Here is a 72089-nt window from a genome sequence, read left to right on the forward strand (position 1 = left end):
GATACCAATTGTTAGAAAGGACAAAGTTGTTGTTGCACCAAATGATCGACTTGTCAATGCCTGATACAACCAATAGTCTTATAGAACCACAAGAGGCAATTAAGCCATGTCGCAAATCCTGCTAGAGACGCTGACCCACTGCCAACACTCCCCTCCCAATAAGTGTCTTTTCTAAAATCTAAGGTCAATGAATCACAACCTCAAAACCTTTCCAAACAGCCAAGGCCACTAGGATCCCTCGGGCCTCAACTGCCAAAATAGAAGCATACATAACAAGCAAAGTGTCATAAGTTAAACACCCTAAGATATTGATCATAATATCTAGTCTTCTGTAAGCATAAGCCATCGTTGAAGTGTTATAGGAGGTGAATGTGTGTACAAGTATGCATGAACCAGAGCAACTTGTGCTTTAACTACAAAAAAAACACTACTATAAAAATTAAAATGTAGTGAAACCTTGAACTTAAGACATTTAAAGGGACTCGTTTGAATATATATTTAGAATTATTTTCTTATAACTTGGTTTACTCAGATGCATGCTCTGCAGACTAACCCACTTGCAGTCAAAGGAACAACTGACATGTGCAATGTCAAGAAGGAAGCCTAAGCAAATTGAAGAGTTTAGAACCCCAAACAGAGGTGGCATCAACATTCAATGCTTGGGTGTTCTTTAAGCAGTAGGCTACCTTTTTCTACTGTTGTTCTAGGTTATTTTCTATAACAAGGATAGTAACAACAATTACTGACACAGCTATAAGTGCCATGAAAATGTTATATTTAACACGGTTAACAAGGAATCGTCAAGTCAACCTGGGACATGTCTTTAAAAATTTGTCAAAATAAAAATATAAGAAATTTAAAAATTACAGCTTTCAATATCTCAAGTTCAAATAGTTATTTGACAAATCCAGCAAGTACAACCCTTTGAAAGAACAGACCACATTACCAACATTATAGCTGTCATATAACATTAACTAGTAGTTCCAAGGAAGAGAAGAGTCATTACTGTGAAACTCGATACTTCTTTTCATTATCACCACTTAATGGATTATGTATAGGATGCTGAAACAAATTCACCTCTAGTTTTGTCCAGAGATTTTATTTACACTTTCTATAAGCCCAGCTGAAGCTGCTTCCGTGATATTACTGCATTCAACCAGGATCTAGATGTAGATTCAGCTTTGCCTTGAGGCATTCCCCCAAGAAATAGTAGTTAACAACTCTAATATCTAATATTGGACCACGCTCCCATTGTTAGTAAACACTGTTAAAGAAAGTCTTGATAAGGTTCAAAAAATATAATGAATGGATTTTATTGAAAATTTTGCAGTGTTGAACCACCTAAAATTTTCTTCAGGTGTACCCAACTTATTTTTTTCATGGGTGGAAGAATGATCAACTGCTTTAGATAGAGTATCAAAATATGATCTCTATCTTGCAGGAACACCTTACATTCTGTTTTATTTTATATTTTGCATCTTTGTTAAGATGACAATTTTTTTGTAAATCACCTAGTATTTTCTTTGTTTGCTAGATTGCCAGAACAACAGATTCTTCCACTTAGTGTGATAAACAGATCTATTTTCTGGAACATCCAGCAAAATTTTGGCAATTCCAAGATTGAAACAAGCATCATATACGCTTGTGTTATTGGCTATCCCAGTGTGTCTCTATGCCTCATATGGGAATGAACATTCTAATCGTGTGGACTGAAGTAGCTGAGCATTATCATAGATCCTTGCCTTTAATGCTTCACTGCCACCAGGTATACTCCAAGTGTTGTAGCCAATGGTGCCAAGAACAAATATGAAATATCTGATCCAAGTTGTCAAATTGTAAGAGTATTGACCCTAGAAAAGGAAGAACATCTTTTGCTAGGAAGATGAATGGTAAAATAATTACCAATTCACCACCACATATCTGGTCAGCAAGGAGTTATTTGACATCCAGAACCTCAAAAAGTAGGCAAGATACTCTCCTTAAGTCAATTTACCAGGCATCTGCATACTGGAAATGCAAAAGCCAGCACAAGATTTTTATAAATAGGCTATGAAACAAGTCATGAAGCTTGAGGCAACCAGATATTCTCTCAACATGATCCCTCTGTGCTCGTTGAATCCCTGTAGCTGTCTGTACTCCAAGATGCTTCATCTGAGCCACTGAAGAGAGATCCAGTATCACTGTATGTGTAATCCGAGTAACCCCTAGAAGTTGAATATACATCCCAGTCAGTTGTGGCTGTAGCAAGGTTCTCTTGATTGAAACCATATGCATCCAAACCATACATGTCAGTAAACCATCCATCATTAGCATAATCATCGAAACTCCAAACAATTTCAGAATCAATTTCATCAATTCTTGTAGCTCTTAAGTTCAGTGGAGAAAACTGAACAGTGTTCATTTTGCAATTTCCATTCTGTCCATCTCTTGTTGATGATTGCCAAGAATTATTTGGATGATTTAAGGGTGCTGGCATGCGAGCTTGAGCACTTCCCTTCTTTAGCACATATGGCGGTCGTGGAGAAGACCTGAACAAACACCATGGCATAAGTACCAGAGCATATTTTCACTCCAACGTCGCCAATAATAAAGCAAAAATAGTGTAAGATCATTGATAGACTACTGAGAATTCAATATTTTTGTTCACCTCGAGTACAAAAGCATGTAAGCACCTTCTGCCATTACAGTATCAATCACCACAGGCTGTACCTGTCAGTCAAAGTTGAGAATTAATGCAAGACCAGATTTTATTTTTTTATGAATATGGACAACGGAAAGTGATAAAAATTGCACGAGTTTAATCCCTCACATTCAAGTCCAGTTATTTTTTATGTTTCCTTTTTGCAACTATCATGGGTGTCACATTTAAGAAAATAAAACTTGATACTCGTGCACATTGTAGAGAATAAAATGTCTATAAATATATCAATGGCTGTAATTTGAGAGTACAAACCTGAGTGTCATCAATTTTATACCAGGTCCCGTGCAAATCCTTCACATAACATACATAATGCCCAAAAAAGGAAGCATTCAGCATATCTAAATGCACTATTACAGCATATAGCATATATAATGGTGGTTTGTCGGCAGTTCCACTCATGTAGGGTGACATGTCTAGAAATTGTGGGAAAGTAACACGCTTGTTTAGTTTACCAAACTTTCCGTTCTGTAACAATGAAAACAACCATGAAAATTTGTAAAACAATATTATGGAATAAAATAGAATAGTTTATATTAATACAGTCTAGAAAAATTAAAACTGCTACCTTAAACCTCTTCAGTACAATAGTCAGAATGTTTGGAGCTTCATGCACAACCAAGCGCTTTTCAGCTTTTACATAGGACTTGCATCTGTGTATCATTGCATGGCAAAGATGAATCTTGTGAGTATACAGAATGCAAAACCATATAGAAGAAAATGACTTGAGCTTTATTACATGAACTGCACATACTATAGAGCCCAAGCATAGTCTTCAGGACGTTAAAGATTTTTACAAGGTAGGATTTCTATCTGATTATCCATATATATTTCAAAGCTTTTTCTATTTTGTGTACTTGGAAGTTGGAATTATCCATATTTGAATGTACCATACAAATGGAGAAAGAATGCTTAAATATAAGACTAGAGTTTTCTTTTTTTAACTTTCTCTCATGAAATCAAAGAATCTTGAAAGGATACAAATATAGTATACCATACTAGAAATAAGATTATGCAATACAGAATCTTTTAAAATTTTGGTTAACAGATCATATGTAAGATATCTTTGGGTATTAAATAGTTTTCCAGTGTACAAACTATATTTATCATGGAAGTAGGTAGAAAGCGATTGCACTTTGTTTACGCAGATAATAAATAGATGGGATTTCCCTCCTACCTATCCATCGGCTTTGACTTTTGAGTGTCAAGGACTCAAGATAGCCACTTTCAGTGGATCGCTTTAACATTGATGCCTAAATCACTAGTATATTACACAGCCAGTTTCAATACAAACATCTCTAAAAATTCTGAAACCATTGAGCTATTTTACTGGGTACTGCTGATCAAGCCCTGTTATTTGTACGGTATGGGTAATTCCTGGGTGTCTGGGTTTTGTGGGTCTGTCAGTGGAGGACCCACAGTGAACCTAGGCACGCAGGAAGCACCCAAGGGCCATACCCTAAAGAATATATGAAAATATGAGCATGCATATAAAATAAAATATGCAGTACTTTTAAATTCCTCCTGTCAAATTTCTGTATGATGCCTATAAATATTTAGAATCAACATATGAAATGCCTAGGACTGCATATAATGCTTCTGATGAAGAATAATATGAATATGAAATGTCAATTGTAGTTTGAATTATCCTTATCTAATGACATTTTGAAAATTTAGTGTTTTTCTTTATGCAAATTATGAATATGAGGTATTTAAATATTCTATATTTTGGCAATTATGAGTATCATTGGTCTTATAGTTTATATCTTTGAATATAAACATATATATATATAATACATATAAATACATGTGTGTGTGTGTGTGTATATATATATATATATATTATAGACACACATACACTACATGCATGCATGCATACATACAGGTGTGTGTATTCTGTAACCATACTCAAGCGAGAAAAAATGCCATATTGCCTTAAAAGTTTTAGTTCCCATAGCCACACTAATACCCAAAATGGTCACTTATTGAGCTTTTGAAGATTATGCTATATCCAAATATGCAAAAGTGCTGTTTCCTTATGAAACTTTCCTTTTGTACAACTACACCTTGGTTACCGAATGCGTACCCTGAGCCTGTGTATCAAATAAGATGCGTGCCAGTTCGGATGTGCATCCAGATGCACTCTAGATGCACATCCTGGACACATCCGGAGCATCAGTGGGACTTAAAGACCTTTTCAATGAAAAAACATCAAGAAAAAGTTTTTCTAATACTGTTTTGCTAGAAACCCTAAAACGGCCCTTTAGTATTTATCTTTGGCATTTGGCATTGATCAATAATGGAGTATCATACCATCAAATGATTTAGTTTTACAATCTGTATGTACCCAAATGCATCCAAACCCTTCAAAAAAACTTTCCACGCATCCACATACTGGGTTCTCATACCCACATCTGAACCTGTAACTAAGAACTACACACCTTTCTTTCATGCTCACTGTTCTTTTCCTTACCTTCCTTTCATGCTGAAGCTAAAATTGGACAGAGATGTCACAAATAGCATAGAAGGGATGGAGCAGGGCCATGATGCACAAAAAGGAATAGATGAAGTTCTAACAGTAAGCCCTTAAATAAACAATTGAAGAACTAAAATAAAATTGTTTATGTAGCATGAAACTTCAACCACCCTAATAATGTCAACTGATTTTAAACTTAAATTTAGATTTTTTAGGCGTAAACATATTTAACCTATGAGTATGGAGATCACATTTCTGTTCTTTTTAGAAGAGCAATGAGATTGACATCACATTTTAACCAAGACAACCAACCTACCTGTCACATTTGTACTTGTTTTCTCCATCTAACAACTCAGGTGCTGTGAACTGCTGAAGTGCATCTTCTAAAGATACAATGTTACCATGTATCTCTACAGTGAGATCCAATATATTCTCAAAACAGTCCGACTCATAGTGGCAGCTCATACACTGAACCTGCAAATTTAAATAAACATTATAGTCAAATTTCTCGCAATAAATATGGATAGGTTAACTTGGTTTCTATTTTTGTGTTTTTAAAATTTTACAAAATCAATATCAGTCTCAAAAAAAGTGGAGCAATTTCATTGCATCTTGAGATTTCTCATTTTCCTGGGGATAGTAGAGAACCTTTGACTGGAGACAGCCCCCAAACAATTGTTGTATAAACGTAGTCTTCTGTGTTGTTGGATTTACTGTCTTTTCTCCGCCAGCTTCATCAAGGCATATTGACTGCATAGCTTCAATGGAAAGCCTACAGAAAATAACTTAATCAATTGGACAAACAATTCATGGCAGCCACTCACAAGTCCAAAATTAAAATCCAAGGCAACGTGAGTACTACATTTTTTTCAAAATAATTTAATGACAAACCAACCTGACTAGAGTAGTGCTGTTGATTTAATTCTTCTAAGCAAAATATTGTGTTCCATGAATATGTGAATAATTGTGGAATCCAATGTGGTCTGCTGCAAAACATTAAAGTTTTAAACTTATAGCTAATTCCTACAATTCAACTCACCTGAGAAGTTCATGAGCATCCTCTTGTCTCCCATATCCTAAGTATGACCTCATCTTTTGTAGTCGTGACAGTATTCTAGTAGGTGATACAGGACTTTCACTTTGTCTTGCTGTTAAAATAAGTTGCTCAAGCTCACACATCAAACACCAATTTTTTCTCTTACCTGAATTCAGATATGAAAAAATTTTAAGAAGTTATTTTTCTAGTCTTTTACCCAGGTTAAAAACAAAGGTTATAATTGTGAATTAAATTTGAAATTAAAACTAAAAGGGCAAGGCAACTGGATAGAAATAACATACAGTGTTGAGCATGTTCTCCTTGAAGTAAATAGGCAGCAAGTGGTCTTGTAAATGTAAGGCATTGTAAAACTACATTGGCATAACAGCTGCATATGACCATTTAAAATGCCTCAATTTGGAATCAATCAAAATATAATGCTGGAAAACATTGTCATGAATGAATTGTATGCAAGGCACATAAAATAATACAAAGAAACACCTAATTGAGAAAAGAAATATAGGTGAACTCTATCAAAAGGATGGAAAGCGAATTAGCTACGTCTCCTACTTATTTTCTACATCTGGTTCAAATATTTCTTCCAAATGAATGCAATCGAGCAGGATCCAAGGTATTGCATAGCTACAGTGTAATTTGACTTCTGGCATTGTAGCAAGACGCTTCAATGGTAATGACAGAGCATTGTGAGGTTAGAAGCAATTATTACTGGAAAGACAAGGGAAAAATTCAATTACAAAAATATGAGATGTAGTTTAAGTTTAAATTACCAAAACAACTATAGATAATACACTTTTGTTCCCTTTAGCTGTTTTTTCTAAAAATTTCCTGTTCATTTTACATTTATTTCAATTACAAGGTATCCTTTGACTTGCTAGTTTGACCAAGCATTTAATGGATTTGAACAGTGTACTAAGAGATGTATCTAAATAGCAAAGTTTATGAGCTTGATGAGACTATATTGGCTTTAAAATGCATATTGTAATTTAATTTTAATTTTTGCTAATATCATTTTTTTGGTAAAGCAAGGACATCAAGTAAAAAAATTAAATATAACATTAATTTCTACTACAAAACAACAATCCATTAAGATCACACAGATGCCAAATGACCCTATGCTTTGTCCATCCTTCTGTATTTAATTAAAAAAAAACTATCTGTACATATATATGTGTTGATATAATGAAGTTAACTTGTTTTTCTTACTGCTGGGTTTGATTGTGTTAAAAAAAAATTGCTACACAATCGAACCCAGACCTAAGCAAAACATCTATATGGAGTGTGGAGATCTGGTAACATTGAACACCTCAAAATCACACAGTTAAATCCTGATAGCAATATCACATAAAATTTACATGTTAATATTATCATCAACACCTCCACACACAAAAACAAAAACAAATTATAATGCTCTTCTATTAGACACATTTAAATACTTTCAAATGTGAATGTATCCATCTAAGTGTCTCTATTATACACACATTCTGAAAGAAATCAGACAATGTGCAGTAATGGGATTACAATATTTAGCATCCATACAATATTGTAAATTGTCAATTGACATAAAGAACACACTAACATGACATTAAATAGTTGCCCAGTTAAAAACAAATTACCTGTTTCCGCAGTTAATTAGACCACAGGGATAGAGTTCCAATGTAGTGCAGTTAAACAGTTCGACAAAGCTTTCATATTGAAATAGTATCTGATATTAATCATATTCCACACATTAGATCAGCCAACAGCCATGACATGCAGATGCATGACATCACAACACAAACCAGAGTGAAAATTTACCTATTACTAACTACATTGTGAGTTAACAATTAATTAACCAAATTTAATATTTTATTTGATGACTGACAAATAAAAGTATTGAAAACATGCTAAAATTACCTGGCTTGGTTTTGCTGTGACCTCTTCTGCTCTGGAATTTGTATGTTTTGAGACCTTTGATAATTTTGCCCGACCGAGAACTTTCTTTACAGACCTTTTAAAGCCATTGCTCATGTTTTGTGAAGAGCCCACTGTAGGGAATGTAGATGACAATATTGCATTGTTGCAGACATTCAACTGACTTGAAATGGTCGGCGAAGAAGTCTTTGCTTTTTGTCGTGAAAAATATTGAATAGCAGTTCCAATGGATCGCCTTAATGCGCCCTTTGACAAAGAGTCCCCTGAACTCCGAAGTTCATGCTGTGTTGACATGTCATTTGAAGAACTAGATGTATTGTCAGAAGACAGCCATAATCTGTCATTGCAGTTTTCCAATACAGAGGCAGGATTTCCCGACTCTGAACTGTCATCTGCAAAAGTCCTCCAACATGGTTCAGTCACTTCATCCAACTCAGGCCTTTTAACTGGACTTCCATGGGTAGAAGCACTGTGTCTCAAGGCATCCATTACATGACTTCTGGTACTTGAATCATGGAAAGGACTATCTGAGGTTATACGATTGCATTCAGAGCTGCTTCTACTCAGAACATTGTTGCTTGGGCTCCTGTGGATATGACAATCAAGCATGTGACTCCCTGAGATTGAACTGTCATGTTCCATATTTCTGCCGCTATGGAGATCGTGCTCAGACATTATGGAACTAATAACAAAATTAGTAGTTCCATCAGAAAGCATGGAAAGAGACATATCTTTTGGAGGGTTTTCAGGGACAGGGATATTTGAAAAATAGTTTACAGAACTAATGGTATTGTTGACACATTCCTTGGAATTTGCTTCACTAGAGCTCAGAATACTGGATGTATGGAAACTACAGTTTGCTGGGACCTCACATCCAGATTCGGAGCTAGGCATGACAGGCATGTAAGAATAATTTGTATGTGATCCTGTGAGCACGTCTTGTGCACCATCACTGTTTCTATGACTGCCCTTGGGAACAGAATCCAATGCATTATTACACGCAGGTTTACAATCTCCATATAATAGAGAAATTTGCTGGAAATCAGATGTAGAGACTTCAGGGGTTTCATGAACATAATTATCTGAATTCTTAACTGAAGAGACTTTTTGACCCTTCGAATTACACCCAGGAGACCCTAGATCCTTGGAGTCATAAAATGAACTTGCTAAATCAGGTTCATCTTTTTGAATAGAAATAATCGAAAATGAAGAGCTGCATTTATCCACTGGCTGACATTCTTCTTTATGGCCAGCTCTCCAGTGCATTATCTGGCACTTTCCTGAGCTGTCACAAAGAGAAGTGTAATATAAATAAGATATAAAATTGTAGTGGTTCTCTTGCATAATTAATGCAATTCAACTTTTCCTACTCAGGAATTGTTATGGACTACTTCACATCTACATAGAAGAAGAAAGTAAAAACATCACAACTGACTTGAAATCAAAATGAAAAGAAATAAGGTGATATACTTCAAGTTCAGAAGAAGCACATTAAAGTATCTAAGCATAACACAAAAACTGAAAACCATAGTAACTGGAGCGTGGTAATTAACCAAGTCCAAACAGTGGTCCGGAAATGGCATAGCAGTCCCCTATAAATGAAGAAAATTTTCTGATAAAAAAACATATTGTCATAAGATCCCAACAAGAAAACGTAGACCCATTATAACTGGAGAAAAAAATAATAATAATAAAGTTTTCCTTGGTAACCTTGCTGCAAAGCTCCAAAGGATCAAACCAGTGGCCAATAATATAATCATTACCTACATTTATGGTTGGAAAAAGCATATAAAGGTGCCAAAGCCCGTAAAAATTAAGCATAAAGCTAGTGATCTTCAAAAGTTCTGAATTTAGTCTTCCCATTTGTGCTCTGTTGCAGCTATGATGATCTTTTACTACACTACATTCCATAAATCAAATCATACAGTTATACTTGGCCATTTTTTAGTTTCTTAATTCTTAAGAAAGAGAAAAGTCAAATTATCTCATTTTGCACCAGAGAGATTTTTAAAGAAAAGATCTACCAACAAGCTAGATGGAAGGAATGAAATCATATTATGTCCATAACCGCTAAAATAGAACAAGTTACAGAATTGAGTAGGGACTTAAAATGTTCTAACAACTTGAAAAGGAACTAATGAATAATGGATCATGACTAGAGTAGTTACCTCAAACCATGTAAGCCCTATGCAAGTCAGTTGAAACTAATAACATGTGAAAAGAAGGCATCTTGACTAAGCTTCCAAGAGTGCAAGACCAAGGTTGGCTCTATATGTATCGGATTCTGGAATGAAAGAAAACGCCATCACCTTTATCAATCCTATTATAAAAAGCATGAATACAAGATCTGATAATGAATACTCAGTAATGGCCTGGAAGACAGGATTGCTACTTCTGACTGAAAATCTAGCAGCTATGCACTCGGTCAACTTGCAACAGAAACCAAACTATAAACAAAACAGTAACAAACAAACCAGAAAAACACCTACAAAAACACAAAAAGTCAAGCCAAAATTAGATAGAATAGTGTATTTCTGTGTGCAGCATTGCATAAGCTCTGAATGCTTTGGCATCAGTAATCCCACAACCTCTCCTAACATCCATGAATGGTGATCCTTGTTGGGTGGATATTTTGCAACCAACAGTTTCGGGTAAAAATTCAGTTGCAAAATAGGATGACCAGCCACAGCATGTGAGACAGAGTCTCTCCTACCTTAAAGGGAAGGCTCCCCCTTCTCACTGTTCCTTGGATCAACTCAAGGTAAGCAAGAAATTGAGAGATTTATAAAGAGGGTGTTACTATTATCCTTTCTTCTTAACTTTCAAGAAAGGATCCACTTATTCGTAAGGCGAATAATGGGCAAGGTGAATCTCTAACTACACTTCTATCAAGAGCTGGAAACAGTGATACCGATAAATCTTCACTAACTCAAAGGCTAGCTAAAACATACCGGTTTGGCTCTAAGTCCTATTGTACTTCTATGTGGTAAAATCTCTACAATTAGGGCACAAAGACTCCTAAAAGTAAGAACAATCTAACTATTTTGCGAATTAAGATGAAAATATAAGCCATAGACAAAGCTTCTAGCTATGGATTTTCACAATTGTTCCTGGTCAAAGCTCAAGCATCAATTGTTTCTTAACTCTCTATGCTCTTTTATTGAACACTCAATAATAACATGAATCAAGACAATAGGCACAAATTATAGTCAAAGCTTCTAATTTGTTCTATCACAATTGCTTCCAGTCAAAGCTTCGAATCCAATTGCTTCTTTTATTCACTTTTCTCCCAAATTCGTACTACACAATCAAAGTTATGCTTGCACAAATGTGGTAGAGCTTTCTTGCATACAACAAAAGATAATCTTTACAATGAGGGGGCACTCCTTTATATAGGCAAAGAAGTTGAGAAAAGGGGGGAGGGAAAAGTGGGAGCAACTCAACCAACTTTGACCAAGTCTAACTATAGAAAATAAAGGGTTACATGCAACTGCACGTGCAACTCGCATTACATTGTTTTACATACGTGTAACTCGCATTACATGTAATTACATGTTTTCATGTAATGCGTCTTCTCCAACTACAAACATGAAAGAAGAAGAAAGAAGACGGAAGAGAAAAGAACAATTCTGAAAGGCCTTGTACTTGACGATGCAATCCCAGATGATAATAGGATTGGGAGTTCCTATACCTTGTACTGCTGCATTCATGTTGATAATCATAGTGTTGCATCTTTTGATAACCTCTAACTGTCTTTGATGAATTGTCCATTATCATGTGGAAACTTGATGTGATCCATCTTTTCTTGCTCAAGTTGTCGTGGATTCTCCCTTGTCGGTTAGCACAAACTGGAGTCTTTGACACTTTGAAAACCTTCTTGACAATGTTCAGATGTACACTCAGAACAACTTTCCATCAGCACCTTTAACTCCCTTTTTTTTTTTTTAAAGTAAAGTGCTTGGCGAATGGGAATGCGTGTAAATGGAAATTGCTGATTTTCAAAAAGTGACTTGGGCTTTCAAGATGTCATTACACAGAAAATGGATTAAATGTAAATGCAACATGTAACGAAAGGTGGAGGGTGAAATGAGATGCAAGTGTGAGTGAAAGATATGCTTTACATGCATATGCGGATGAAGGCTAAGATGAAAAGCATGGAAAGATACGGAAACATGTATTTACTCATGGAGGTGTGAATGCATATGGAGAGGAGAAAATGACATGTTTTTAGTCAAAATTGGACCTTTTAGATGCAATTACATTTAAGGCATTTCGTGTAATCGTGTCGTGTGAATGGAAATGAAAGGTGAGATGGGTGAAAACGGAAATGGAAAATGGGATTACATGCATATGCGGATGGTGAATGGGATGAAAAACATGTAATCACATTTCATTGAGTGAGAGATGAAGTGTTGTGACGTGAAAATGAAAAGTGGAGTGAAGTGAAACGTGCTTAAGTTCTTGGGAAAGAACTTGCAATTTCTTCCAAATGGAGAAAAAACCGAAATGCAAACAAGCAAAACATAAAAACAAACACAAAATAAACACATGCTTTTGGCAAAATACTCAAACATGTCAACAAGAAAACCACTTCAATATGCAAATTCGAATATGGAGTTTGGGGAAATTCCAAAAGTGTGAAAATGAGAGTTTTCATCCTTTTTAAAGGCAAAATGCACTTTTCATGGCATATATATGGACAAATGGGCAATTTCAAGCTAAAATATGCATGGAAATAGCAAGATTAGCACAAATTAAATAGCAAGAAAAAAAGAGTCCACTTGTATGAAGATCAAATGCCAAAAATGAAGGAGAAAGAGCCAAAATAGCAAGTTTCATAGACTTAAGACAAATTCTCCCTTAAATCCAAATTTTCAAACAATCTTTTGATTTTTTCCGCACTTGTATGTAATGGACATTCAATGGTCGGATTTGTCATGAAAGTGCCAAATAAATAGTCTCTAAAGACAATATCATGCATTTAAAACTCAAAAACAATCCCTCTTGATCAAAGGTATGGGCTAGAAATGCATTTTTTGAGTTTTTTGAACAAAAATATGACTTTTTAATTCAAAAATTTGGGCCGTTTTTGCAAAAACGTGACTAAAAAATGCATGTTTTAAAGTCATTTTTGACTTGTGAATGCAAAAACGACTTCCCCAAATGGATATACATGCATCAAAATGCAAAAAAGTGGCTTCAAAACACATAAAAGTGGATTAAAACCCCAATTTTCTGGGCATTTTAAGCGAAAACGTGATTCATCATGAAAAAAACATGATCTTCCAAACAAAACGATTTGATGTTTAAACACAAAAAATGGTGATCACTATGTGATGTAATCAGCAAATAGGGCCAAAACGATTTGATTCCAAGCAAAAACATGTTCCAAATTTGAAGATTTATGGAGTTTTTTGCAAAATTGTGCCCTAGCTTGGGAGTTTTGAACACATTTTTGGGTGCAATATACTGATTTTTTATGAGGGCAAAATGATCACCTCTCCAAAACGTTTTGAATGCAATTGATTTCATCCAAATCCATGGAGAAAATTAAAAGTTATGATCAAAATAGGAGGTTTTTGGAGCAAGAACATGTTTTCTTCACATAATAGGACATTTTTATGTTCATTACATATTTTAAAACATGTAGGAAGGCAAAAGAGGACCTTTTAGAGTCCATTACATGTTTTAAAATATGTCTTGAGACATAATCTCACTTTTTGAGGTCCATTACATATTTTAAAATGTGCAAGTCTCCAAAATCTCACTTTTTGGAGTCACTTACATATTTTATAAACGTATCTCACCTTTTTTGTGCACAAGCATAAAAACTCAACTTTTCATGTCATTGCATCAAAAAGGTCCACTTTTACAAGCATTTGATGTAATGGCATGAAAAAGGTCTTCAAAATGAGTTTTCATATGCATTAGCATGAAAAGTTTCCACTTTTCATAATTTTTTACATGCATGTGCACATAAAATGTCCACTTTTAGACTTTTAAGTTATGCATTTCACTTATTTTTATAAAAATGTCAACAATATGGGTCAAAAATAATATTTATGTATTATATTAATCAATATAAGTCATAAACATTAAGTTAAAGTGACATTTATATAAGTATTTGATTTTAAAATAAAAAATTTAAAAAGTAACTATATAGTTCTATAGTCACTTAATTGAAAAATTAAAAAGTAACTCAACTTAAAATTATAACATAAAGTGCACTATAGTCACTTTAAGTTATAAATTTAAATGAAAACTAACTTTAAACATAACAAAAAATGAATAAAATGTTATATTTTCAAAAAGTGAATGTCAAAATGAAAATATAACATCATTTTTTTAATTCGTGCTGTTGCACCTAAAATGTCCACTTTTAAGGCACTAAAATGACCATATCTCTTGACTGACAAATCCGATTGACCTCTAGCTTGAACCAAATCGAAGGGGAAAACGAAAGGCATGACATGAGCAAATTCAAAGGACCAAAAACAAGCAAACACAAACTCAAAAGCAAAGAACGGACTGTGAAGGCTTCAAAAATCAAGCAAAGGCTCGACAGAAAGGAAAACGAAAACGACTTGATGAAGGCCTTCAATAAAAAGATTCATTGTATCAATTGGTACCGATTGGTTGATCAATGTTAACCAATTAAATAATGAAATAAACTCAGAGAAATGCGAAACTAATTTGAAAAAGTTTCGTACTGTTACCTACATTTTGTGGTGACAAAATGCAGGACAACAATCCTCATGCATATAGAAAGTAATAACATGTAATAATGTCCACAAGTAACTAGGTGCCAAGATAGGTGAATGGGACTTTGACTAACTGCAATGGAAAAGAACTACAGTAAGAAGACATCAAGCTATGAAGGCAAACACAAACACGAGCAAAATCAAAGAAACAAAGCAAGAGAGGCAAACTAAAGTGCTTAAAACACTGAACTATGACGTTAAAATAAAGATGTCCAAGCAAGGCAAGAAGCCCAGTGAACCAATGAAGCATGGTGCCAAGGAAGATTAAAACATGTGATCAAGAATTGAAAAAAACAGAATGCCATATTTCTGCAGCAAGGTTTGGCCAGAAGAACAATCCTAGGAGGAAGCAAAGTACTTCCCCTAGAACCTCTCCTAACACCCAAGTCTAAGGCAATATACATTTTCCCTTTTAGCCAAGGCTCTAAGTGTGGAGCAGTAGCTGAGCCTCCATGTTGGGGAGTAGTTGGCTCTCCATGCCGGTCTGAAAATAAGAGAACAGGAGTACCCTGAGGAGTCATAGATCCTTGCAAAGAATTGTCTTAATAGTTAATAATCAACCACAATTTATGGTTAGCTGCAATACTTAAGCTGCTTGATATCTTGAATCACCTAAATACAAAAAAATTCGGGCTGATGATCTTCAAAGTCCACTGAAAATCCCAATGTTTATGAGTAACAACCTACCTAACTTAAAGAGCTCAGCATCTCTAATGGAATAACAAAAAGAGGTAGGAAGTACAATTAAGATTCTGTACAAACAATAGTATCTCCTTCAGATCTTATAGTAGATGGAAAACCTTTTAAATAAAGCAATCGCTTGTCTCCACTTCCTAGAGGTGGAAAAGATAGTTTATCCCTTTGTCATCATGGTTGTCTGCTGCAACTCACAGCCAATGAGAATACATCCTCAACGTATTAAGTGGAATTGTGAGGACATGTAACCAATAATATGAAAAATAATCAAACAATAAGTTGTGCCATAAGTATTTACAAAAAATGATCAGCATAGCACCCACCTTAGAACTAAGAGGCTGCAAAGGATATATCCAAGCGACTCGAACATATTCTGGCCATATTTCCTTTCCAACTTCTTGATCAATTACTCCCTTGGCAAGAAGAGGTAAGGGAGGACACCTTAAGCATGCCTTTGGGGGGTGGGGGGGGGGGAGGGGGAGAGATGGTCAACAGAGATGGTAATGTAATTTAGAAACAAACAACTCTCAGGATATCAACATCCCTATCATCCCAAGGAGGCAACCCACTCCAAAGAGAATAAGCTTAAAGATGAGTATAGCTCTTGACCTGAGGAAAAATCATTGAGGGATGTGATCTCACGAACATAAAAAAACTATCCTAACAACATTCTCAAGATAAAAAGATTAGGTAGCAAATTCAACTTGAGAAAAGCACCAAGGGACCATCTATTTATGGTATGCACTGGAGAAAGGTTATTTGTAACCTCCAAACACATGCCATACCAAGAAATCTTAATCTGTGGTCCCAAAACCTATTATCTCATAAATAAATATTGGTTTACTAATTAGTTAACATGTTAGAAAAGATACATCTTTGAAAGTGTATACTAACAGATAGTTAGACGAGTTGTAGCTCAAAATCAAAAAAGCACATCCTTTACAAAACCATGACAGAGAAGCAAGATCTAGATTGAAAGACAACCCTAATATCTAAATCCCCCAAAAGGTATAAGATATACATTCCATGGCAGTTTGAGGATGGGGAGGGCAGGATGCGTTCTCAAAGAAACAAAGCTTTGTAACTAGGGATTTAGATCACCATCTGTAGTTTTCAAAAAAGATTCAAGAATGATTCTTGGTTGCTGTGGCTTTGCCTATTCCTCTTTGGAGGTCTCAATTGCATCATAAAAATTTATTACCATATTGTTTGCTTATCTACAACTTAGATTTGAATGTGTGCATTAATAGATTTTTTTTTTAATCAACTCAATTTTTTTTAAGAATAGAGACAAATAACTTACTTTTTCTGTGACGTCTGGATGTCCCTAGGATGACTCAAGGCATCTGAAATGACCCTAGCTATAAAGGTCACTAAATCCCAATATTTGTACTGTGGCAATTCGTCAAATAATTTGCAAATACAGGCTCTAATAATCCTGTCTTAAGAGCTACAAAAAAACTGTGCTACGACAATTTATCAAATACTTTGGAGCCAACTTTATTTGCTAATAGGAACCTGTCATTATTTACAATTGCAAATGTACTATGATAAAATATTACTAACTAGATGAACCTGGCAAAGAAAAGAATCGACATTGAGTCTTCAATTGTGAAAAACTGGTCTCCGAGCACAAGCTTGTATTTCCTCTGCCTTCCCAATACGGAAATACTGATCGCAAACCTTACCTTGTGAACGCACCCCCTATGCTGCCTCTGGCCAGTTATAGGACGCCAATTCAGTTGGAGAGAACAGTGGACCTCGCCCTCTTTTCTTTATCACCAATACCCTCTTACCCCTGTTGATGGCGATTTAAGCAATATTACTCCCGCAATGAAGGTTCACTAAGCCGTCCAGTCCAAGGAAAATGACATTGGCCAAGATCTCATCAACTTGCACACCAAACAGAACACTACTTCAACAATCGTCGAGTTGTCTTCAGAAGGAATTCCGACCTCTGTGATTCATTCATTCTGCTGGTAACAAATCCCGATTTCGTCCCTTGCTATTGCTGATGATTCAGAACTCTGATACAGGCCATTATTTCATTGCAGCTGCCTAAGTATGCGAGTCTCTTCCCTCAACCAACTCTGAAATGTCCATCTTGGACTGATGCTGCCGGCGGTGTGAATCCCGTGTGTAACCCGCAGTCAAAAGCAGGATTTTGTGATGCTGAGAAATGGTGATTATAAGCTTGGAACGCGTGAAATGTCCCTTCTCCAAACTTCCGCTAAGTAATGTTTCCGGCCCTTGCGATTTCACCTTCGATTTCACCGTAACAGACTCAGATCAGTAATACACCCAATGATTATGCAGCGAATGTCCCTGGCTTTGGCCGGTAGGTAAATGCAAACTTGTTTTATAAGTACTCTACCTTAAACGTTTTCTGTAATTTGCCTACGGCCCAGATTTTGGTCTTAACGATATACAAAGGTGCTGTTGGGAAGATGGCTCTGAAACTCGTTCCCAGATCTGTTCACACTGCAACCTTCTATATAGAATGCTGATGAAGCCACCTTACTCCTCTTGCCACCTGAAATAATAATGAACTTCAAACCTTGCAAAAAGCTTAAATCTTCGAATATCAATTCTCAGAATGATCCTTCAAATTTTGGCCTTGAGCCACAGATTTTGTCCCTGATGAAATGACTGAATGTCACCTCCAATCTGCAATAATTTAGATGATATTTCACACCCTCAAAATTGCGCACCAATTGAGAGTTATCGTTCTCAATGGCCAGTTGTGACAATTGCAGAAACCCTAGGTTCCACAATGCACCTGTGATTGAATCACAATCTGAAATCAAAAGAGAGATAAACAACTGCCTGATTCGAATGGAGCCCCGGGGTGCCTATTTATTCTTTTCTCTCCACCTTCTCCAGAGACTTCTAGAACAATTTTGATCTTATCTCTTAAGTGACTTTATTAAATATTTTCCAAGTTTATTTAATTAAAATAATTAATTAGTCGTCCTTGGACAACCATTAATTAAATTAATTAAATCGAACTGTCACCAAAAATTGGGGACATGACAGTCCGCCCTTCCTGAAATTGCTTGTCCCCAAGCAATGGCTGAACCATGAACCAATCAGTCTTCCTGGATCCCAAATGTAAATCTGTGTATCATCCCAATCCTCACCATACTCCCGTGGAGAAATCATCAATATCAACAACTGAGAAACTGTACTCAATACCAAACATCTTGACAACTCTGATGAAATTATCCGAAAACCAACTGTAGATGTCGGTAGAAGAAACCATTCTATGGAACTCAAACCAACTGAAACATCAACTCTATCAAAACTCAAGCCCCTGTCAAAATGACACCTGCACCCAACTGCACTGTAGATATGACAACAGCCATAGGTACCTGAATCACTGCCATCAAATCCAATCTCTGAAAGACTACTCCGGGTGTGTCGATGCTGCAGGCTGAGTAACTTGCCACTACCAATTTTATTTTCAAAAGATGGTGCCAATCTATCCCCTAATGGATGGTAAGAAACTGGAGCCAACCTACATCTGCGTGAAATAAAATCTTCTATCTCTGTGTCAAAAGAAAAATGATGAGCGTACCCTACCGTATAATGCCGGTAAGAACCTCCAAATTCTGCTGCTAGCTCATCATCACTGAACTGGTAATCAACATATGGCTCCAATCTCTGACTCCGAGTGACTGTAGGTCGGATAGGTCCCTGTGCATTCTGCTCAACAAACCCCTCCTGGAGATCCCTGTGAGGTAGCATAGTAGAAAGGACCCCTATAATCTTCTCAACCAATCTGCAAATAACACTAGTATCATGGATGAGAACACCTTCTGTCACTTCATGCGAGTCCAAATGAACACATGCACTGTCCAACAAATACTCCATAAACGATTCAGTGCAGTAAAAATTATATGAGGAAACATTTACATACTCCCCTTTACACCACATCGGGTCCTCCTGTAAGGGTGGCGTACTCAACTGTACCACACTATCAACTATCTGAGTAGAATCAATCTGGAGACTTGACTCTACTGGTATCCCAAACTCATTACATTAGGACCAGCTACTACCAAATCTTGAATGTGTGTCAGTCTCAACAATAAGCTCCTCAAAAGCAACTGTAGGAGTGTACTTACCGTCATCTACCTCAATAGACAAATGAACTGGGTCTGGAGCTGGTTTTGACCGCAAATGCTCCAACTCCACGGTCACCTCCTTCAACTGAAATTGCGACTTTTGTAGATCCTGCCGTGTGTCCTCTAAAGCCTCAGTAGTCGCTATGAGCTCTCGGGAAAGCTCACTCACCTCCTCTTCACGATCCAAGAGTGCCTCATATGCTGTACTCCCCCACTCAACCGGGTGATCACGGTCGGCTGCCAATCGTAAGTAATCCTACTTCAAAATCCGGACAGCTTCACGCAAGGCATGAATCTCTGCCAAAGAAAAGTAACCACCGCTGGACTCATCTGTCATAGAAGTACCCCAACCAGTAACAGCCAACAACTGACGAGCAGTATCAAAATGCTCACAAGCGATAGCAATGTCTCGCTCACTAACTTTCAACTGGCTAACCACATGATGGCTCTGGCTGAACTGTCTCCAACAATCTTCTTCTGGAGCTCTTAAAGGAGTATCCTCAATATTAACATCCATATCTCGTGAATCATCTCCAAGGTCCATATCAATATCCAATTTGTCAAAAATTGTAGTACTGCTGTCAAGCTCTTCTGTACCCAAAGAAACTGACAAAGAAGCTGTGTCTTCAAAACTGTCCATTTCATTCTCCTGGATGTCATCAAGGCCGAAACGATCCTGGGACTCATCAGTACACACTGGCAAATATGAAAAATCTTCAACACCTTTCAGCAAGAAGGGTCGTCTACATATATGAACCAAGCCCAACAACGGTGTATAAAGACTAATACCAACATCGGACAAACTGCTGGCACAAGGAAAGACAACACCGTGTATTCTGCTAATCAAATCCATGATAGTATCCAAATAATCATTGCTACCATTAAAACATCTCCAGTTAATTGAATCCCAAATGTTGTTGAAACATTCTCGAGTCCATATCCGTAAACAAGAAACAGCTGGTAACTCAAGCAAACTCCTTACCTGAGTAATGTGATCAATACCAACTAACTCCTCATATTTGTTTGACATTGTCCTTGTATCCTGGATGTGAATGCAAGATGAACTCGTAGCATTATTAGCAACCTCACATGATCCCTCTTCTGTCAAAAACTGAGTGCAAGATGAACTTAAGCTCAGCTCCATGTCGTGCTCATTCCCATGTCTCTCCCAGTCCTGTAATGCCAAAGTTGCTCGAGTGTCCTCAAGCTCACAAGAAAGCTTGACGACTTCCTCCTCCTTCCTCCTCAAGGCATCTGAATAGTCTTTGGCACGGCTTAGAAGATGGTCACGATCTGATAGAAGATGTAAATAGCTCAACTTCGTCGTTCCCATTCCTTCACCAATTGCATGTAAGTCACAGCAAGAAGAATTCGCCTGAACTCCCTTATGTCTTCCTTGTAACTGAATCATCTGGATGTGCTCTTCTAACATCTCCCGCATCCTGTCATGATGAGATAAAGAAGCCACAATACTATCTTTGCTTACCTTCAGCTGGCTGGACAAATCATGTGAAGTACTACCAGTTTCATCCGAAGCATCCAACTGAGCCTGGTACTCTCTCTCAGCAAAATCATGGATACTCAGTGTTTGCTCATCTCTACCTGGTAGCTCACCATCAACATCCTTATCATCATCTGAACTCACTTCACTGTAATCCTTGACTGTCGGAACCAAACCACCTTGAGTATCTGAGACATCACCCTTGGGAAGCTCGTATTCAACTATCTCAACTTGAGTGTCAAGTTGACAGTTACTATCCATCAGCGTAATATCCTTCACCACTTCTTCCTGTGACCGAACTGAAACCTCTGACTGGTTGCACACTTGTTTCTCGAACTCCTCATTAAGGTTCCTAGTAACATCTCTCATTGTATCAGTCAACGCTTTGTGAGAAGATGTGCCAAAACGAAATCCAGTTGATTTATTCACCTTAGCTGGGACGGACAGCCTGTCAAGCATACGGTGGTGCTTAACCAACAGTTCAGACATGTTATGTCTGATTTTCCTGAGCTCATCCTGAATGCTTGAATAGTCCTCCTTTCCACAATTCCAACTCTGAATACTGTGTCTATTACTTGTCCGAGATTGTGTCCTTGGAGACTTTGTGCTGTACCTCTACATCTTGGTTGAAGTAGAGTGCTGATCACTCATGTAAGTCGGTTCTCACCCCACAGGATGGCAAGAAAACTGCTCTGATACCACTGAAATGACCCTAGCTATAAAGGTCACTAAATCCCAATATTTGTACTGTGGCAATTCGTCAAATAATTTGCAAACACAGGCTCTGATAATCCTGTCTTAAGAGCTACAAAAAAACTGTGCTACGACAATTTATCAAATACTTTGGAGCCAACTTTATTTGCTAATAGGAACCTGTCATTATTTACAATTGCAAATGTACTATGATAAAATATTACTAACTAGATGAACCTGGCAAAGAAAAGAATCGACATTGAGTCTTCAATTGTGAAAAACTGGTCTCTGAGCACAAGCTTGTATTTCCTCTGCCTTCCCAATACGGAAATACTGATCGCAAACCTTACCTTGTGAACGCACCCCCTATGCTGCCTCTGGCCAGTTATAGGACGCCAATTTAGTTGGAGAGAACAGTGGACCTCGCCCTCTTTTCTTTATCACCAATACCCTCTTACCCCTGTTGATGGCGATTTAAGCAATATTACTCCCGCAATGAAGGTTCACTAAGCCGTCCAGTCCAAGGAAAATGACATTGGCCAAGATCTCATCAACTTGCACACCAAACAGAACACTACTTCAACAATCGTCGAGTTGTCTTCAGAAGGAATTCCGACCTCTGTGATTCATTCATTCTACTGGTAACAAATCCCGATTTCGTCCCTTGCTATTGCTGATGATTCAGAACTCTGATACAGGCCATTATTTCATTGCAGCTGCCGAAGTATGCGAGTCTCTTCCCTCAACCAACTCTGAAATGTCCGCCTTGGACTGATGCTGCCGGCGGTGTGAATCCCGTGTGTAACCCGCAGTCAAAAGCAGGATTTTGTGATGCTGAGAAATGGTGATTATAAGCTTGGAACGCGTGAAATGTCCCTTCTCCAAACTTCCGCTAAGTAATGTTTCCGGCCCTTGCGATTTCACCTTCGATTTCACCGTAACAGACTCAGATCAGTAATACACCCAATGATTATGCAGCGAATGTCCTTGGCTTTGGCCGGTAGGTAAATGCAAACTTGTTTTATAAGTACTCTACCTTAAACGTTTTCTGTAATTTGCCTACGGCCCAGATTTCGGTCTTAACGATATACAAAGGTGCTGTTGGGAAGATGGCTCTGAAACTCGTTCCCAGATCTGTTCACACTGCAACCTTCTATATAGAATGCTGATGAAGCCACCTTACTCCTCTTGCCACCTAAAATAATAATGAACTTCAAACCTTGCAAAAAGCTTAAATCTTCGAATATCAATTCTCAGAATGATCCTTCAAATTTTGGCCTTGAGCCACAGATTTTGTCCCTGATGAAATGACTGAATGTCACCTCCAATCTGCAATAATTCAGATGATATTTCACACCCTCAAAATTGCGCACCAATTGAGAGTTATCGTTCTCAATGGCCAGTTGTGACAATTGCAGAAACCCTAGGTTCCACAATGCACCTGTGATTGAATCACAATCTGAAATCAAAAGAGAGATAAACAACTGCCTGATTCGAATGGAGCCCCGGGGTGCCTATTTATTCTTTTCTCTCCACCTTCTCCAGAGACTTCTAGAACAATTTTGATCTTATCTCTTAAGTGACTTTATTAAATATTTTCCAAGTCACTTTATTAAATATAAAGTTATCTTTTAATAACTATTTATTTAATTAAAATAATTAATTAGTCGTCCTTGGACAACCATTAATTAAATTAATTAAATCGAACTGTCACCAAAAATTGGGGACATGACAGCATCTCACACATACCTGGCTGTCTTGAGGATGAACAAACTTCCCACAAACATTTTGTAGCATGTGTCATTTTAGGGACACCTCTTGTCATCCCACGATCTCAGAAACCTTATTATTTCCGGGCCAGGGATGCATCCCGATATGGTAATGAGTTGTACAACCTCCACACATTCCCTTGATTGTAAAATCTATAGAAATGAAGATAAGATGGATGATTATTTAGAGCATAGAAGATGTTCAAAGCCAAGCATTGCAAAAAGTGGGTCTCAGCTTGTTTTAGAATTGCTCATCCCCTTAGGATATTAACCCAATCTCTTGTTCTTTGCAATAAATAATCTTCTTGGTCAAGCAAAGAAAATATGCAGGTCCATGTGTCTGGAAGAGAGATGCATTTTCAAGAGTGAAAAGGAAAAATCTACATGACAGACAGCTTACAATTTCTATCTATCTTGTTGGCAAAAAACTAAATCCATATAAATTAGCATCAACAGTAGCACAGAAGCTCTAAATAAATATCTGAAAAAGTCTCTAATCTGTCAACTATGATGTTTCTACTATACAATATTCATTGACATACAGTTCTAAGTGAAGGAAATTAATACTAAGTATTTGGATTAGCAAATAAATATCAAAATAAAGAAAATGGAAGCAAAAAACAAAAAACTGAAAACACGAGGATTATACCCTAGTGAGTCCAATTTCCAGGAGAAAACTCCTACAAAAGTGAGGAAAGTGACCTCATCCACTATCACCAATAACAAATACAATTCTAGCCCTCTTCGATACACAAACAGCCTAAACAGCAGTGTTCAGTCTCTAAGATCACTCGCAAGCTCTCTAACGCACACTTTTTTAGTTTTATCCCCCTATTATAGTTGCGATTGCTACCTTCTGGAACCAGCATTTCATACAAATGCCACAAATTACTTTTTTTTTTGCCTGAAAACACCTACTCGCTTCAACAAAATTGATCTATAAAAATTTCTCTACTTTGTCATTGATCTATAGTACGACATCCTAATTTTTCTGATCCAAAAATGGATCAGTTTCCATCTCAAAAGATGCTTATATTCTTGTGAACTTGTGAAGTCATCCTAGAACTCATTTCTGTATCACAGGAAAAATGTGTGGGATATCATCTACATATGCAAAGTCCTGTGCATTGTAAGGATATGTTCACCACAGTGTCTACTTCAGCAATTAGAAAGGTTAAAAATAGGACAGAAGCTTATTTTATTCCCCATTAAAACTTTCAAACTGATGTCTACTAGTTTAACTCTTTAGAAAGATGACATGTCTTCTTGAAATTGTTAACAGAAGAAGCAATTTTCAAGCAATCAATTGACATTAGAGTCCACACTTCAAAGACGCAACTCTACCAAATGGTATACAGGGAAGAACAACTAATGTAACATAAATACTTCAAACAAAGATGCCCAATATTGATTTGAGTGTCCTTGCATAAGAGCTCCTGAAGCAACGCATTGACGATTAGAGGGGAAGCAGAAAATGCAAGAATATCAACCTACTGATGAGATCCCAGGTGGACCTCCAATCCTCTCCAATAGAAGAGATGACCAAGTTGCATGTACCATCACTAATCTTTAGTCTTTGGATCAGCCATGGTCCTCTTACTCTCTACCACCAAAAGAATACCAAGAAATTAGGTCAACGAAGAAAAGGTCAAGGACTTCCATCTACCATAAGAAGAGGTGATCCAAGGACATTTATAGGTTCAAGCTTTACACCTTCAATCTATAGGTTGAGAAGCTTTAGACACGACTAACTTCAAGAGCATTTAAGCACCCCTTCACCTTTAATTTGAGGACTTCCAACAAATGTAAAGGAGCAGACCTTTAAGTGCACAAATAAATTTAAGAAGATGCTTAATACCCAAAAAGTTTCTAGAAATGATGTAGAAGACGATGCTTTTTTGGTTTGGTAAATTTCTCTTTTGGGCTAACCATTGGCTTAGATCACTTGATGTCATGGACAAGGGATATTACTTTGTGCAGAGCCACCCAAGACTTGCATCCAGCCTTGTTTATTGAGTTAGGCTGCAACAAGTGAGTTTGATAAGGCATTTTATCCAATTTCAAGGTTTTCCACTTGAATTTAAGGCTTTGCTTTGGAAGCCTCAATATGCTTAGCCACTTGAGATCATCTTATTCAGCGATGTGATGATCCTCTTGAACGTTGTGGTCTATCCTTTGGTGAATGTCAGACTTTTCATTTTATAAATGCTAAATTTTTTGTGGATGACATTTTAGATTTCGATGTAGTTTCCCTATACAAAATTGTTTGAAGCACTTATTCATTGTAGCAATTATGTGCCATTAGTTTTATAGATTGACCAATGAAGGGTGTTTCCCATCCTTTTAGCTGAATGACATAGTGTGAAATCAGTGTAACCCGGGTGTGCACACCCGGGTCAAAAACCCCATGTACTGGGTGCACATACATCCTTGGTGTGGGTACATCGCACACCCAAGTACCCCCATCGTGGCCAAAACCAGTCGGCGCACCTGGGTGGGACGCAGGGACGCGGATGCGTCTGGGGTGCGAGGGTGAGGGGGTGCGCACAGAGTGTGCTTAAGGTGCGTGCGCGGTGTGGCCAGCATGTTGCATGAAAAGTTTTTTTAAAAAAACTTTTTTATTTTTGTTTTTTTAAGCATGGGAACCCTAATTGGGTGTAGGTCCCATAAGTTATATTTCAAGGCTTAATAAGGCCAATACACTTCATTTTCATTTCACATTTCCATTTCATTGTTTTGAAGCAACAAGGAGCTAGGTGAGCAAAAGTGGTTGGAGGAGTTTGTGAGAGCTTACTGAGTGATTTTACAAGGAATTGCGAGATCAAGAGGAGCAAGAAGATTTGATTTTGCAAGTCCCTCATCAAGTTTATGATATATGATATTTATATTTGAACAATGAATTTTAAATCTTTCATCTTTGTCATTTGATAAATTGATAGTCAATGGTTAACTTACATGGTACACCGTACTATGTAAGGTTTATATTTTTCATTTGTCATTATCATTATTATGTATAAAAGTTTTAGTATATACAATTTTACTAAGTTCAATGGTCATTGATAATGGTTATGAAGTTTCAAGTTTCAAATTTGAACTTATGGTTCATGAATCGCATTTCAATTTTCTATATTCAACTATATTTGGTATGTTATATTGAAGTATCATTTCATAATTAGCAATTTCAGTCATATATGTCTACTATGCAGCATCCCCCCCTCCGCACCCTTGCCGCCACACCCCAACCGTCCCCAAATTGAGGCCCTCTTTTTTTCCCGCACCCCTGTACCAGTGTAACATTGTGTGAAATGAAAACCTGAATGGGTGGTAGCATAGATTTAAACTCAGCAAGTTGTAAAATTTAGTTATTGCCAATTCTCAGCCAGTTACTTGCCAAAACTTACAAGTTAATATGAAACACTCACCCATGTTTGTTGATAGTTATTTTTCACAATTTTTTCTTTTTGCTCACTCCTTCAACACATTGACAAATTTGCAAAAACCTCATAAAGTCTAAGGTTCATGTGGTTTTGAAGGCCTTAATTTGGACTTGGTGGTGAGGGCTCTACCACTTGACCCTCCTCTATATAACAACAGGTTTGCACCAAAGGCACTACAGGATGACCCCATGAGGGACTGTTGTATCCCTTATAGGGAGATTACATGATTTCTACTTGATTCAATTCCAATAAACACAAATGTATAGATTAATTACAAGCTCAGATATACTCCAGTGGAAATTACTCCCAATGTTATATGCACAAATGAAGTGAAAGCCCTTACAAATGTGAGAATTAACACAGCCGTCCACAATATTTGATTACCCAGTGCGATTTCAACTTACAATCAACTTAGAATTACCAAATGTTTCAAGGAACAGAAGTGACAAGTTTTATTATTAACCCTAGGCGCTAATGGAGCCACCTATCACTCAACAAATAGGTGTTGCGGAATCCACCCACAAAGCAAATTGTGGCAGTTCAAAAAAAACCCGGGTATAGAAGTTAGAAGACTTTTGTCCTCCAAATTTCGCATCCAATCTATTTGATGGAATACCTTGGATACAACAATCATACCATCACTGATCTTTGGCTTAGCATAAATAGGCACCTGCGCACCCACTTTCCCTCCAAAAGTAAATTTCAAAATCTTTCCTTTTCCCTGCAAAAGAATCCCACTTACAATCATTTGGCCAACATCATTTGTAAAGTTTCTGCAAATTCTTTGGACTGAACATAGACTGGATTCTATCTTCTTTATCTCCTTATAGCTTGCTGTGAATAACTTCAGATTGTTGCCTTTAATTGGATTAGAAATGTAAATCAGAATTCTGTCTTTTACTTCTGCAATTCGTATGAGGGCAGTAATGACTAAGAAGCAGACTTGTATTTGTTCTTGTGTGCTCTTAGATTTCATCCTTACCCTCTATAAGTATAAGAGTCAAGGGACATGTCCTTAGAAAGGACATGTCTCTTCCAAAATCATTTGCCTAACATCTAGAAGTCGGCAACTTTCTAAGGATAATTAAATATTAATTACAAACACAAACAATGTTGTTAGATTAGTATTAAATTATTAACACAAACTCCTAAGGATAGATGCCGATCTTGCAAAGGGAATAATGCAAAGACTTGGTCCTTTACTTATCATGCTATATCACATCTGATCAATCTGTTATCAGATCAGTATGCTTAACAAGTTAAAGATTTAACACATTTAAGAGAAATGGTGCTTAATAATATAATACAAAAGGGACCTATAATCAGGCATCCATTTTAAAGCACATATAGTGGTTCCTTATATCACACTTTAAAATTACAAATTTGCAAGTCATTTCTTCAATTTATTACCCCGAGCCTGCAGGTAATGGAAAGTAGGCTTAAATCTTACGGAAAAAAGGGACATGAAAAAAAGGCTGCCCCTCAAACCTATTGGGGGCTGCCACGTCTAAGCCCCTGCTCTATTTTAAAAAAGCAAAAGTAAAAAGAAAAACTGTTTTTAGACCATGCTTTCCACACATGAAACTTGTAAAATTAGTAATATAGATTTGTGATTTATAATTATGACACTATGATGTGCATTGAGACTTTTTTATTAATTTATAAATGAAGAACAAACTACTTGTAAATTCTGGAAATATAGTTTAATGCGTTTTTCAAAGAATATTTTAATGTCTGGGAATTTTGCCATGTTTGCCAAGACCAAGTAAAATTTGGATCTGTGAAGTTTTTGGTCAAAGATTTTGAACTATGCAATGTAGCATTTTAAAAAGCTTCTATATAGTTTATTTTTCACTTCAGTATCAATCAGGGAAAACTTCAGCATGATTTAACAATAAAAAATGATATAATACAGTCATATTCTCAAACTCTAGCATTGATTTTGGCTGCTTCTCTTCTGAGAGGTCAGTGCAAAGCTAACAATTCACTTGTGTCCTAAGCGGTGGCAGACCAAATTTAAAGGTTTTTGGGCTCAATATTACTGACAATTGTGGGGCTTCCATCAATCCTAGGAATAAAAGGTCTTCTTGTGATAAAAGTTCTACTTGCAGGATAGTTTCAGACTTCAGTGTGAATCTCAGGATTACAATTTGAGGGGAAGTAATTTCCATTTTGATATCAGTTTTATAGCTTCATTGTTTTCAAGTAAAGTGCCATAAATACTGAGAAATAAATAATTAAAATGTTGACAGTTGACACAATTTATAAAGGGGAACTAATTGCTATGGCATTGGAAACTAAAAAGAGGCTTTGGTACTTGTTGTGTACATTTGAACATTATATCAGGGAGCATTTTTCTTTGATCAATAAATTGCAAGATCTCCCTTCATGCTTCTCATGTGTTTAATAGTTTGTCTTTCTTATGCAATAATATCGCCTCATTTTCTGTAACATCATGGCAGATGAGTTGCAAATTGGAAGCAGGACAAGGCAATCAGGTGCCAAAGATTCACTATATGGGGACCTACAAATGGGAATTTCATGAAGAATATTAGCCTGCTAGGACTCTGACTGTATATATATATATATATATATATATATACCAACGTCATTCTTTTTAAGGGTGGTGATGATGGAAAAATATAATAAGTTGCATTGCCATCTTATTGTCAAACAATGTAGATAGATAGATAGATAGATAAAATTTTAACGTCCCCGAGGCTAAATAAACCTCATTACATCATTACCAATTATTAGCTGTACCAACATACTCATACGCACAGGGATCATATCCCAAATCAAACACATAAGATTATCCTGAGCATACATCACATATACACAAAGGACTAACTCATACACACCATGGGTACCAAGATGGATAGCTTTACCATATGTCATACCTGAACTGTTTGACTAAATGCCTCAGACTCTAAATTTCCACCCCAAGCAGTGGCCAACTCCATTCTTTCATCCCTTCATACCAGTTCTCTTTCCCTTCTTCCAGGCTGTGAGAATGTTCGCCCTCCTTTTTTATGTAACCTATGATAAGATGGCCTTTGGACAAGGGTTCCATGCTTTAATAACTACACAGTCTCCTTTTGTTTACCCGCACTCTCTCCTCATCAATGCATGTTATCTCCTATAGTCCTCTATTCTTAATTTTGTACTGATATTTTACTTTTTTTTTGACTTCATTGACTGCCATTGGCCATGTGAAATGTCTCTCCCAACGGTGATGTGACATCTAAATAATCACCCTTCTAACATAACTTCAGGAGAGATGCAGTGGGCTTATCTATCAGTTCCTTGGTTAAATTAAGTGTACCACAACATCCTATTCCCCCAGAAATTGAAATTCATTTAGGGAAACAAGGTTTGGATGGCCAGTTAGTAGCCAAAAGTCATTTACCAGTATACTGATATCAATATACTTAGTCCTGACTCCTACCATAATCTTCGCCTGCAACTTTAGTAGGGTTCAGATTCATTTCTAACTATCTAGAAGTCTTATTCAAGTCAATAATGAGATGTAAACATCCCAAAGATCGCTTCTCACTATCATAGAATGTAAACTATTCATCAAATAACCAGACACAAAAACAATTCATTCCCTGTAGAAAATCTAACCTCTCACTTTCATCAAATGTAAAGTATTCGCCAAATAACCAAACACAGAAATGATTAATTCCCAGCATGCTAACGTTCATACTCTTAAAATTTCCACCAGACGAAAGCTACCTTGAAAAGCTAATAATCTCTCACTCTCACTGGATGTACACTATCTCCCAAATAACCAGGCACAAACCTATACCCACATGAAACATCATTACACAATCCAGTACATCATAGTTAAGATGGATATAGATGTTAAGTTAATCTAAAGCTAGCTTTGATCCGATAAATAGCATGCACATAAAATGAATCAATCCCCAAGCGCTCATACATGCTCATATGATTGGATATCCAACAGTTGGAGTGGAGAGAAAACAGCCAAAGTATATTGCTATTTGGCAACGTCTTAAAACATTCACTTCAATGTTGCTAGAATGTTTCTGGACAAGATTGCGTGCATGTTATTTATCATCAGAACCTATTATTCTAGATACCTTCAAAATCAAGTTACGGGTCGTAGACCCTATCCCCATATCCAAACCTACATCCCTTGCTGACTATTTTTAGCCGAGTTATAGTTGTACAGTAAACAATACATTCATGCGCCGTATATCGAAATCAAGCCCCTGTACCAAAATTTCTAACATCTCAGAGTTTATGCAGCATAAGATTATAAAACACTACTTATTATTATAGGGAAGAAAATAATCATGATGAAAGTGAACTGCAATGGTTTAGTTTCCAAGCCTCATCGCACTGATTTCAACCCAGTGTATACAATTTGAACAACAGAGGGTAGGAAAGAGATCTCATTGTCTGCATAACAAACGCAACCCAGAATGCCTCGATCACCAAATTGGCATCTAGCTTAGCCATGTCCTGAATAAACAATCTAAGTCTGGATGCCCTGAACGCCAAATTGGCGTGCGGCTTAGCCATGACCAGAAAAGACAACCTAGACATGTTCTTCCTAAGGTGAATTTATCTTGTATCTACTTAAATTGCCAAATAGAACCTTGAAAGTTTTACCTATAGCACTCCTCGTGTATTTTTAGAAATCTCTCATACAACCGGCGGCATCTCTGAATGTTGTAATGATAATATTAACATTCATTACATTTAAACATTGGCCGGTCTTACCTAGACGTGTAGGCAATTAAGACTAACCCAAACTTGCATATGAGATCTCTTTGGTTATTTAGACATTAAAGTACAAAAAATCATCCAAACAAAATAAAATGTTGGTGGCACTTACCAGTATCTAACAGCCTTGCATCTGGCACAGCGCTTTGTAGCAACACTAAAACAAACAGCACATTTATAATAAGGGCTACTATCCTCCATGCTAGAATTTCCCATGTACTGCTCTTCAAACGTAGAACTCTCCTTTGCTGACATAACCACCAACGTTCTCATGTCCTCCTCCTCTTCTGTACTGCTGTTAGGACTACCCTTCCATTTCAATATAATTATAAGAAAAACCAGCTGAATTACTGCAAAGGTGGCTGAAAAGAAACCCGGTAGATCGATCTTCCAGAATACATGCATTTAATTAAACTGCATTCAGCCTACAGATTTATCTTGATGGGTGTTCGGTATGCATGTACCCAACTGGGAAGAATTCTTGGTAGTTGTGGATATAAGTGTTGAATCCAAAAATGAAAATTCTTGGGATTCGTGGATGTGGGTGTTCAATCTACATCACCAAAACGGGAATTCTGAAGCCAGAAAGCTTGTATGGATCCTCAAATTGAAGTTATGATAACCAGAGTACTTTGACTGGGAATTGTACTCTAAATGATATTGCCTGACTCCGCCAGAACCTTTGGGAAGGCAAAATATGATAAACTCTAGCAATAAGAGAACGGCTGAATAAAAGCTACTAGCCCACTAAAAAACTATTCAGAGTTTGCAAGCTTATAAATTCTTGAAATTATTGATTGCAGGTGAAAAAGCCATGAAAACTGATTAAAATGATAAGAGAATTGAAAGTTATGGAGCCATTATGTAATAAAAGATTTCTGAGCAATTTTGTCGAATACTATAGTGGGTACAGTGCTAGTCAGATCATATGATGCGATTGGAAAGTGTCTCTAAATTCAGTGATGAATTTGCAAACTGGGTTCAGACAAGAATCGCCTCTAAATATAGAGGAGCTTTGGAGATTTTTTTGAATTGTAATATATACCTGTGGTGTGTGGCAAAGAATAATATAAAAGGTTAAAGAGACAAAAAACGTCGGTGGATCTTTGTCTTTTAGGGGATGTGGTGAGGACATATGTCGGTATTATAATGTTCTCAATTTCAGAGTAGTTTAAAAGAACGGCTTTTGAATGTTACGAGGAAGGCCTATCTAGTAAAAGTTCAAGGGTCGGGTACATTTTGAAGAGATTTTGTACCTTGAGGAATCCGAGGGACATTGTTTGAGGTAAATTAGCCTATGTTGGACCTTTGAAAGGTTAAAAATAACTAGGGAGGGAAAATGTTGCATGGCTTTGATCATGGGCGAGTCATGCAATTGACCTCTAACAATTGTGACACTTAAACCATCAACTTATTCAAAAAAGTTGTTTTATATTATTTTTTTGGTCTTTTGTGATGAGATTTTGTAAGAGACTTTTTTTTGATTGTAGAATTTGGTAGTTTCTTTATAAAGTGTATGTGGAAGAAAAAATGTCTTACGATATTATGTGAGTTTGGTAAAGATTGGGCCTCGTGACTTATGTCTATCATAAGAAGTTCTCGCTAATCAAATTAGGCCCCTTGTCATAGGAAACTTTTTTATTATTATGTTGATTTTGTAAGTGATTGATTTGTATTGGGATAATGATAAATATGATAAGGTGATATTTCAAGCTTGCGTGTAGATTAGTAGTATACCTTTTACTTTGAGTGATAGAAGTCCAAGTTAGTAGGATTCTAACTTGTAAGCTCAAAAATCTATTATTTGATTAAAAGTGATATTTTTACTCATGAGTTTGGTTATGAGGTTGAAACTTAAATGAGTATAAAATTTGAAATAGTGTACTTGAGATAAAGTGTATTCTCCTTTATTGAAATGAGGGCCTCATCCATTAAATTATGGTATGACATATTAGCCTAGCAACTCAAAATATCCTTTATCATATCAATTGTTAGACTTAATACATTTGTTTCCTTTATCCAAATGAGGGCCTATGCATTAAATTATGATGTTTAAGCCTAACAACTCAAAATACCTTTTATCACATCAATTGTTAGAGTTAATACATTTATTTATCCATCTAGTTATGAGATAGAAACTAAACCAATATAAAAATCGGAACATGACATTTAAGATGAAATTAAAGCATACCCTTTATTTCAAAGTAGTCTTATCCACCAATTTGTAGAGTGGGCTACACTAAAAATGAACTATTCACTTTACCTTTTAACTTATTGATTGGTACACTTAAATAATGAAAAAATGAATTCCTGTGAATTACTGAACTACAAGATTAATCTTATAAAATATTAATAATTATACCAAAGGCATTCATATGTGAGAAGGATGGGTTAATATTAGGGATGGGTAGTTCACAACATTTTAGAAGCATATAAGATGATTGAACATTGGCTAGTTGTTAGATTTTTTTTGTTATTTTCCCCTCATTTTTTTGTCATTTTCTCTTCTTGGCCATCATAAATATTGGTTCTTTTCAATTTAAGCGAGCATGTAAATGGTATCATCTATAGTTGATTCTATTATTATCTAGCAATCTAGACCTTTGTGTTTTGAGCTCCTATAAATGTTCATCTGCTCTACATTCATCAATCTCACCAAGCCAAAATCTCAAAGCTTTTGATTGTAGTTTTTTGTCGAGCAAGATGTTTTGAGGTTTTATAACAACTGCACAACCTGCATTGCACATTCTTTAATTTGTAGATAAAGGATATAACTCGTGTTTCTTTCATGGTGATTTTAATTCATAGACCAAAACTATGTGTGTCACATCTTGATTATATAATGTATACATTTGAAATCTAGCATAGTCCATTCCTTCTCATTCTTGGCAGACAACTTTGTTTCCTTGCTAGATGGATGGATGATAATCATAATAAATAAGAGATCAAATATTTTTTAGGCATATCTAAGTGACAAGTACTATAAAGGTTCTAATATATTCATTTTATTTAGTGTTATTGTGAACCTATGGACTTTTAGATATTTACCTCTCCCTCTACTTCTAACTCTTTATCTATTTGCCTCTCTTCCTCTCTTGATATATATGTCCCCCTTAATCTCTAGACATGCATCCCTCTCTATATCAATACATCTCTCTCCATCTCTCTTTCTAGACATCTATTTCTAAATTTCATTATCTCTATATCTCAATTTCTTTAGATTTATTCTTCTCTATTTGTCTCTATCTAGCTATCTCATTGTATCTCCATCCCTCTCTACCCCTATACAAATTTGCCTCTCTACCTCTTTATATATCACTTTCTATCTCTATCTGTCTATCCCTCCCTTTTTGTATATTTATCTCTCCCATCTCCATATTTCCCTCTTTTATTTATCTTGTTATCTCCCCCTTTCCTCTCCATATCCCTCTCTTTCTCAATCTCAACCTATTTCTTCATCTCTATATGTATTACCTTATCCCAATAATGTTTTGCACATCTCTTTCCCTTACTGACCTTCTATACATTTTGGTGTCCCGGTACACAACAAAGTGTAATTGTTAGTTAATAATTATCACCTTTGATTTACATCATTTAAAAGAGTCTATCTTACATAAATAATGATGTAAGAAAGATTGACCTTACCTAAATCAATATTACAAATAATAATGAGTAATGATTATTGCTCTAAGTTTGTATTATTTAAGAAGAATGTGTCTTATTTGATGAAAGTTTAATGTGAAGACCATACATTGAACTTTTATTGTTAATTATATATTTTTATAATTTTTATTTGTTATAATTATGTATTTAAGAACTCTTGAATAGTACCTCTCAAATCAAAGTAACATAAAAAAAATTTAATCAACAACATAAAGCTTCAAATCAAAGTAATAATTAAAAATTCAATCAACAATCATAAAGTTGATTTGATTGGTGTGCCTTTAAAGAGAAATCCAATTGATTGGTACAAAATTATATTAATTTGGACCCACATAGATATTGGGGAGCTCATTAAAGTTATATGCAAGAATCAAAGTATCTTCAAATCTGTGAATTCTAATTGAGAATGAAGAGATCATTTTTACTCAAAGCATTTATTATTCACAATTTCATATGTTTAATTATTTTATTTGATGAACATTAGTTTTCTTGTATATTTAAGTTATATATATTGGAAAATATTAATCAATCTAATATATTTTTAAATTGACAGGGTATATGTGGGAACTTTGTTCCCATAAAATTACTTTTTTGACCAAAAAATTATCAGCGTTTCACTGAAAAACTATTAGCTCTTGGCGTTAATTATTTTCTGACTAGTTTTATCTCATTCCAACTTTAACTCTTTTTCTTATCCTACTTATTTAATTTAATTAGCTATTATCTATATTGTTAACTCTTGTTTTTTTTTCTTATTAATTTATTTATCTTCATTTTTAACACTTGTGTTTAATTTATAAATTAATTTATCTATACTTTGAACTCTCTCTTTTTTTCTATTTATTTAGAAAGTTATTTAGTTGTTATCTCCACTTTTAACTCATGTTTTTCTTTCTTTTTATTTATTTTTGCTTTTTAAAATTGATTGAAGTTTTAGTTTTTAAATTATTTTAATTAGTTTAGTTTGTTTTACTTAAAATATTAATATTTAGTTTAGCCAATAGGATATTTGTGGGAGGACTATAGATTTTAATATTTCTCATATTAATTTTTAGAAATTTTTAAAAACAATTCTTGTATTCATATATTCAAGCCATAGACTTTATATTAGTTTAGTATTCAGTTTTTATAATTATTTTTTAAAATTTTAGTTTTTTATTTATTTTTTAAATTAGTTTAGTTGTTCACATTAAATATAATTTTGAGTTTAGCAAATAGGATAAGTGATTAGGATATTTGTATGATTGAAGTTTTAGTTTTAAAATTATTTAAATTTAAACTTTAAATTAGCATTTTTTTATTTAAATATTGATTTTTAGGTTAGCCAATATGATATGATATTTGTGGGAGTAGTTATTTTTTAATATTTCTCATAATAATTTTTCATTAAAAAAATTACGGAGATTGTTTTTAAATGGATTTTTTTTCATACATTTAAGTTGATAGATTTTATATTAGTTTGTTTTTTAAAATGACTTTAATCATAAATTTAAGTTAACATACTTTAAATTAATAAGTAGGAGATATTTTTTCAAAACAAGTTAAAATTTGATATTGTTACTAGGGTTTAACTATGTAGTTTTTGAGTCAAACTCATTGACTCATGTTTAATGAGCAGTGATTTACAAGAATCATTCTCTCATGATAATAAATAGAATGCTTAGCAGTCATTGGATCTAGGTGATGCTCATAGAGGTGAAGCACCAAGACTTCCCTTATTTTAATTTTTAGTTTCTATAATTATTTTAGTTTATATATTTTGCTCCACTTTATACATGTTTTTTTAAAATATTATTTTCTTATTAATTTTTCATAATAAATTTTTATGGGAATATTTTTTAGATGACAACTTACTAGTATATGATAAATTAAATAAATAAATATTATTTATTTAATTTATTACAAAATAAATTTTATTTTACTTCAACTAAACACCTATTGGCTCATCATTGCAAGCACAGAAGCTTGTGACTGTTAGTTATTTTAGTTTTATGGTAGCATGAAAGTCTTATATTCGTTCTAAAATCTAGTTGGAAAAATTTTAACACAAAATTATTGATGTATATATGCTATATTTATATTTAAATAAAAGTTCTTAAAGAATATATATTTAAATGTACCATAATAATGATATAGCCAAGGATTCATCTAAAGTGCTTATCACCTACAAATAAAAATATTAGTCTAACTAAAGAATACAATTCATTACACACATAGATAGTCTAGATAAATTAGTTAGAAATAGAAATAAATTAAATGATTTAAAATATTATAAATAGTTATAATTGAAAAATGCAAAATGATATAAGTAATTAAATAGATACACTTGATTGATTTCCCACACAAATAGAATTCTAAGGTTTTATCATATAACTAATTATATGTTGTGATGGTCAAGAAGAATTGCTAAGACCCGGGATCGGTACAAACAAATGGTCAATCACTCTCAAGAAGAGGAGGATGATACCAACTCTGAGAAGAGTGACAAGAATTTGGGGGACGGTATGGATAAGGGGAAAGAGGAGACAGAAAAAGATGTTGAGAAATGGGATGATATCCTTGATGGTACCTAGGACTTTGAGGCAGACAACACTACTAAGGACCCCTCCCCTGATCTCACACTTGTCTCTGCCACCTTCACCCTGCCTTCCGCTATCAACTAGGAGCACCCCAATATCACCAATGCCTCCCCTGACAGTATTTCCTCCCTGGTTGGTAAAGAGGGCCAAGAGAGCCTAAAGGGCCATGCTAATATTTCTAATGTGCAATTTAAGAAAAATTGCCTAGAGAATCGTAGTAGGACGCTAAAGCTGGAAACCAAGGAGAATGAACCTGTTACCTGCAAGGAGCATAAGGAGTTGATGGACAGGTGCATGGCAGTGGAAGAGGGATTCAACCTTTTCTCCAAGTTCACTCTTAAAGTGATGTACATAGCGGCTACCACTCTTTAGTTGTTCGCTAATAACTCAGAGGAGGAGAACCTTGGAAAGGAGGACACAAAGCTCCTTTAGAGCTTCCTTGCTGATGACTAGGCCAATGTTCTCATGGCTGAAAAGGGAAAGAAAAAGGAGGCTAGTTAATGGCTTTCTGGTTTTTGTTGTTTTTTTGGTATTCTTCTAGTCTCTCCCCATCTACTGTTGATGTTTTTATTTTTAATGTTGAACTTGTTTATGGGCTATAGGTGGTACAATGTGATGACCACCTACATGTAGTTTGTTAACTTAAACTCTATTGAAAGTAGGAATACTAGTAACTTTGTATTTGAGTATTTTGTTTATGATGTTTTTGATATGAACCATTAGGGGGACTATTTGGTTATGTGATGGTTGCTAGCTAGTTTTGTGTTGGTTGCTAGCAGGTTTTTGATGGTTGCTCCACCATTGTTGTAAACGGCTAGCCCCTTAACTTTTGGCTATTTTTTTTAAATCAAAAACTATATGTTGTGATGTGGAGCCTAATCAGACTCAAAGGTTATTTTTTTCCACTTTATTCGATGTGGTTTCCCCTCAGATTACTTCTACGAGGGTTTGGGGGTAGCACCCCCAAGACAGGATCAAGGGGTAGTACCCCCAAGATGGGATCAAGGGGTAGCGCCCCTTGCAAGGCTCTAGGTGAGCCCCACTTGTGCTCCCTATAGCAATACATGGTGTCTGATTGAGGGGCAACACCTGCACTAGGATGATCAAGGGGAGTACCCCCAAAAGCTCAAGTGACTTTATTATTGTGAAAGGCATTTGTGGCTATTTTTTTTTCTATTGGATGACTTATTCTAGCCCTAATGTAAGTGGCAAGAAAGCTTGTATAAAATGATTTAGGGTTAGAGATTTCATAATGTATGATGATATTGTAGCTTCTTGCGATGGTATTGAGCATTATAGATTGTAATCAAGTTGTAATCACTGGATAATAAGAATATTGGACTCATTGTTGGTGGACATAGCCCAAAGATTGGGTGAATCACGTTAAATCTTTGTCTTGTGTTCTCTTCGATGTGATTTATTATTTTCTGATATTGGTTATGTTTGCATGTAATTGTTAATTCTATATCTTTAATTAGGTAACACTATACTGTTGCATATTGCACTTAAGTGAGGGTGCCTAAGCTACATAAGTGTCTATGTAAATCTAGTGCATGTATGTAAACTACAAGTTATGAGGTTGAACTTGTAGAAAATGGGTTATTGAAGATCCACTAATCTCAAGCTTTTGATGTTCAATTATAATTAAGAATTAATAACATTAAAAAAATTATTTAGAGAATACACGAACTATGAGGGTTATTTTCTCCTTGATTAAAATTCTAGACTAATTTAATGACTTTAGAATAAGGATTTAGAATAACAAAAAAGCTCTTAGTAGAACTAGGGTGTTTATGTAGATGTAATTCTATAATAATGTCAACTTAATAATTCATAAATGTTGTATACTACTATTCTCAATGAATCATAAATTGATCCTTAATAGTTTCAAAATGAGTGAAAGGGAAAAAAAATTTATGCACAAAAATATAGTTCACACAAATTCAAGCATAATACTAGCTTGCAATGGCTAAGAGGAGGAAGTTGACAAAGATATATTTGAAATTTTAATTTTGAAAGCACTAGGTTCATGCTCATTCATGCAAAATGACCTAGATCAATTCTACAACCATGGATCAATACAAGGTGATTTATGAGGGATCTAAGGGTCTATATCAACCCCATGGGGATGATTGATAATGGGATTGAAATATGGTGATTACATGGGTTTAATGTAAATGTGTCACTTATAAACTAATTATTCTATTTATAATGTGCTATAATAATAATAAAAAGTATAGAACATGAAGGAAAAGCTTATAAGCATGTTACTTTAAGCCATATTTCATCCCTCACTTGATGTGCATGTTGACTATTAGATGGGTGCATGTAAAAGTTACAAAATAGTCAATTTAGAAATTAAATATTTTATGAACACTTAAAAGGATATGCACCTACTTGTAATATATAAATTATTCTACAATTCACCTATTAATGAAAAATTCATTAAAAGAAAAGATTGTGAAATAAATAGCACCATATGTCATATATTTAAACCACACACTAACTACAACTTGCTTGAAAAAAAATGTCCTTGAAAGAGGAAAAAAGAAGGGTACAAAATTATGCCTTAATGAAAATTGATAAAGATTTGTCCAAGTGAAAACATAAAAGATTCCTCGTAAGAGGATAATATTGGTAAATCTATCTCTAATGTAAAAATGACTATGATTCTAACGCTATAAAAAAATAAGTGACAAAAAGGAACACAAGTGAAATATGTGTCCCTCAACCAACAAATTGCATACGAGTACAAAGAATAAAAGGAATGTAAAATAATATAAAATAATGATAAAGAATGCAAACATGATAAATACAAACATTATATATTAAGCATGTAAAAACATGTGAAAGATAAAATCGTGACATTATGTACAATAAGCGAAAAGTGAAAGATGTCCCTAGTATAGTCAGAAGATGAGATATGAATAATAATAAACTTCAGATGAGTAAAAATAAGCATAAATAAGAAGTAAATGATGTGGGTGTGGCAAGGACCTTAATATGAAAACATGATGAGTATAGTAGATATAGAATCATTAGATATATATGTGATAAGAATCATAACCAAACAAATACAAGATTGAAATATGATAAGGGTCATAAAAAAGTTAAAGGAGGATATAAGCATGGTAAATATGCAAGTAGGAAATAAAAAAGAAAGCAAAAGACATGAAATCAATAAAAAATAAGAATGATATATAGATAATGTAAGAGCCAGATCTTACAATAATGAAATATACTTGATAAATATGTAAACTAAGGATACATAAGGTTTAAAAAAATGTAAGATCATAAGTGGTGAAGATGGAATAAATGAAGATGCAAAACTAACATGGAAAAAAAAGAAATGAAGAAAGGCTTGATATCTATAGAGTGGGAAACATGAAGGGTGACCGCAAGAAGTTCGATCACAATTCTGCGGAAGTCAGATCTGCAGAATTGTACTTCTCAGAAATGGGTACTCAATTTTTAAAAAATTAGGTACCCATTTCTAAAATTATGCTTCAGGCACCCGAGCCAAATTTTTAAAATCGGGTACCCGATATTCAAAACAAATCGGGTGCCCGAGCCGCTTAAGTATCGAGCGCACGCCTTTTTAAGAATCGGGTACCCAAGTTTTAAAAAATCGGGTACCCAATTGCTTAGAAATCGGGTACCCGATTTGTAAAAGTTTATATAAGCGCTTTTTTGGCATTTTTGAGGTCATTTTCATGACCTCAAAAATGAGAGCCCGTTTGTCAGCCCTACCGACTACCCCCTTGCTGCTAGTTTTCGATACACAGGTATTTTAATATGTTTTATACTATTTTACTTTATTTTTTTCAATTTTCAATTTAATATGTATGTTAATTTATTGTTTTTTCACTTTTAATATGTACGTAAAATTGTAAATTTACATTGTTAATGAACTTAAATGTTTAAATTTTTGTATTTGTTAATTAAAATATAGTTTCGTAAATGTTTATTTAAAAAATTATTATTTTAGATGTTTTCAAATGTATTTAATTTATGTATTTATTACAATGTTGAATGATTAGATTAGATGTAAATTTATTGTTTAAACATGTAATTTTACAAATAAATATAACCTCGACCTAAATTCATTGTTTAAACTATAATCTCGACCTAACCATATAAATAAAACCCTAAACATATATAAAATACTTAATCACATAATAGCCCGCCAAGGGATCCAAACAAAAAACTTATAGTATTTAAAATGATTTTACTTAAATTGTATTGTACTTTGTTTCATGGATCAAAAATGGATGATGTAAACTATTTTATAAATGTATATTCTTTCAGCCTTTCATACCCTGTGACATGTACAGTGGATGATTGTGCATTCCGAATTAATTTGCCAAGTGGCATTTGGAACAAATGTATATAAATTATTTAAATGGATTGAACTGAGTAGTTAATATGAACTTTCATGTGGATGTGTTATTTATTTTACTTTTAGTAGTTTATAATTATTCAAAAATGAAATGTAAATGTGCTCATTAAGGAATGCAATCTCTTATGTTTTTTTATAAATGGAAATTATTGTATGTATGTTATTGCTTGCTTAGTAAAACTTTTGATTAGTTCTTTGGATCCCTTGGCTGGGCGTCATTTAGGATTAGTTCTATAATGTCAATTTGTATTGAATTTAACTCTAATCATAACCCTTACTATCATCTTAACCTTAATCTTAATTTTCTAAAACCTACACCAGGTAATATATAAATAATTAAATAACTTTCCTATCTTACCTTGAGTACTAATTTTATAAATGTCAAACCCTAAGATTGAAAGGTAACCCTGACCCTTAACTAATTAATATTATACTTATAAACCAAATTGAATTAAACCATGATCATAAACCTAATTATATATCCCAACTTAAGAATAGAAACCTGGAATTTAACCTTAAAAATCCTTTCCCCAACCATTAACCAAATTGAGCCATTACCCTAGAAGATTGAACCAAGTTAAACGTTGACCTTAAGACTAAACCAAATCACCCTAAACTAGAACTGAATAATATATTGAACACTTCAAAACAAAATTCAAACCTAACTTTTTTGAATTAATGTTGGTTTTTAATCTAAAAGCTCTAACTATAATTCTATATCTAAAACCAAATTTAGTACTTTAAAACTTAATTCAATTTATTAACTCTTGTCCTAATTGAAACCTAAGCATGTAAACCTAATCAAACAATACAAACCAAATTGAACCCTAATCCTAAAACTAATTAAACATTGATATCAAGGTCTCAAAATGATACATCATAAAAAAATTAGAAGAGACTTGAACGAATTAGGCATCTAATTAAGTAACCCTCCCTGACCATCAAGAGGTGGAGGTGTCCACATCAGTGCGAGTAGGAGCCCGGACTAGACCCTTGGATGGGTAGCCTAAATGTTTATTACCTTTGCAGAATGGAAGGCCACATAACAAAATATTGCCTTATTCTATAAAAAGAAACACCCACCCCCTAGTGATATATATAGTAAGATCTTTTTCCTAATTTTACTTTCAATTTTTTTGGCTAGAAGACGATGATAGTTCAAAATGATTTAGAAGATAGGGATAAAATGAGAACCATCATTCCTAGAATGAAGATGCATTATTCCAAGTGATAAACCCATTTCTATCATAAATCAACTCCTCCATCCAAAAAATTAGTAATGAGAAATCCCTACATCAAGTAATTAATGAAGGGCTCATAAAATTGATCAAGTGATCAACAGAGGGCTCATAAAATCCCTAGATCAAGTAATCAATTGATCCCCAAGGGGAGATAAGAATCTCATTAAAAATTAGAGACAGGACACTCCTAAATGTGTATCATAGAAAATAATTATTGCCAAGGTCTTAGCCTCTAGACTAGAAGATATCCTACCCAAGATCATTAACCCTACACAAAAGTGTTTTGTTAAGGATATTTATGCATATTGGAGAACTTGATAACCTATTGGAAGACTTTGGATTGAGAAACATTTCTAGGATAGAGTGTAGGCATGCTCAAGTAATTGATTATGAAAATGTCTACAAAAGGGTGGAATGGAGTTTCACTATGATGATGTTGCAAGCCCTCCATCCAATATTAAATGTCAAATGGTGTCCTCTCTTATGATTGGTGTCAAGGTTTTAGTAAAGAAATTAATGGGGTTAGATCATAATTTTTAGGATTCTCTAGATCAATTATGAAAGGGTGTCCTCTTGCATCCTCTTTATTTTTTATTGTTGAACATTGACTCATTACATTATCTCCTTAGAGATAACCAGTTGTCTCTAAAAGTTAGAGGATCTACTCTCCAAATAATTAATAAGTATCTAATGTACATAGTTTGTTGATAATATATTTGTATTCTTTTTAAGCTAGAAGAGTGCAACATGAGTCATTTAATGATCAAATTGGACCTCTTTTCTTTGTATCGGGTAGTAAGATTTATGTCTCTACATCTATCTTATTGGGGCTAAATCTTGAGTCCCCTACCTTGTGTAGTAAATATGGTATTGGATGGAGATTCCATAATTAAGTGGTTAGGTACCTGGGGATTCCATTTGTAGTAAACCCTAACATATAAATGAAATGTGTCTTTATATCAACAAGAAAATATTTGGAAAACTCAACAACTGGAGCTCTAATTATCTCACTTTGGTTGGTAGAATTCAAGTATGTTAAAAGATTCTCTCCTTGAATATTGGGTGTAAGTTTGTCTTCTTCCTGCTCATTTTATTTAAATCAATTTGGTCTTCTATATAAATCTATTAGGACCATTTTGTGGATAGCCAAGGGATTACTCTGGCAATAAAATGGATAGCCAAAGCTTCATAAGGTAATGAATTATGGATTATGATTAGAATTAGGATTATTATATGGTTAGGGATAGGGTTCACATGTAAATTAGTTCATTACCTGACATGATCTACACTTATAGTTTGCATTAAAAAGCGGATAATAGTTAGGATTCAAACTACAATCATAAATATTTTTTAATCAAATCATAATTCTATCTCTAAGATTTCATTAGATAATTGTAACCTTAACTCTCGTCTTAGGACCATAATAAATATCCGAAACAGGTAAATATAATTTTAACTACAACCATAATCTTAGGTAAGTTCCCTAACATTAAAGGATCGCAATCATTATAATAATCTTAAGCTTAGCCATCATGAAAACTGTTAACATAACAAAATTGTAAACCATAACCTTGTCATAATCTTAACTTTGTTTCATCATGAGACATGAACATGTATAATCCATAATGACTTCATACTTAAAAATTTAGTATTTAATGTTTAATTTGACTTAAGTGTTTAACTTTATTTATTTAATTGATATGATTTTAATAAAGATATGTGCATTTATATAGATCTAGTTGATAAATTTTAGATTTAAATTTTATTAAATAGTAATTTTGTCATGTATTATGTTGTGATGTATTTTTGATGTGTTTTATGTTTTATGTTGTTTAAATATATATGTAGATTATATTTGATGGACCCACCGCCACCCCCTCCCCCTCCCATACCCCCACCTCTGCCACCTCCATCTCCACCTCCACCTCCACCTCCACCCACACCTCCACCACCCACCGCAAATGAGCTCTGTGAGACCATGAGACATAACCTCAATGACCTCATGAGTGATATAGATGTTATCCGACGTGAGAGGCACCCCCCCCCCCCTCCCTCACCTACTACGTCTTGCAGATAGCATGCAAGGCGTGGTTGACTCCATTCATCATTTTGATTTAGACATCGATTCATTTAAATCATGGAGGGAAAGCATGCGTTCCTTCTACTCTGATGGCTTATCATACATAGAGGTTTATAACCTGCATATAGGTAAAGGAAATTTTCAACATTATTTTGTAAACCCTAAGACAAGTGAACCAATTAGTGATAAGAAGCCCCACATTTCCATTAGGTGGTGTACACATCTGCGCATAGCAACACATTTTTGGGAGCGGTGGTGGATGGTATTTGACCATCCACCACACGCTAACCATGAGGTGCCCATGTACTTCCTTAGGAATTTATGGGTTGAGTTTGAGTTGGGTTTGAAACCCAACTATTTTGATATGAAAGCATTTCAGGGGGTTGGTAGAGGGATGCCTCAAGATAGGCCTGTGGCAAAGTTGAGTGAAAAAATGAGAAATCACAAGCGAGCTGAGCCCCTTATACCTCTTCATGTGCCTGTTGTGCCTACTCCTCACCATCATCATGCAATTTCATCTGCTTTTACCCATTTGAGTGCCCTTTCAAGCAATTTAGTACAACAATGGACGCAGGCGGTACATGCTCCTCCACTTGGACATGTTTGTACTAGCTATGGAGGCATATGCACAGGCCCCCAGAGCGATCCTGGTGCAGCACACGATGGACATTATGCTGAGGGTGCAGATTTTGATGATGATGTATATGCTGCCCGTGGTGATGGTAGTGATGAGATAGACGTGTCATCATTTGTTGACCTCATGCAGCAGGGAGAGCCTGGAGAGAGTCAAGAGCAGCAGGTAAATTTTTAATTTCAATATAAATATAAAGTGTACATAATTATTTACTTTCTACATACATGTGTAATTGTATTAACTATATTAATTTGTACTTTTCAAATAATAGAGGATGGATGACACCGTTCCTCCTAGGAGGTAGTATAGTCTTTTTTCAAGACGTACAGATGTTGGCGTCCCTTATACGGTATGCACTTTGAATTACACTGTAAAAATGTACATTCAAATTCGAATTTAATAACATGTGCTCATATGTTCTTTTTATTTGATTTTGTAGGGATTGTCTGCATCTACACATACTGATGTTAGTACAAGTCCTACTCCAGTTACCACTGAGGCACAACCTCAAATACATACGGTATGAACTTTTGACTGAAGACAAATAATTGTATTATTTTTATGTATGTACATTATTATTAACTTATAATTTGAACAATTTTGACTCACATGTATATATATTTTATGTGTTTTGATTTTACGAACAGGAGCATGGATATCATACTCATCCATACAGGCCTCGGTATAGTCTATTTTCGACTCCATCTTATGATTATCATACTAGCATACCTGTAAACACATCTGTGACATTGCCTACCACTCAGGTATGCTATATACATTATATATACATGTTTAATTTATAGTGTATAAAAAATGTAGTGTACAAATTATGTACTTTGTAATTATTCATGTATATTTAATTTTGACTAAACGTTTATGTATCCATAATTTTAGGACTACGTCACCATGAGTGTTGCTGAGAGCATAAGACTTAGCCAGATGGAGGTACCTACATCATCATTTGAGGTCAGTATTGTGATTTATGTACATAATGTATAGTTCATTATGCTCTAAAATCAAACTAAAAAAAGTATGTATTGTAAATTATAGGACCTCACCACTGCTGCATTTGTAGTTTTGATAGTGCACCTCCTCCCGTTACTGAGGGACACCCATCTCATGTGGTATAATTTATTTTATTATGTAGTGAATATTTAATTTATTTGCAAGCTAGATTTTGAGACCCATTTCAATTAAGAAAGTACATGATGAGACGTGCGTAATGTTACACAGGGTGATACATCTACCTCACAGGGTGTCCAACATGACGAGACGACTCATATTACGCATGATGATCCATCTGAGTCCTCTTCGCATGGAGCAAAGAGGACATTCGATCAGATAGATTAGGTCTTGTTGGCACCTATAGATTGTGTTTTTATGATGTATATATATATATATATATATATATATATATATATATATATATATATATATATATAAAATTTATGATGTATGTATACTTTGTGTTAGGATAGTTAAAATTGTATGTTAGACCATGTATTTTTTCACTTCATAGATCATGTTATGATGTATGTTAGACCATGTACTATTTTTTTACGATTTCTTATCATGCTTGCGTATGTAGTACATATATTACTATGTTTCACCATGTTTTAAGTATATTCAAACCATTTTCTTTATTCTGACATATTTTATTCATGAACATATGACACATTTTGTAAGTATATATGCAAGATGAACAATAATTTTAACTATCTATAGAGCATTATTGGATAAATATCACATCAAATTTATGCATTGAGATTCATACAAATAAAATTGACCTACTCGATTAAAAAATGTATTGATAACGTACCTAACAATGTATCATAAGTGATCTTAATGTGTTGTTTGGTAATGTAAGACTCATTATCACCTAATAAGACCTATTATGTGGTAGTAAACATATGAATACCTATCATAACCTATAATAGACATAATGACTTATTAGGACTCCCATGTCCCCTTAAGACACACATGTATGGATAACGTACCTAACAATGTACATCATAAGTGATCTTAATATGTTGTTTGGTAATGAAAGATGTAATCAATACAATGGATACAATGAGTAATGATCTAACATATAATCAATACAATGAGTAATGATCTTTAAATTATCATGTGCAAGTGACTTATTTTTAATATTACAATAATAGTAATTTGAAACTTCAAACAAACATTAATTTAAACATGCTTGAATGTAAAAGTAATGGAACAAAATAGGAGGTCATTACTTAAATTGACAATTAATTTATAATAATTTATCAAGTGCACATTCCTTTTACTTTCAAATAGAAGTAAACTCTCATTTTTGAATTAGTTTGTACAACATATTTCACAATATATGTAAGACAATGTCAATGATATATTTATAGTTCACTGAACTCATTTGAAACATAAAATTGGTTGAACACATCTCTTCAAATGAGGTCCTGTAAAATAAAAATGTAAAACAAAAACACACATGTTAATAAACACATAAATTAATATTCAAGGTATATGAACTATGTAAATATATATGTGTAATTTGTATGTACTTACTATGTGAAATTGCACGAGATGTTGATGTTCGATCCACTTTAACATTTAAATTTGCATAAATTATAATTGAGACCTGAATAAGAGGTATATGAGTTCTCTAAATTGGTATTGACAACACAAACATACATGTAATTAAATTATATAAGTACATATATATAAAAATAATACAATAATGAAAAAACTTACATGTGTTTGATTTAAATGTAGTCATCCCACTGTACCATTTGCATCCTCTCTCTTTTGCAATGCATCTATGATTGTCTCATGCTCGTCCATTAAAATTGTCCATAATACCTTATTGGCGGGTCTCCCTTTGTATCTTTCTAATTTGATATTTGTTGCCACAACCAAGTGAGAATAGTGTAAAATCTTCTTTTCAGTTTGGTAGTCTTCAAATGCTGGCAAACCATTTTTTCTTGTTAGGTATTTACGTAGCCAGGTGCCAGCTACAACAACAGACCCGATTGGATACTCAAAACCATCATCGTCTACTTGATGACATGTCAATTTTTTCTTAGGTTCCACACATCTAGCTAGCCAATACTCAGTCTATTCATCATTATCACTAGGTGCAATAACAACATAAACATGTTCTACAAGATAAGATAAAGTATAGGAACACTTTAATCACTCGTGTACATATGAAAATTATATAAATTGAAGCATGAGATTGCAAAAAAATCTAATTAAATTGTGCATACCAGGTTCTATGATGTCTGAAATACGATCATAGTCTTCTGATGCAAAAGTAACATTCTGGCCTTCATTTACTATATCATCTTCAAAATGCGTGGCAGTAGGTGCTAATGATCTTTGTTGCCAATCTTCAACCCATTCTGTATTCTCACATTCTTCCCATTCACCTACAAGACAAAATTGACAAAAACAAGCAAGCTCCCTAATCCATATAGTCCAAGTGTTAGAATCTGAACTCCTAAATGAATGCCATTTAGCTGAACCACTAATTGTATCACAATCATATCTTGAAGGGATATTATTTTCTTCAACTAGGTAGAAGAAACGTTTGATTGTAGAGTTTTGACTTGATCCCGTGTATAAATATTTGTTACACCATTTGACAATCTCATGTGCATTTTCAAATTTAGCCTTTTCCTCAAATTTTAATTGCTCTCTACTAAGGGTTCTCTTCACACATGCACTAGCACCACCATGTTCTCCTTTACCATGTCCAACCTCAAAAAAACTCCACACATGTTGGATGTTAGTTTGCTTATGTGTCCTACTCAACCAATAGAACATTCTAGCATTCTTAAATTGTCTTGTACAATTATCTGACCATATCCAATGTTGTGTCATTTGAATTTGTCTCTCTTTTAAATTATCATAAAAGACCTTGAAACAATATTGGACAAACTCAGATGAATGGAGTTTATTATCACTTAAATAAAAATGGTACTCTCAATATTTTTTGATCCTCCTTTGTACTATCAAGTGCATGCCTATAAACTATATGAACATAAATTGTTACTTGCACTGAATTGTTATATTGTGGTTGCACCTCTTCTTGTGGTGCAAGCGTGTAGTTCTCTGCAAAGTCAACAACTAAAAGTATAGTACCAATTGGAAATTTATTCTTACATATGCAAAATTGTCCATCAAGCCATCTAGAATATTGAGAGTGTTTAACATATTTTGGTATGATTACGCTCTTAAACTCATCCATAAATGCATGACAACTAACTTTATCTGTAACTAGATCACACCTTCTTCCAAACTTCCCATCCTTCAATGGATATTCAATAGTTTTGAATCTTTTTACCTCAACTAATTGTTGTCCAAAAGTAGTCAAAGCATTTTCATGCAAACATTCATCTAACAAAGAAAGATTGCCGCACATATCAAATGTACTAGAAAGACATGCATTGAAAAGAAAGTATTGATCATTAGGTGGCTTACAAAACAAACCTGATATGAAATCTTTTATAGTTTGAGGTGGTATTTTTATACCACATTCTTGCAACATTTCTTTACTATGCATGGTACCACGTATAGATTGAAATACATCATTATGGTAATGAAATTGAATATGAGTTTTACAACAACATGTGATCCTTTCCTTGTTAATCCTTACATACCATGGTTTACACTTTTCAAAAGATCTTTGACTAATGGTAATATTTAATACCTTACCATCTACAAATTTTTTAAACAATTCAGTTTGAGTCATGTCCAAAAGGTGTTTAGGATGTGGATCACGTATTTTTGACCCAATTCTCAATTTAAGAACATCTCTTGAATTAGGTGATACTCTTGTATTATCATGCCAAAAATTTTCAATCAAACTTTTGATTTCACTAGTAACTTTCATATCACATCTCGGGAGTCTACCACTAGAAGTCCATAAAATATTTGTTGGATCACATTCAAAGTTAACCCTTCTCTTTATAGCTCTTTCTAAAGTCTTACGATTCACATTAAAATATCCACTTATGTTGGTAATCAATATTTTGTCAGATGTTGATTTGTTAACTAAAGCTGTTGTTATTGCTCGTCATGCTGCATTCTTATCTTTAGACCGACTTCTCTTTCCGATAACATCAAAGGCACTAGCAATAGTGGATACAACTTGTTTTAAAGACTCATTTTTATTTTTGGGTTTTGCATACATTCCCAACCTTTTCATTACTTTTCGCATTTTAGACATTTTAATTAGTTGCAACATTAGCTGACATTGAAACTCAAATTTCTTATTATAAAAAAATGCCTATACAATCTATTAGCATGTGTCCTAATTTGTCTCCATGAAACCAATCCCTCAAGATTATCTAACACATCATTAGGAATATGAAAATTATGTTCAGACACTTTACTATCATCCTAACATGTTTGTTCAGTAGTTGGTGTTTCTATGTCTACATTCATGCAATTTTTATTTTCAGACACTTTACTATTTTCATTGTTATTTGGGATTTGAATATCATTTTCAAATTTTTTTGGCATTTCTTTTGGGATAGGCATTTCAATTGGAGTGTTTTGTGCATGATCATTTGACAATTGCTTCTCATGAAGAAAATCTAAATTGTTTAAATCATAACCTGCTTCTAAAAAATACCAATTTCATCACGAGAGAAAATTCAAGGGTTTGGAGACACACCTGTATTGAATGCATGATTAGAATGTGCACCTGAATTTTCTTGTATTGGGTTCTCTTCTTTGACTTCTTCATCCATCGTGGTATCCTCAATGTCTTTCTCCTTTGAAACATTGTTCAAGTCTCTAATTCTCTGTCTTCTCTCTTGTTGACGTTGTGCTTCATTCTCTTTATTTGCTGCAATCTCCTCATCTGTCAGAACTCTTGCTTTCTTCTTTCTTTGTTGTTTTGATCCCATGTTTGCACCAATTTTGAATTTGAATCAGTAGCCTTCAAATTGTATAAGAGGAAAAGAAAATAGAATAAGCGTGATGAAATTCGGTGTTGTAGGTTGAAACTGTTGTTCAATCATTTCAATCATTGAAATTGGGTCGGTGGGGTAGCTTTTGGGACCCAACAGGTACATCAAAAATGGGTACCCAATTTCTTAAAAATCGGGCACCCGATTCTTTAAAAATCGGGTACCCATTTATAAATCGGGTATCCAATTTTTAAAAGAATCAGGTACCCGATTTTCAAAAAGTCGGTATAATGATTCAAAGCAATCGAGCACCCGATTTGTGAATTACAAATCGGGTGCCCAATTTGTGAGACATGAGCAGGAATTTGGTATGGCTCCCAACTTTTGCATGGTGTTTTGCCTTGGGGAAAGGCATGGCATAGGCTTTGTCCCACCAAGCCATGCCTTTTTGCTCCTTTTTTTTCGAAGGCATTTAATCGACAATTTTTGGTATTGTCGTAATTTTTTTATAGTCATTCCTATTGAATTTTTTGACGAGACAAAAACCCATTATAGGTCTTGCTGTTCTAATTTCAAAAATGTAAATTTTATAGTGTTATTAGTTTATTTTCTATTTTTCCAATATTTATTAATCAAAACTATCTCCTAAACGTTAAAAAGTGACATTCACTAAAACTTTAATAACTTTTTTATTTTATAATTTTTCTTAAATTAATTTATATGTCATCAATCTACATACAATTCTTTTGATGTTAAATTTTTTTTTTTTTTGAAACAAGTGAGATTTTGATCAAATTATGTGGTCCATACACAAGAGGTTTTAAAATTTACCTTTATAGCCAATTAATAATTAATAATAAAAAAATTCTTCAATAAAAAATTAAGAAAAAATATTGTCATCAATCTTAGGTGTATTAGGTAACTCCCTTTAAAAGGATTTGCAAAAATTCATTTATTTGTGTCAAATTATGGTGTCCGTACACGAGCATGGTATGGTCCTGAAACAGGCATTTTGAAAAAGTGGTTTTTAAAGATCCATACCAAAAAAATAATCTATCATATAGGTGCACAAATAAATTGCATATTCAAAAACTAGATTCCAAACATTAAAAATTTTATTTCTCGAGTTTTTCAATATTCAATCTCTAAATACCTCAAATTTTGACATCAATTGACAAAAAAATTCAAAAACAAGAAAAACACTTCCACTTTTTGGCCAAAAGTGAGACCCAACTTCTTGCACTGACCCTGAACTATTTTGACGGATAACAGTCCTTCAAGAACTCAAGTTCCTACATCAAACTCAAATAGAGTTGAAGGTAATTGCAACCCTTATGTTTATCTTGCCAATAAAAGTCATTTTTAGCGAGAACAAGGCCAAATTAAAATGGCATGACTTTGGGATCAAAAGTACATGTGGTAGCAATTTTCTAGAAAATTTGGTTAATTCTTTATCTAGGACATTTCATAGTACACTAACAAAAATTCAACATGCTAGCATCCATATGTGCATAAAATTAAATCATTTGTAGGAAAAACAACAATATAGTCTATACAAAACTAAAGATTCAAAAATACAAAAATGCAATTAAAGGAAATGTACTATGATAGATAAAAGTATGTATTCATTATATCAAACTAAATTGTGAATTACAAGGAGAAAAGAAAATATACTACCCATAAAAGGAGGATAATTGAAAGAGACTTCAAAAGACTACCTCCCTCCTAAATTTACAACATAAGATCAAAGAGGAAATGTTAGGGGTGGTTGTATAATGACTTTCTATAGTGAATCCCTTATTTTGGTAACTATAGGGGATTTTTGTGGTCAGTCCTCATTTTGATGTTCCCATATCATGAACAAATAATGTATATGAATATATAAAAGCCCTCATTTTGATGTTCCCTCATCCATGAAAAAGTAATAAATTTGAATAGACAAAATATATGAAAGGAAAGGAAAGCAAGAACAATATGTTGTCAAAGTCAAGATGATATAAATATGCTCAAAGAAAGCTTCGAAACAGTGGTTACCACTCCTTAAATAAAGAAATATAATAGTTGCCTTCATGCAAATGCCACAAGGAAGAAGAAATAATTTCTAAAGCTTCAACTAATAACCTCAATGTGATAAAATGGAGCTTTAATATCTCACTAAAAGATAATAGATGGAAATATTGTAGAAAACAAGGTGTATAAATCTAAGATCTTGTGAGAATGTGTGAGAGAAGGATTGAATACTTTAATCAATTAGAGATCAAATAAACTTTTAAACCAAAGTCACAAGTGCATATGTGTTCCTAATGTTTATACATGATGACAAATGCATTACACTATCAAAATATGGATAGTATAACACCTCAATGGTCATTATAGTCACAAATTATTTGTATAGAATACTAGCATGTTGTGTAGGCATCTGCACATTATGCATTCATATATAACTTTTTAAATTAAAATTAATGGTTGGAAATTTATACATGCTTAGAAAATAAGAATATTTTAGATTAGATTAAGAGTGATATTATGTATAAATATCTTTCATTAAACTAAAGGGAAGGTATATGTGATAAAATTGCATGCTATACAATTAACGACATTAGAATATCATAAACATGTAGCATAGATAATATACGACCTATAACAAAAACATAGCAATCATAAATATATTGACCTAGATTTAGGGAAGCCAACTATACATCACATTATAAAAGGTAAAATAATAATGAGAGAAACAATAGGAGATGGCTTATGGATGATGGCTATTACATGACCCTACTAGCCTTATGGATCTAGATGGATATTTGTAGCAATGGCAGTTAATTAGGGAGCATAGGAAATGGACTTGGGTAGGTAGAAGTGTTAGAAATTAAAGTCCACCCAGACAACTGAGAGGGGGCAGGGGGTAGGGGGTGGGGGGAGGTAGGGGGAGGTGGGGTGAAACAGATGTGAGCAAATCAAACTTATATCAAACTTATTAAATCCAACTTCAATAACCAAAGTAATGAACAAGAACAAGAGATCAGCCATACATAGTGACACAATGATTTGTTAACTAGGGAAACCCTTGACCAGAGAGAAAAGCCCAACGGGATGTGTATATGAGCAATGTTAGTATGCTAATAGAAACCAAATTTAAATAAAGCTTCTACAAACTAAAAAAAATTCATAAACTTCAAGATAGACTAAGATGAGCTCTCAATTGAGAATATGAGCCATTAATGGGCTCTCTCAATGAGAATCTCTCTTGTTGAGTAGCTTTGTCTAAATAGATAGGATGTATGCTCAAGCTTTTGATTCAAAAAGGGCTTCAAATGGAGTTGGAATTTGGGTGTGAGTGTATGGTTTTGATGTAAAATGGCTTCTCAAAATGGCATTATGACTTTACTTCATGGATTGTGTTATTTTGCAAAGGGGAAGGATCCAATTTATAGGCAAGAGGCTTGAGGGATTGAGGGCTAAGATGCAAGGATGGGAAAAAGCTCATGGAGGGCTTAGATTGCATGAGAGGAGAGCACATGGATTGTGCTTCTTACAACCAATCAAGGAGTGACACATGTCACATGGTGAGAGGATGGAGGAAAGGGGAAGGATGAGTTAACAAAGGAGGCTCAAGGGATAAAATCTTCATAAAGACCCTTCATAAATGCTTTGTAAGAACATTTATGACTTTGTGGGCTTTATAAAGTTTTGTGGTTGAAGATATTTGTGAGAGATACCATGAAATTCGAATTTGAGGGTTTAGGGAGGTTTTAAGCTTGCTTAGGGTTGTAAAAAAATGATTAGAGGAAGGGTTAAAGATGGCTTAGGACTAGGCAAGTGGATGGCAAGTGGATTGCAATTAATGAGGGTGGGTGAAGGAGGAGATATTTGTTAACTTTGCCTTGAGTTAGCAAGTCTTAACCCATGTTTAGGGAATGTGACAAGGTTAGGAGGGGATTAGGATTAGGGTTAAAGACATCTTCTAGAAGAGTCTAGGCTTTGGATGAGGATGAAGACTTTCTAGAAGAGTCTAGAACTTCCTAGGATAAGATTTTATGAAATAAATAAAGTTTTATTTATTTCAAGGGTTTGGGTTGAGGAGATATTTATTAAAATATTTTTAATAAACATGAGGATTAATATTTAATCTTGATTAAATATTTTGAGTTGGGATTAGGGGTAGGAAATGATGAGATTAGCCTTTAATTGAAATTAAAGAAGGATTATAAGATTTTGGAAGAGGTTATTGGTCATAAGGAAATTGGCCAAGTTTTGGGCAAAAAATAATTTATTTATTTATTTTAGGATTTTTGGTCAATTTATTAATTAAATAATTAATAAATAAGAAAATAATGTTTAAATAAAATTTAAACATTTTTGGGAGGGATTCCTTAATTAAATATTTTTAATTAAGATAAAGGGATTTAATGGCATAAAAATTAATTAATTAATTAATTAAATAATTAATTAATAAATGATGATGTCATCAGAGATTTTTTCAAAAAATAAAAATACTTTATTTTTTAAAGGATTTTTAGGTGTCTACAGGATGAAACTCACAAGATGATATACTAATATATAAGTCTTGTGAAAGGATGTGATCTAGTTAGTTCTTGCTAGGAAACTTTTAGCCCTTGTTTGAAGATTTCAACCTTGTTAAAGGCTAATAGGAAGAAAATTGAAATCATTATACAAATTTCTCGAGTCAACAACCAAGAGTAGATCTTTAGGATAACATATCAAAAGTTGAACTAACCAATACTGCAACTTAATTTCCAATACAATTCCTTTGAAGTCTAAATCCAACATTAACTCAATCCTATTCTCTACTCTAATCAAATTTGCATCCTCAACATGCATGCATTACATACAATGTCACACTTACATAGGACCTCATTAAGGCATATATGCCTTCTTAGACATCATTAAAAGTATTAAAATATTTTTTCTGCATGTTACAATACAATTAAAACTTCATCCAATAAGAATCAACACATTACACTAACAAAATAATCTTCCAATGAAATATATCACACATTCAACATCCACAATCTTTCCAGGAATGATCTCCAAGATATGATAATACAAACATAGCATCATGAACATGTCTTCAACCATGATCCAAGCTTGCTAACCTTTATTCCATCTCCCTGATAAGATACAACCAAATTACTTGTAATATGTTTCATGCACATTGGCCTTCTGCCAGTCTTTACCAAATGAATCGTAATTCATTGAATACTCTTTATAGGCATAAGTGGACATAGATGTAGAATCTACACTCATCCATTAATATAATCCTATGATCATATACCTTAACCTATTATGCGTGAACTTCACTTACTCAATAATCCTCTACGATATACATAATCTAGATGTTTGTTGTAATGCCTTGCTCAGGAACCCAAAACAAATAAATCTAATATGTTACAAAGTTTATTGAACTATTTTATTTTCTAATAAGTTTTAAAAATATCAAAGTAACAATGCAAAAGCAATATACACATTGATGCAGGAGCATCCTAGGTGTAAGAGCAATCTTGCATCACCCAAAAATATTTCCTTTCAACTATTTCAATAAGGGTTGTCTTAATGCAGAGTTTTTGTCTATGGAGGCTTGCTACTTAGTAAGTCATTCATACAAGCTCAAAATATTCTAAATTAAGTGGTGAAGGTTCATTTTAGTTATATCAATTTGGCAATGGAGTTTCATGGCTAGATTATATGTATTTGTGAAGTTCTTACAGATTTTTGGTGTGTAATTTTGGTATAAAACTTCGGGCTTAGTTTTGAAGGCCTTAGAGGCCTTAGATAAGGACCAAAAAATTGATAGATGGGCACTTGCATAGATTTGAGCTTGTCTATCATGAGCTAAGGTTTCTGAAAAGTGGTTATAATAGTCAATCATAGCAACAGTTTGAGAGTTATGGTCTTCTGAAGTTGGGCTACTCAAAATTTCTAAAATAAATTTCAAAAGTGTATTTGGCTGATTATATATGTATTTTTAGCATTTTTCAACCTTAGGTATTAAGTTTGAGTGTCTAGAACCTTCCTAGGTGACATAAAATCGCCTATTTAAGAAAGGCCTAAACATTGTCTAGGACAACTCTAGGTGATAGTTTGTAGCTTTTTCTTGTAAATTTTTGTAATGAAGGCACCCATGTGGATTAGCATATTGCAAATGTGAATTCTATAATTTTGCATTTGCAACAATAATAAGAAGCCCATTTTTGTTCTCATAATTGCTATTGTTTTTTAATTTTTGTTATGTGTTTATGGTATTAAGGGGAGTACTCTTCATCACACATACACATAATTTATAAATAAGCAATAAAAATATAAATTTTCATTCCTCAAGGGTTCCTTCAAGTTGAGTCACGTTCAAGAAGTTTAAAATAAATAGTTTAAGTCTTTATTACATGTTCATGAATCATAAGGAGATAACAGATACATTATCTCATAAGAAAATGCATAAGAACAACTAATACGATGAGAATACATCCACTACACATGTCGTAGGATATGCAAGAATAGATACAAGCACATCATAATACAAGATACATGATAACACACATACATCAACAAAATAGAAGTCTTTGAGATAAGAAAAAGAATGATAATGGTACAACTTCATCCATGAATATCCAACATCTATCAAACTGGGGGGGGGGGCAAATGGTAAGAAGTCAATACTTCCTGACCATGTGGTCACCTAATCAAGTTCCCACTCCCACTGTGTAAGAGAGATAATGTATGATCCACATCGAATAATGAAATCATAAAAAAATCCTAGGCAAGGGATCCTGATAGCCAAATCTACCTCAAAGGTACATAAACTACTAATAAAGAAAATATAACCAAAGTTGAAAAGACACTCATCCAAACCAACATCACATACCAAAATTTACAACGACTACCAAGTACAAATCAAATATGAAAACCAAAAAGATGCAACCACCTTCAAGTCAATGCCAAATATTGTAAGCACAATAACCAATAGATGACAACTATCAACAATAAAAGTAATTTTCCAAACTATAACTCCAACAATAAAAACACCACCAATGAATAACTAACACTCATCAATAAAAGTCAATTGTCAACAATAACTGACATCTAATCAATAAATAATAACTCACAATAAATATACCATCAAAAGTAACATCCAACAAGTACACCACCAATAAATACACCACTAAACACAAATATAAAGATAACATGAAGGAGACTCATGCTACATACTATGGAGTGACATCACATGAGCCAACTCTAAGGTTACCCTAGTAGTCTCTCAAGACTTTGAGCCCCTAGTGACTCTATGTGGAACCAAAATGCCCTCTCGTGAAGACAAGGAAACTAATCATACCTCTCAAGGTATCATCCCATTCCCATCCTTAGCCTATACAAGAATTCAAGACATGGATGGGGAAAAATATCTAACTTATCTTTTTAGTTTATCTCAAGGCATGGGCAAAGCAAGATTTTAAATTACTATGTTATCACTTGTTACATAACTTACAATGAGTTACCCTGGCAACTACTTTGGGCCTTGACCCCCATTGCAAGCCACTCCCATAGACATACACCTAGACTACCTTCCCAAAACTCACAAACCACAATTCTATCCCATACCACAAAAGTAATATTAAACAAATTTGGTTCCTCAACAAGGAACCCAAAAATAACATTAGTTTTCAAAACCCAACTTCTCATAAATGCTCATCAAAATAAATCTCAATTTGAATCATAGAATACATCATGACATCCAATAAAATAATCATAAAAGAAATCTCAAAAATGTCTTTGGTGCACATCCTAACTTGGCCAACTAAACAATCCATAAAGAAAAACTATCACAAACATCAACATCGCAAGACTGCAAATAGAATATTTAAGAAAACACCTAGTTTTCAGCAATATGATTTAATTCTATCATTTCTTATGTTTAGATTGAGTCATAAAGGTGTGTTTAAAAATAAAGTAAGAATATAAATGTTGATATAAATTGTTATGTTAATATACTTCTTTAAATCAATAAGTATTTAAATGTCAAGTCTCTTTATACATATAAAATATCTATAATCATGTTATTAATTTAAATAATTTTAAATCATAAATGATTTAATTAAGAACATAAATGTATATTATTAGATTTAGATATTGATATTAATTTCAATTTCTAAAATATTAACATGACTTCTATTTAAGTCTAATATTAAAATTTAGTTTTCCTTTAATTCATAATGCAACTAGAGATAATTCAAACTTGAAATTATAATTATAATTAAACTATTTATAATTTCTCTCATACTTCTCTTAAAATATAACTATGTCCATATTAAATCTTTAGTATAAGTTTAGTTACAACATGCTTTCATTTCAATTAATCTTTTTCTTTTCCAATAAATTTTACAATTAAATTATTTTAGATACAAGAGGAATATTTATCTTTATTTAAAAAATTCATGATAATCACATGGTTCTAATGGAAAATTTGAAGTTGAAAGTCTAACTGTTTAATTTGTTGTTTTCTTCCAATTTTCTACAATCAAAATTTTTCTATATTAGAAAGAATTTTAAAAGAATACAATCATAATAATTTTTTAAATTTTTCTATAGTTTTCTTCAGTCAAGTATTCTTGATTAATAAGTTTTATTTTTTCAAAATCTACAACATTATTCTTTATTTAAATATCAACACAAAGTAGACATGTCTTTCAATAAAATTCTACAATGAGTTTTCAAACACTACTCAAAACTACAACTAAAATTTGAGACAATCTATGAATGCATGTCAATCCAAACCTTGTGAAACTTTCAACAATTCTTTTGCTCCAATTTTGAATTTTGCTCCCCAAAATCTCCATGTTCATCAAATGAACTACAAACCCTCTAATAATGAACCATAACCCTATTTAGGGTTTCTATTCCCCAACTACTAAAATCCACGAACTCTATTACATAATTATTACTTTAATTATTTAATCATTTCATGCACACTTAAAGAACTTTTAAAATGAAAATATTCTTTTATTTTTCTTTTCCTCCACTATATTAATTAGTGCAATTACTATTTAAAGCGTAGTTTATAATTTAAATTATTAATAATAATTAAAGCTCATTATTTAAATATAACTATAATTTAATGATTATAATAAAGTAATATTAAATCTTTAATCTTTTAATCTTTTAATTCATTTTTAATCCAACTTCTTAAATTGGACTATTAAATTAAATCTTTTAAACTGAAGCACATATTTAATTAATTTCTAATTAATTTAAATATCATCATATTTTAATTTCTCTTTAACCAATTTTGTAAATTAGACTTCCAAATTAACTCTTTTAAATTATAGCACATATTTAATTAATTAAATATTCTCATTTTTTATAATTTTCTTTTAATCAAATAATATTTAATAATTCTCAATAGTATATGATTAACTCAAATATTATTATTAAATCACTTACTAAATAACTCACATAGTCAAATCCACATAAAAGCGACATTACCAAAACTCAAAATTAAACAACACAGACAATGATAAACTCATAGGTTTAAAAATGGTAGACAATAAGATACAAGTCCTCCTTCTCAAGACAAGTAAGTAGGCTATGGTTGGGATTGGACCTAAATATTATCTCCTCCTTCTTGCCATCAAGTTATTGTGATAGGGCATGTTCATCCTGGCAATTTAGGGAAGTCAATGTTCAATACCTACAAATCTGTATTAAAGATGAGCATGTACATGTGCATATATATCTAAGCTAAACAAGCAATAGCAAGGAGTGGTATATCATGTAGATCTTGACTAGTAGGTGACTATGACTCCCTACCTCAACCATATCAAGCATGTCAAATATAAATATAAAATAGACACACACACACCATACACATGTAAGTATGTGGCAAGTATAATAGTAAATCCTAAATATGTTTAACATCATATTCTAACATGAACATCTTATCATAATGGGGACGTAATGAACATCTTTCTAGGACATAGCATATGAAAACATCATAAAAGTAATTCCATTAACTAACTAAGAGCACTTAAAACATCATCACTGCAAGTAGGAAATTATTACAACCTAACATAATCAATAACTCAACATATCAAAGTATTACATTTCAAATATCAAATAAGAGCTAACACATCTATAGAAAAGTCATATAGAACTTTAGCAACTAAGTTTACCATGATAGCAAAGAAGGGGTATTACATCCTCCTCCCTTAAAATAGGCTTGCTCCTAGAAGCCTATTATTGCTACTAAAATAACAAAGATAAAATATACAATCACAAAATAGCATTTGAAACACTAAGTGTTATGAATCTAAATTTTATTTTCATAGTTTTATTTTTAAAATTTTTTTAATCTATATTTTCTATTGATAAATCTTGTTATTTAATCTTGATGCAATTTTAACTACTTGTTAACTAATGACACACAATATGCCCATTGTTCCCTATGTTGAAATTCGGGCTTTGATACTAGATGTAACGCTTAGCTCAAGACCCCAAAATAAATAAACCTAATATGTTACCAAGTTTATTGAACTATTTTTTTTTTCTAATAAGTTTAAACAATATGAAAGTAACAATGTGAAAGTAATATACACATACACATCATTTAGACATGACGTAGTGCAAGGCAGGAGAATCCCCAAAGTTGATGTCCTAGCCCCTAGCAAATAACACCACAACAAAAACACAAAAACAATGCAAGATCTAATACCAATTTACAACACTTTATTTGTAAAATAACTATTTACATGTAATGTGCCCGACTATAAAGCCTTTTGAGTTATGGCCAAATATAATAGAATTTACAATAATAATTTTCTAAGATCCCTTAAGATCCAACCCCAAATCCCCTTAGCTAGTCCAGAACCACACTCTGGTAGAAACTTTCAAGGGAAGATCTAAACTTGTGCTCGCAAACCCACCAAGAAATCTCCTTGTTTCCCAAGCCTCATCTCCTAACTCTTCTCAAAGTTTGCTCATCTACTTCATCCTCTTCTCTAAGCTAGATGATATGACTTAAGACTCCACAAGACCCCCTTATACCCAACTAAGCCACAAGTCAGCCTAGTAAGCTACAAATTAAATAAACCCTCTCATTAAATGCACATTTAAGCCACATGTTGCCTTACAAAAGAAATTAAATACATACAACCAAATCAAATGCCAAGCTTAGCTCAAGCTAGAAACTACAACTTGATCAAAATAGAAACCAAGACATGCCCGAGCATAAAAAAAAACCACTTTCGAGTATCAGCAAATCTGCCAATCACAACCGATCTCAGACAAGCATTGCCGAGCATGGGTATGTGCCGAGACCCCCAACAACTGAGCCCCTTCATTGACCAAGCTACTTGGTCAACACAACAACCAAGCATAACCAAGCCATGTAGTATAACTTGAGCTCCTAGTGTATGTCAAGTACCTCCACCTATCAAGTGTCACCAGGAATTAATTGAGTAATGCTACTCTAATTGAGCACCTCAATTAACACTACATCCAAACTACTCAGTAATGACCAAGCCACACATCTTTCTTTGATCGAGTTCCCTAACTCCAAGGCCAAATACCTCCAACATGCAAAAATTCTAACTACCCTAGGATACTCCTGCATCAGACACCCCAGGTGTGAAAAGATGTTCTTAATAGTTAGAAGAACATTTTGTGGGATTCAACACATAAATCCCAAATTGGTGCTTCTCATACATATCATCCAAGTCTTTAACTTGGACTCTCTTTCCCTTGTTCCACTTTTGCTTCTTTACATCCATCCTCGGTGTGCTATCAGTTTTCTTTCCATCCTAATCTCTAACCCTCTAAGAATCCTTCAACTTAACTTGGCTGCCAATACTTAGGTTCCTCCTACCGAGTTCTTCATTCTACAAAGGAATTAGGGAATACTTCCTGTCACCTTTTTCAATAGTAATCACGTTCTTGACACAATCATGCACAAATCTGCAATCATATTGCCAAGGCCTACCAAGAAATATGTGACAACTACTCATGTCCATAATATCACACAACACTTGATCCTTATATTGTCCAATCTGAAAATCAGCAAGACAATGCTACTTCACTTCCAAAGCATGTTCATCTTGTAACCAACCAATTCTACAAGGACAAGGATGCCTTATTCTCTTCAAACCAAGTTTCTAAACCATCTCCTCATGAATAAGGTTATCCATACTACCACCATCCACAATCATATTGCAGATTTTACCACTTGACTTACAACGAGTCCTAAACAAATTACTCCTCTAATTTGGTTCCAATGTCTTCTCACAAAATGGTACTCATCTAGCTAACAAACTCTCTCCTTTCTCATGTTCACTAATATGATCTTCAACTTCATTAAAAATAACAACTCTTCTATCACTAGCCTTATATGAACGTTTATAAGCTTTGTATCCTTCTTCACCACATATGTAGCAAATACTCTTAAACTCACTTCTACCTTCCCTCTTCTTCTGATCAACAAGTTTTGGTTCATCTTTAACAATTTGTTTGTTCTTCACTAGGAGATCCTACTTCTCTTTCCCTCAAGGATTACCTTGATGTCTCCTTGTCAACTTCTCTTCTGCTCTCAATGCATACTAAACTAAAGAAATATTCAACATACCAACCTCATCCTAAATATTGAATCCCAAACCATTAATATATCTAGCCACCTTCTCCTTAGATAATTATCTATGTCTAGACCAAATAGTCAACTTGTAAAACTCCTATGTACAATCCTTCATAGTCATATCCTTTTGTTTAGACTCTACAACTTCTTAAACAACTCAAGTTCATAATTTGCAAGAATGAACTTAACCTTCAGTTTAGTCACCATAAATCTCCATCTAGTGATCTTCATTTTACCTTCCTCTTCTTTATCTTGCTACAATTCCTTCCACCAAAGAGCAGCATGTCCCTTTAGCTTAGTCTATGTTGACTTCACTCTGAGTAGATCTCCAACATCCTTTAGCTCAAAGTGTTCTTCTAATTCACCAATCCAATCAATCAGGTCTTCAAGATTCAAAGTACCTAAGAGTTTAGAAATCTCCATCTTATGCTTCAACTTCAACTAAGATCCAAGTCTAGCAAATCGACCGGCCCTATCTCCCACAGGTCTCTCCACATGATGAATTTTGTCCTTGCCATTTGATCCAACAAATTCAAAGTCTTCGAAAACTTCCTAATAACCATCCTTAGTACTTGCATGTTGATGTACCCCACCCATAGCACTTATGATCTCAACAATCATATCACTCTTCATCAATGCCATCTCAGATTTGAATTCTGCTTTAATTTTCTCTGAGATCCTTGCTTCTATAACATCATTGAGATCTTCAATTTCCCTATGGTCCAACTGTTTCAAAGGCATAGTCCAAGATTTTTGCAAACCCAAAGCAACGAATCCACAAGATCAATTATATCCTCGCTCTAACAATCTTCACCCCAGGTCCTAGTGCAAATTGCCTTGATTTCGATGACCTGTCTACATGCTTAGGAAACCCTTCACTCTGATACCACCTGACATAGTGCAAGGAATGAGATTCCCCAAAGGAAATGTTCTATACCCTAGAAAATAACACCATAGTGGAAACACAACAACAATGCAAGATTTGATACCAATTCACAATACTTTATTCATAAAATAATTGTTTACATGCAATGTGCCCGGCTACAAGGCCTTTCAGGTTACAACCAAATACAATAGTAATTATATTAACAATTCTACAAGATCCTTCAAGATCCAACCCCAAACCCCCTTAGCTAGTCCAAATCCACACTCTGGTAGAAACCTCCAAGGAAGATCTAAACTTGTGCTCCTAAGCCCACCAAGCAATCTCCTTGTTTCCCAAGTGGCATCTCCTAGCTCTTCTCAAAGTTTGCTCCTCTTCTCATCCTCTTCTTTAAGCTAGATGATATGACTTAAGACTCCACAAGACTCCCTTACTTATACCCAACTAAGCCACAGGTCAACCTAGTAAGCTACAAATTAAATAAACCCTTGCATTAAATGTACATTTAAGACACAAGTTGGCTTACAACAAAAATTAAATCCATACAACCAAATTAAATGCCAAGGTTGGTTCAAGATAGAAATTGATCATAGACAACTCAATCAAAACAAAAACTAAGACATGATCAAGCATTATAAAAAACCACTTCTAAGTATCAACAAATCCACCAAGAATAACCGAGCTCATACAAGCATTGTCGAGCACCAATTTATGCCGAGTCCCCTAGGAATCAAGCCCCTTAATTGACTAAGCTACTTGGTCAACACATCAACCAAGCATAACTAAACCATGTAGTATAACCTGAGCTCCCAATGTATGCTGAGTACCTCCACCTAGCAAGTGCCACCAAGAAATAACTGAGTAATGCTACTCCAATCGAGCACTTTAGTTAACACTACATCCAAACTACTTAGACAGAGCAACACATCTTTCTTTAACTGATTTCCCTAACTTCAAGGCCAAATACCTCCAACATGTAGGATTGCTAACTACCCCAGGATGCACCCTCATCAACACATAAGTGCCAATACAAATACATATTTCCATTCCTCAAGGGTTCCTTCATGTTGAGTCATGTTTAAGAAGTTTATAATAATTAGTTTAAGTCTTTAGTACATGTTCATGAATCATAAGGAAATAATAGATACATTATCTCATAAGAAAATGCATAAGAACAACTGATATGATGAGAATACATCCACTACGCATATCGTAGGGTATGCAAAAATAGATACAAGCACATCATAATACAAGATACATGATAACGTGCATACATCAATAGAATAGAAGTCTCTAAGAGAAGAACAAGAATGATAATGGTACAACTTCATCGATGAATATCCAACATCTATCAAACTGGGGGGGGAAATGGTAAGAAGTCACTACCTCCCCACCACATGGTCACCTAATCAGGTTCCACCTCCCATTGTATAGGATAGATAATGTACAATCCATATACGAATAATCAAATCATAAAAAAAATCCTAGGCAAGGGATCCTAATAGCCAAATCTACCTCAAGAGTACATAAACTACTAATAAAGAAAAGATAACCAAATTTGAAAAGACACTCATCTAAGCCAACATCACATACCAAAATCAACAACAGATACCAAGTACAAATCAAATATCAAAATAAAAAAGATACAAACACCTTCAAATCAATGTCAAATTCATAAGCACAATAACCAATAGATGCCAACTACCATTAATAAAATTGAATGGTAAATCTCTAAATCCAACAATAAAAACACCATCAATGAATAACTGACACTCATCAATAAAAGTCAACAATCAACAATAACTGACATCCAATCTATAAATAATAACTCACAATAAATATACCATCAAAAGTAGCATGCACAAGTACACCACCAATAAATACACCTCTAGAGGCAAATATAAAGAAAACATGAAGGAGACTCATGCTACATGTTATGGAGTGCCATCACATGAGCCAACTTTAAGGTTACCCTAACAGTCTCTTAGGACTTTGACCCCCTAGTGACTCTATGCTGAACTAAAATACCCTCTCATGAAGATGAGAAAACTAGTCATACCTCTCAAAGTACAACCCCATTCCCATCCTTATTCTATACAAGAACTCAAGGCATAGATGAGGAAAAATCTCTAACTTATCTTTTCAATTTATCTTAGGGCATGGACAAGTCAAGATTTTTAATTACTATGTTATCACTTGTCACACAACCAATGAGTTACCTTGACAACCACTTTGGGCCCCGACCCCCATTGCACGTCATTCCCATAGACATGCACCTAGACTAACTTCCCAAAACTTATAAAAAACAATTGTGTTCCATACCACAAAAGTAATAACGATCAAATTTGGTTCCTTAACAAGCAACCCAAAAATAAAATTGGTTCTCAAAACTCAAGTTCTCATAAATGTTCATCAAAATAAATCTCAATTTGAATCATAAAATACATCATGACATCTAGTCAAATAATCATAAAAGAAATCTAAAAAATGTCACTGGTGCACATCCTAACTTGGCCAACTAAACAATCTATAAAGAAAAACCATCTCAAAAATAAACATCACAAAACTATAAATAGAATATTTAAGAAAACACATAGTTTTTAGCCATATGATTTAATTCCATCATTTTTTTATGTTTAGATGATTCATAAAGATGTGTTTAGAAATAAAGTAAGAATATATGTATGTTAATATAATTGTTATGTTAATATACTTATTTAAATCAATAAGTATTTATGTCAAATCTCTTTGTGCATATGAAATATCATGCAATATTATTATTAGATTTAAATATTGATATCAGTTTCAATTTCAAAAATATTAATATGACTTCTATTTAAGTCTAATATTAATATTTACTTTTCCATTAATTCATAATACAACTAGAGATAACACAAACTTGAAATTATAATTATAATTAAATTATTTATAATTTCTCTTATAATATTTAATATTCATAACTAGTTGATTAAATAATGAAGTCCACTATAACTTCTCTTAAAATATAAATACACTGCATATATATTTATTAAATTATAATTCCACTTGCATTTTATAAATATATAATAAGTTTTAGATTATGGTAAAAGCAAGTTTTGAAGGGACCCAAAACCCTTTACAAAAAATTAAAGATAAACATTTAAAGCACTACCAGGTTTTACAAGGACCTGAAATCTAAAGTTAAAAAACATCGAAACTAGGTTTTACAAGGACCTAAAACCAAAAGTTTAAACCATACAAAACAACCAGGTTTTACAAGGACTTGGAACACAGAGTTTTAAACAAATGAGAAAGAAAAAGGAAAAACCAACAAAACCACCTAGACTAGAAACAAGCACGCCCTATCCATGGTGAGCACCTACTATAGCTCCTTGATAATGTTTTCTACCTCTTTACCTGCTTCTGCAGTACTTTGGATGATGTCAGCAGGTGAAAGAATAGGAGCCCAAAGATCAGCAACCTTTTTCCTTGTACTCAACCTTGTTCTCTTACTAGGCCCACCAGGACTCCCCACTCCAGTATTACCAGGTGACATAATCTCTTCATTACTTTTCTTTCCCAAACTGGCTATTGCAGCACATAGACTGGAAGTGACCTATTTCATTTTTAGATCACTTTCTTTTATTAGGTGACAAAACTCCTATTTGTAATCTTGAAGCTTATCAGGAATGTTACTGATTTTCACTTCTAGCTGGGTTATCTTTGCACATTCAACATCCAAATCTCTACATTATCCCCATTTTCTTTTTGAGAGCCATTTATTCATTATATAACCATGAATCACCCTAAAGAGAAGTCTCCACCTTAAGCTTTACAGTGTGAAGAAAGGAGAGCTTAGCATCATGGAAGACATCCCTCTTGTCATCTGCATTCCTAGGCTCAAAGGAAGTAATAATATTGATCTAGGTATTAGTGTTTATGTCCATATTCTTCATCCTTTCCTCATTCACACCTTTACTCTATGTATTATCCTGACGAATATTGTCTTTGTCTTCATTCTCCTTTCCTATTTCTTCCTCCATTTTCTCCTCACTGGCATTATATGAGGGGTGATCACTCTGTTTATCATCCTCTTCCCCGAGGGTTTTTGACCCCATATTTCTATCATGACTTCCCTCCACATTATCTTTACCAGTAGACACCCCTTTACTCTCAAAGTACCCATCTGGGTTAGAGCTAAAATCCCCCATTTTCCTTTTCTCATAATTGTCCATATGCATCTTCTCATTACTTTCCAAATTCTTAGACTCCGTAATTTCCTCAACATGTTTCTTAGTCCTTTCCTATTTTGAAACCTTCTTGTTAACACTTGCCCCTTCTTCAACCTTAATTCTCTTAGGGTGGGTCTCACTTCCAGTCCCCTTCCTTTTCACATGAACCAGAGAGGGCTTTATAGCCTTACTTTTATAATAGTTTTCAATAAGTAAAATAAAACCTTCATGTAGCACAAGATGATACTCTTTTTTTCTATGTGCATAAAGGCTAAGAAGCAGAGAGTGTTTCAGAAAAAATGGGAAGGAAATCCTATCTTTGTGCCTAAAATGATTTAGGAAACCAAAGTGAAATTTATGGACCCTTTTGGCCCTACTATCAAGGATAAAATACTCGTGGATATAGGACAACACATCCCTCCAGATCACTTTAATTTGTTTCAATTCGTAGAAATCCCCATTTTTCTCTAGATTCTTCTCTTTAGCTTTTTTCTTTGGAAATTTCTTGAAGGTCGCATTGGAGATGCTAGTCTCCTTACTAAATTCAATCCCTTCTTTTGGAAGCCCTGTATCCTCAACAATAAAATCTTCAGTCAAAATCATTATGAGCCCATGTAAAGTTACCCTATCTTGAAACTAGTTTTTGAAGAATGCTTCCATGATGTGAGGTTTATAACCATGGAGACACTCCAAATAGGTTGTCTCATTACCTTTTTGCAAAATTTTCCATACAAAGGCCTTAGCCTTCCAAGCCCTCCAATTGTTCGGCTCTTGCTTTCTAGGTTCCCTGCCCATCTTGAAAACCTCTATAGAAAACTCGAGTAACATAACCCAAAAAATGAAGTAAAGTATTGAAGATTACCAAGGAGCTAATTAATATACTTATGTGCCAAATGAAAATCATAAAAGTGCATAGGTACTTCCTTGGGAATCTCAACCTATCCTCCGTAAACCCACCACTCTTCTTAATAAATTTTCCAATCTTAGGAAATCTGTCCTTCTCTCGCGTGTGTCCTATCATTATTAACAATCGTCGTCAGCTCTACACTCTTGCTTAGGTCAACATGCCACCTCAACTTTCTTTCTCGATAGATAGTTTGGTTGGCAATCTAGTCAGCAACAAAATTTCCCTCTTGAAAAATATGGGAAAATATAATATTATCAAATTTATTCATAAGGTTTTTTATTTCCATTAAACTGGCTTCAATAGACCAAGTGACTGGGTTCTTATTATTGACCATATTAATAATGTTAAGTGAATCTCCTTCCATCCTAAGATTCTAATAACTAGTTTCCATAGCCAACCTCATAGTATATAGCATTGCCATTGCCTCAGCTTTGTGGCTAGTAGAGATCCCAACAGGAATAGAAATAGCATCAAAAATTCTACAAGTATGGTCCTTTAACACCCCTCTACAACTAGCTTTGCTAGGATTACCTTTAGCAACACCGTCAAAGTTTCCTTTGATCCATCCCATAGGTGGAGACTTCTGTTTGACATTCTATCTTTGAGCATCAATCTTAGTTTTAAAGCCTTTAGTTTGCATAGGATTATTGATTTGGAATTCATCACTAAATTTTCTGTGAGAGTTGAAGTTTTCCTTGATAACTTTGATTATGTTATTCCATGACCAAGAACCCACTTAGGCATTTCTTTGTCTCTAAAAATTCTATTATTTATTTCTTTCCAAATTCTCCACCAGAGATGGGGAAGGATAATTTTCCACAAAGAATAGTATTGCTCTCCTTAGATGAACAAGTCCAGCTCTAGAAGCATTGATCAATTTTATTGTGTTGAACCTAATCTAAATTCCAATAGTTAAGGATGTAACTCAACACTTTTTGACTATAACAAAAATTTAAGAAAAGATGATTTCTTTCTTCATAGTCCTCTTTACATAAGTTGCATCTATTAACCACATTGATACCTCTTTTTTGTAAATTGTCCAAAGTAAGAATTTTGTTTTGAAGCAAGATCCAATTTTTTAAA

The 72089-nt window shown here is 34.0% G+C and overlaps 1 protein-coding gene across 2 annotated transcripts; it reads right to left on the reverse strand.

The window, feature by feature from the left end:
* Nucleotides 1-1286: 1286 nt before the first annotated feature.
* Nucleotides 1287-32884, reverse strand: LOC149550072 (ubiquitin carboxyl-terminal hydrolase 17-like). Of its 2 annotated transcripts, none has more exons than XM_089793215.1 (11): nucleotides 31991-32884; nucleotides 8125-9422; nucleotides 7845-7933; nucleotides 6513-6598; nucleotides 6214-6376; nucleotides 5823-5946; nucleotides 5491-5648; nucleotides 3267-3351; nucleotides 2954-3166; nucleotides 2648-2709; nucleotides 1287-2528 (listed from the first exon to the last, which is right to left on the reverse strand). In XM_089793215.1, exons 2-11 carry the CDS (start codon nucleotides 9406-9408, stop codon nucleotides 2090-2092), a joined length of 2703 nt encoding a protein of 900 aa, XP_089649341.1. In that variant the 5' UTR covers nucleotides 9409-9422; nucleotides 31991-32884; the 3' UTR covers nucleotides 1287-2089. The 2 variants fall into 2 exon arrangements, with proteins under 2 accessions (XP_089649341.1, XP_089649340.1); XM_089793214.1 differs by having other exon boundaries at nucleotides 8125-9427; nucleotides 31991-32713.
* Between the last annotated feature and the right edge of the window lie 39205 nt (nucleotides 32885-72089).

Source organism: Cupressus sempervirens, chromosome 7 (assembly GCF_028749045.1).
Source record: "Cupressus sempervirens isolate cs-2001-9-10 chromosome 7, ASM2874904v1, whole genome shotgun sequence".
NCBI lineage: Eukaryota > Viridiplantae > Streptophyta > Pinopsida > Cupressales > Cupressaceae > Cupressus > Cupressus sempervirens.

Coding starts and splice junctions, on each gene's coding strand:
- LOC149550072 (XM_089793214.1), bottom strand. CDS start 32,283: ATGCATGTATTCTGGAAGATCGATCTACCGGGTTTCTTTTCAGCCACC. Junction 6,599..7,844: donor CTAATTAACTGCGGAAACAG/GTAATTTGTTTT, acceptor GGTCATATGCAG/CTGTTATGCCAATGTAGTTT. Junction 2,710..2,953: donor ATAAAATTGATGACACTCAG/GTTTGTACTCTC, acceptor TTTGACTGACAG/GTACAGCCTGTGGTGATTGA.